This window comes from Lolium rigidum, chromosome 2 (assembly GCF_022539505.1).
Source record: "Lolium rigidum isolate FL_2022 chromosome 2, APGP_CSIRO_Lrig_0.1, whole genome shotgun sequence".
In the NCBI taxonomy this organism is placed as follows: Eukaryota; Viridiplantae; Streptophyta; class Magnoliopsida; order Poales; family Poaceae; genus Lolium; species Lolium rigidum.
In genome coordinates this window covers 70,731,005-70,803,093 of record NC_061509.1, presented here as the reverse complement: position 1 = coordinate 70,803,093, position 72,089 = coordinate 70,731,005, and the positions used below count along the sequence as shown (strand labels likewise).

At 43.1% G+C, this 72,089-nt stretch overlaps 1 protein-coding gene across 1 annotated transcript; it reads right to left on the bottom strand.

Moving 5' to 3' along the window:
• Window positions 1-39,255: 39,255 nt before the first annotated feature.
• LOC124691912 (methyl-CpG-binding domain-containing protein 9) lies at window positions 39,256-62,179 on the bottom strand. Its single transcript, XM_047225198.1, has 11 exons — window positions 61,473-62,179; window positions 52,415-52,506; window positions 51,736-52,058; window positions 50,430-51,569; window positions 49,623-50,315; window positions 48,512-48,820; window positions 46,673-47,008; window positions 45,182-45,280; window positions 43,319-43,747; window positions 40,113-42,158; window positions 39,256-39,970 (listed from the first exon to the last, which is right to left on the bottom strand). The coding sequence occupies exons 1-11, from the start codon at window positions 62,162-62,164 to the stop codon at window positions 39,725-39,727; spliced, it is 6,405 nt and encodes a 2,134-aa protein (XP_047081154.1). The 5' UTR covers window positions 62,165-62,179; the 3' UTR covers window positions 39,256-39,724.
• Between the last annotated feature and the right edge of the window lie 9,910 nt (window positions 62,180-72,089).

The window sequence follows — 72,089 nt, the reverse complement described above, 5'->3', positions numbered from 1 at the left end:
TTGCCCAAACGCCAATACTGGAGAAGGCCACGCGGAGGATTTCCTGGTTAGTTCACGACGGACTAACCGGAGCCCAGCTCACACTTAGCTGGTTTACCCGGAGAATCCAGCCTTTGCGCTACAACGCACGCCTGATGTGCGCTTACACTGGGGCGGATGACCTCCTCCGGGTCACTCGCCATGATCTTCCGGCTGATTCTCTCAAGAGGAGATTCAAGACGTTGGTGAAAATAGGTCGGGGCCAACCGGTCCCGGAACTGATCAAAGACATCAGCACACACGACAAATGTCCTCCGGTAAGCACTTATTCCTTCACATTTCTTCAACTTCTCTTATCTTCTAAGTGTTTTAACTTGTTTTGCTCACCCTCCTCGTAGCTCGACACTTTGGCGGAGGAGAACCTGCGCAACATACTCCGAGTCCCCGTTAGCGGTGAATCGGCGGAAGAGGATCCGGAGGACCCTGAGGAGGAAGAAGAGCAAGCGCCCCGAAAGGCTGCTCCTCGACCTTCAAAGCGTTCCCGCGCCAAAGTCTCCGGCTCCGAAGCCGGAGCTAGCGGCGAGGCTTCCGCCAAGAAACCCAAGGTGACCAAGCCACCTCCACTCGACTCCAAGAAGGCGGAGCGCGAGCGCCTTAAGATGCTTTCGACAGCAGGAAGGCCCTCACGTCCCAACATTCCGGGCGCAACGTAAGTTTCCGAGTAATGCGCGTTGTTTGTCTTGGTAAGCTGTGTTACTTATGCTTTTCCTTTGCTCGCCTGCAGGAATCCGAACCCCACCACCGCGCGGACCAACGTTCAGGAGCATATTACCAAGTATATGCATAAGAAGTCTCCTGCCATTGGCCCCTCAACGCCAGCTCCGCCAAGCGCTCCGCAAGCTTCCCCACAACCTTCTCCTCCTCCCGCGGATCAATCTCCTGCTCCTGCTGTATCCACTCCACCGGAAATAATTCCGGTTAGCAGCGACAGAGCGGGCGGAGATGGTTCCGGCGGCAAGGGCCCCGTGCACGACGAAACTGAAGGACAAAGCCGGGAGGAAGCAGAAGTCAATTCCTCCGGCAAAGCTGAAGCCTCCGCTGGTGACATGGTCGTTTTCCCCAAGAATTATGGAGATCCGACTGACCTTACTTCCACCCCCAAAGCCTACGACACGAAGTTTTTTAAAAAACTATCAGAGGCGGAAAAGTGGGAGCTGGAGCAAGATTTGCTCAACGCTATGCTGAACAATGCCTTGGGTAAACCAGACGTCGGAAATCCAGGATTTCAAGAAAGATGTTGGCCAATTCCTCGACAAGCTTGTTTGCAAGCAAAAGGTAACTCCCCAGTAGCCCCCAAGTATTTAGGCAGAAACTATAGTAGTTAGCGTCTGAATACTTTAGAGAAAACTCAAACTGAAGGAAGATTTAAATGTCGTGGCAGTCCCCAAGCATGATGGCGGAATTTTTTTTCAGCGTCAATGCTTTAGAAATACTTAACCATAAAATATATATATGGAACTTACTCCGGCACTCACTGGACTTTCAGGAACAGAAGGCTCTTCATTACGAGCTACACAAGAATATTGCCCTTCAGCGCCGTGTTACCATTAGCCAGGCGGAGAAGATCCAACGTGTCCAAGCGGAGAATGCGGATCTGAAGAAGAAGCTGTCAGAAGCCCAAGGTTGGTTTCCGACACTCGCTTCCTGTGGGTTATTTTCCGCATCTCAAACCTGATGTTAGACTAACGCTGAGCAGGTGCATCCTCATCCCTCGCTGCAGCTTCCTCCGAGCTGGAAACTCTGCGTGCCTCGCAGAAGAATCTTGAGGCGAAACTCGCAGAGGCGGAACAGAAGCTTGCTGAGAAGAACTCGGAGCTTACTCGAAAGGCTGGTGAGTTCGAGCTGAAAAGACAAACTGACCGCGACATCATCCAGAAGCAGCAGAAAGAGCTTGGAGGTCTTCGCAAGTATATGAAGACAGCAGAGAGCTGCTGGGACCTGCTCAATTCCGACGTCATGGGTATGTCCTCGAAACTCGTATGATAGTGCATATGTTGCGTTTAACTTGTTGTACTTATCAAAACTTGCGTCTTCCAGATCCACTCGGATATGATGAGGAACGTCGGAGCCAGGTCCCGCGCGATGACCTGCTGCAGCTGGCCGGTGAAGACTGCAAGGATCTCATCTCCGCCTCCAGGAAAATCTGTCACAACCTCAACATCAAGAAGAGCCGAACCTGCGATGTGCGCAAGCTCATCAAGAGGATGGATTTGCTTCCGAAGCTGGTTGTGGACCTGCAATCTTCTTCGGCACGAGGTGCAGCTGCCATGTCCTTGGCAATGTGCTTAGCGCATAACCCAAATCTGAATCTGGACCGGGTCACTTCTGGCGTTCCTCCGGATGCGGATGTCAATGCACTTCTTGACGCAGTCAGCGGTTATGATACGCGCATTGCCCGAAGAATTTGCCATGATGAATTTTATGAGAAGGCGGTTCTTCCTGCTGACGAGCCTCTCGAAGCTGAGCTTCTGAAGGAACGCGAAGCGGAAACCAGGCCCGCCCAATCTGGAAGTCAGTATACCTGGACGAGCTCAAAGGACAAAGGCGGCGCCACTTCTCCGACTGCAGCTGAAGAGGATGAAGACGAAGATGTCTCCTCTCCTGTCAAGGACGCAGAGAAGGAATCTCCGGCTGACGCAAAAAAGGTTGATGCCAATGTGGAGACTTCTCCGGCTAAGGAGGAGTAAAAACTTAGTCCTGCGGAAAAAACAATGCATCATTTTGGCCCTGAGAGGGTTTGTAATATAACTTTAAATTCTTAAGTAGCTAGGGACGAAACAGTTATGCATGGGCGGAAACAACTTATCCTGCTATCCTTTAATATTATTTACATGTTTCATTTTGTTGGAAAGCAAGTGCTGATTTCTATGTTTTCCGGCTTACTCGCTTGACCTTCCGCGAGCCGGAAGACCTTTAGCCGGAAACGCTCGCCAGCGGCGACGAAGCCCAATGGCAATCCGTCAATAACCGCGGAAACAAGCCCCCAGCCAAGGTACCGGAAATCGCTACTAGGAATCCACGGATTCGCAACAGAAAACATTTCCACCAGAAAACTTAAGCTTACGTCCTAAGGGACGATTTTTGAAAATCACAACTTTCATACACGCCTAGGCGGAAATATCCAGCTCTGCGGTTTTAGTCGGAAAACATACACGATCTAAAAATGAACAAGTAATGGAGGTAAATGACTCATGGAGTGAACCAAAAGCTTTATTTCATTGATCATGTATAATATTGTTACAAAGTATGTAATGCTATGCTAAGTGTGGAAACGACGTAGCTGTGCAATGTTCCAAGGACGTTCTGTTTCATCGTAAATTTCATCCGGATCCTCCCGTTTGCGTTTCCGGTGCCAATTGGCAGGTCTGTCCTTTAGCTCTCGGAAATCGACAAGGTAGTATGATCCGTTGTGAAGCACTTTGCTAACGACGAAGGGTCCTTCCCATGGAGATTGCAACTTATGATCTTTCACCTGGCGAAGGTGGAGGACCAAGTCTCCGGCCATGAACGAGCGATTGCGAACTCGACGACTGTGGTAGCGTCGGAGCTTCTGCTGGTAAATGGTGGAACGTTGGTCTGCTAAGTTCCGAGCTTCTTCGATCAGGTCCACAGATAGCTGTCTAGCCTCATCAGCAGTTTCTTCATTATAGGCGGAGACTCACGGTGAATCATGGATGATGTCGGAGGGGAGCACAGCTTCGGATCTGTATACCAGGAAGAACGGAGTGAATCCTGTTGACCTGTTGGGGGTAGTTCGTAAACTCCACAGGACGGAGTCTAACTCCTCAGCCCAAGCTCCAGCTGCGCGGCGCAGCGGTTCTTCAAGGCGTGGTTTTATTCCGGATAAGAGGAGTCCATTTGCTCTTTCGACTTGACCATTGGACTGTGGATGAGCCACGGATGCCAGGTCTAGTCGGATCCCAACGTCATGGCAATAATCCTTCAATTCTCCTTGGGCGAAATCCGTGCCATTATCTGTGATTATGCTGTGCGGGATGCCGAATCTCGTCACGAGGCTGCAGACAAATTTGAGTGCCGTAGCACCATCGGCTTTTCTCACTGGCTTTGCCTCGATCCATTTACTGAACTTATCAATAGCGACCAGGAGGTATTCAAAACCGCCAGGAGATGATTTCTTTAGCTTACCAACCATATCAAGCCCCCAGACCGCGAACGGCCGGGTGATAGGGATGGTCTTCAGCTCTTGGGCTGGAGCGTTTGGTTGAGTAGCGTAGTACTGACAACCTCGGCAGGTTTTTACCAACTTATCAGCATCTTCTTTAGCTGTGAGCCAGTAAAATCCAAGCCGGAAAGCTTTAGCAACGAGGGACCTGGGAGCGGCATGATGCCCGCAATCCCCTGCGTGGATCTCTCTGAGGATTTCAATGCCATCTTGATTGGAGACGCACTTGAGAAATACTCCAGTTGCACTTCGTTTGTAGAGTTGTCCATCAACTATTGTGTAGGATCTTGCTCGTCTGATGATCTGTCGTGCGAGGACCTCGTCCTCCGGCAACTTCGATCGATGAGGTAGTCCGAGAAAGGCTGCGTCCGAGGCCGGGATGATAGCCATCACTTCTCTAGCCGGAGATACTGCCACATCTGGGTTTTCCGGGTTAGCGCCCTTCACCGAGGGTATCCGTAGATGCTCCAGGAAAATACCAGGCGGAATTGGTTTCCTGCCGGATCCGAGCTTGGATAGCATGTCTGCCGCTGCGTTTTCGTCTCTCCGACGTACTTGACTTCGTATCCGAGGAAGCACTTGGCGATCTCGTCAACTTCATCTCTCGTAAGCCGCCATGACGGAGTTTCTGGCGTTCCAGGTTCCGACTACTTGCTGTGCCACCAGGTCGGAATCTCCGCAGCAAATAATATGCTTGATCCCTATCTCCTTAGCGATGCGCAGTCCGTGTAGTAGAGCCTCGTATTCCGCCATGTTGTTTGTAGCTTCGAAGTGGATCTGCAGAACGTACTGCAGTCTTCTCCGGTAGGGGATTTCAGGGTGCCCCTACAAACAGTACTCCCTCCATCCTAAAATGTAAGACGGCTAGGCTTTAGCTAAAAGTCAACATCTTCTAAGTCTGGTTAAGTTTATACGAAAAAAATATGAATATCTACAATATCAAATAGACATTTTGAGAAACTATACTTTTTGTTGAATCTATTGATATTAATTCGGTATTGTGAATTTTTATATATTTACGTATACATTTAGTTAAACTTAAAATATATTAACTAGTGACAAAAGCTTAAGCACTTTACATTTTGGGACGAGGGAGTAGTATATTGGACGAGGGTCCTCTGATGTGCCCTCCCCTGCCTTTGAGACACTGACATGTGAGACCGGACAAGCGGGGACCTAACAAGGGCCATGCTAGGCATTAGTCGCCTGATTTCGAAGCAAAAATCGGTTGCACAAGTCATTGGATCTAACGTACTGATCGTCTCATTGAAACATCGCTTTCATCGCTATCCCCAAGTTGACGTCGTTGTCCCGGGTGGATGCCTAAACGCTAGGGCCTAACCGCACACTAGAGAATCAATTCGGAACGTGGCTTCACCATGTGTTGCATGTGCGGTTAACTTTTCCCCTTTTCAGCGATGGTGGTGTGAAAGTAGCTAGCTAGAGAACGTTGATACTAGCTGATGCTTGATGCATGCATGTCTTAGCATGAGCGATATCTCCTGGTAGCTTAGCTGGTTCATGGCACTCCACTAGAAAACTCCATGCTAAAATCCATTATAGCACTTATTAGAATAGTACATCATACAATATATCATATATTATATAGTATATATATATATATATATATATATATATATATATATATATATATATATATATATATAGGGTTGCACTATTCTGAAACTGGTGCTCAGAATAATATTCTGAGCATCTCCGCGTTGTATATAGGGGAGCGAGGTGAGCGACCAGGAAAAAAGCGGTACCGCGCACACACCCATCAATCCATCATCCCGTATCCAACTACCCCGATTGGCCTGCATCCACCGCTTTCCCCGGCTCCCCGCCACCGGCGAGCGCCCCCGCTGCCGGCAGCCGCCGCGCCACCTCGAATTCCCCGCCGCCCGCAGCACTTGCGCCACCCCAGATTCTCCGCCGCCTGCAGCCCCCGCTTGGCCCCGGATTCCTTGCCGCCTGCAGCCCCCGCTTGGCCCCGGATTCCTTGCCGCCTGCAGCCCCCGATTCGCCCTGGATTCGCGGCCGCCGGCAGCCCCTTTATCGTGTGTAGTGTCGCTGCCGGAATAGACGCATCTCAGGTGCTCCGGTGCGTGGTGCGGCCCCCTGGCTGACGGCCGGCTCCTCCTCCATATTCCCCGTACAACAGCTTGTTCGTATCTTCCGCGCGCTGTCCGGCCGCCACTGCGCGTCCCTCCTGCTGTTGCTGCTATCGCGCGCAGAGTCGTCCTGCTCCGGGTGCTTTTTTCTCTGGTTAATGGTGTGTGATGCTTCACGGGAGTGCTTTTGTTCTCTACTGCTCAAGATGCTGCATATTCTCTTTTTTCTATCTACAGCAGGGCACTTTAGTTTATACAAGCAGCAAGTTGTTTCGTTAAACGGAAGTACGTGCATAAATTTGTGGATGTCAGCAGCCGGCTGTGGAGTCTGGTGTTCTTCGTAGTCAAGGCTTTGCAGTTTTTCTGTAACACCTCTTATCTACTCCGTATGATACATCATCTTGCCAACACCAAGGTGCTGTAGGGCTGTACAAATGTATTTAGTCTGAAAGTGCACCGAGTAATATTTTGGGAGCACATATCTAAATTTGGAGATCGCTATTTCTAAATTGTGGAGTCTAATCTCGTTTCTTAGACCTGAACTTATGTTAGTCTCCGGCTTGTACTTCTGATAGGCATTGCTGCGTACTTATCTTGTGATAAAAAGCATTAGCTGGAAAAAGGACACCACAAGAAGTAGCAGATTCCTGGGTGAAGTGCACGGAGCTGTTTGCTGGTGCCGGATGCTGTTCGAGCTTCTACTGGAGGTTGCTCTCTCGGGTCGCGGTGCGTGTGCATGCCTAAAAAAATTCCCCATCACAACTCGCCCTCTTCTCTGTCGATTCTAGTTTCTCTGTTTAAAGCAGCAATACATTTCTTTTATGAAGGCAGTGCAACTGTTCGTCACAATTTGCTGCTCGACAAGAAACCAGCTACACATTCTGCAGTTATTTTACACACAGCAGCAGCGCTTCTTGCTATGCAAAATTTCCAGTTTTTTTTGTATTGCTTTGTCCGGCCACACTGAACTAGTCACCATTGGTTCGGGAAAAGATGATGGTCGATAAAGATAAGGGGAACGACGGACCATGACTGACACTGTAGTCTGTAGCGGCAGCACACAAGTTCAGTGCTAGGTGTAAAATTATTCATTACACGATCCAGACTGGGGAGTGCAATATATTAACTATGTGTCAACTACGGCACTGCACATGACTAAGTATAACTATGTGTCAACTACGGCACTGCACATGACTATCAATCGGAACTATAAATTTTGAGCCAAGTCAGTTCAGCCACGTTCTTTTCCATTCAGTTTCCTATAAATGGATCAGCAAGGCAGAATAGTACACAAAAAGAAAACAAATCAACGACCACAAAAGGAGTAAAAAGACGTCCAGCCAACAATTGTCATGACTTTAAAATCTTCTACTCTCTCCGTTCTAAAAAGTTTCTCAACTCTATCTAGATACAAATGTATATAGATATGTTTTTGCTATAGGTACATCCGTGTCTAGCAAAAAAATGAGAAGTTTTTTTTTTGAGTGGAGGGAGTATAAAATAAAAAATAATAGTGTGGGGTCAACATTTTGGTTTCAAAAATTACACAAAGAGATGAAAAAAGTAGATAAAATATTTGTTCGGGAAGTACAGCGAAGAAAAGGCAAGAAGTAGGAAGAAGCGAAAACCGTGAGTACAATATATATTGTTTTGGAAAATAATTATCTTACCGTTGATGTCCATCAGAAAGTACAAAGGAACAAGTTGGAGAAGTACATGTTTGGAAGTTCACAATCCTTCGTGAGAAAAAATAAAAATAGTTAAAATAAAAATAGTTAAAATAATTATTGTTCGGGAAGTACAAGAAAAATGAAAAAATCAAAATGTAGAAAAAACAAAATAATAACATCAACCACGAGGAAGTTAAAATACTTCACGATGAACAGTACAACCATTTGACACGAGCAGTACACCCACTTTAATATAGGAAGTACAAGAAAACCGACAAAAACCAAATGTAGAAAAAACAAAATAATAACGTCATCCGCGAGGAAGTTCGTATACTTGACAACGAGAAGTACAACCATTCGACACGAGTAGTCCAACCAGTTAATATAGGAAGTACAATAAAACCGACAAAGTCCAAATGTAGAAAAACACACTAGTATGAAAACATTTACCGGATGTGCAACCACGAAGGCCAAGAAGTACAAGTTCATGTAGCAGGAAGTTCAAATGCGCGTGGTTTTTCTAAGCATTTTATGTGGTCGTGGAACTAAAACGGACACCGTACGAGAAAATTATAGCCTTTTTGCTGAAAACTTTCGTGAAAAATGCATCGAGAAGTACAACCGAATTGCCCGATAAGTACAAGTTCATGTCGTGGGAAGTTCAATGCTCTGGTTTTACGGGGCAGAAATCTATTGTGCAGATCTCATCGATTTGATCACATACCATTTCAATCGATGTCACCAAAAGCTTTATATGGTACAGTATGTGTCTAATTTCATTACCTACATCATTTCACTACAAATAAATGGATCTAATCCATCAAATTCAAGTCGTCATCTCTCAAAGTATACCGGAAACATAATTTCAAAACTTTTAAATTGGTTTTAAACCGTTCGGATTTGGAAAAGATGGTACATATGAAAAAGATGTGACCTTTTGCCACCTTTCCAATCGTATATCATTTCCATTCTTTAAATACATCGCATGGAAATCACGGGAAATCTATTATGTGCCCGTCACATAAAATGGGCGGACGATAATTCGAGTTATTATCTTAAAATGTAAGGAATTAGAGAAAATAACGTGAATGAGAAAGTTGTGCCTACTTCATAGCTTTCCAATGCCGTATCATTTGCATCATTCCGACAAGCGGTCCAAGCTTTCCAACTTACTGTTCGCCCATTTTTTAATACGTCCAAATTTTAGTATTTTCAAAATTATTCAAAAACCATGCAGAATTTGGAAAAAACGTTAAACATGAAAATTTTGCGAAATTTCATTATCTATCCAACGGTATATCATTTGCAAAATTTGGACAAACGATTCGAAAAAACAAAATAATCCTGTCACCCACGAGGAAGTTCAAATAGTTGATGAAGAGAAGTACAACCATTAGACACCAGCAGTACATCCACTTAATATAGGAAGTACAAGAAACTGACAAAATCCAAATGTAGGAAAAACAAAATAATCTCATCATCCGCGAGGAAGTACGAGGAGTTATTCTGAGAAGTACAAGCGGAGACTACAAGAAGTACAAGCGATAATTACAGAACGACAAATTGTACAAAAAAAATACTCATACATAAGTTCACATAGCAATATTGAGAAGTTCAAATATTAAGATCTAGGATGTGCAGAATATTTTAAATAGAAGCTAGGGAAAATCTAAATCATCATTCCAAAACACATGTTTAATTATTGTAAAACACACAAGTATCGAAACATTTCCGGAAGTACAACCACGAAGGCCAAGAAGTACAAGGACATGTCGCGAGAAGTTCAGATGCGCGTGATTGTGCTGCACATTTTGTGTGGTGAAAATTATAGCTCTGTTTGACTGAACACTTTCATGAAACCACACCAAGAAGTACAACCGCAATGCCCGATAAGTACAAGTTCATGTCGAGGGAAGTTCACTCTTCTGTTTTTACGGGGCGGAAATCTATTGTCCAAATCCCATCGATTTGACCACCAACCACTTCAATCATTCTCACCAAAAGCTTTATATGATAGAGTATATATCTAATTTCATTACCTACAATATTTCACAGCAAATAAATGGATCTAATCCATCAAATTCAAATCATTGTCCCACAAAATATACCGAAAACATGATTTCAAAACTTCTAAAATTAATTTTAAAGCGTTTGGATTCGGGAAAAATGGTAGATACAAAAAAGATGCGCCATTTTAACACCTTTCTAACCGTATATCATTTCCATTGTTTAAATATACTGCGTGGAAATCGCGGGGAAATCATTCGGTACCCGTCACATAAAATAGGCGGACAGTAATTCGAGTTTTTCTCTTAAACTGTAAGGAATTAGAGAAAACAATTGGAATAAGAAAGTTGCGCCTAGTCCATAGCTTTCCAACGCCATATCATTTGCATCATTCCGACAAACGGTTGAAACAAATCATCCAAATTACTCGTCCGCCCGTTTTTAAGTACGTCCGAATTTCGGTATTTTCAAAATTGTTCAAAAACTGTGAGGATTTTGAAAAAACGTAAAACATGAAAAAGTTGCGAAATTTCATTATCTATCCAACGGTATATCATTTGAATAGTTTCGATAAGCGATTCGAAAATCAAACTAAAAGTTCGTTTTCTGGTCATATAGAAGCGTTTTTGTATTTTCAAAATTAAATTTAAACCGTGCATAATCTGCGAAAAGTGTGAACATAAAAAAGTTGCGGTTTTTCATTATCTATCCAACGGTATATCATTTGCATAGTTCCGACAAATGGTTAAGAAACTAGAGGTATAATCGGTACCTCCGAAGAAAACGGGAAGTTCGGGTAAGTTCGACGGAAAGTTGAACTCGTTATCCGGGAAGTACAACCTTGTGTCCAGGAAAGTACAAGTCGGTGCTCGGAATATTATTCCGCAACCGGTTGCGGAATAGTGCTGGTATATATATATATATATATATATATATATATATATATATATATATATATATAGAGCAAGACTATTCTCGAACCCCCCTTAAGAGTGGTTCTAGAATAGCTATTCTAGAACCCCCCCCCCCTTAGGATGTTATAGACTAGTTATTCTACAACCCATCTCTAAAGACCTTCTAACCCGACACAACCACCAATCCCATCCAACCTTCCGTCAGACCAACCCACCCACCTCCCGCCAACCCCACCCCACCTAGCTACCTCCCGCCAACCCCACCGCCCGTCGACCCCACCCTACCTCTCGTCGACCCTACCCACCACCACCACCCACCAACCCCACACCTCCAACTTCCGAAGATCCCACTCACACCACCTCTCGATGACCCCACCCTACCTTACCTCCCGCCGACTCCATCCCGCCTACTGTCAAACCCACGCCACATACCGCCGAACTCATTTTTGAAAGTTCGCTTCATTTTTTGGAAGTTCGCTTCATTTTTCGAAAGTTCACTTCACTTTTTTAGGAAGTTCAGTTCATTTTTCGGAAGTTCACTTTTCATTTTTTGGAAGTTCACTTCATTTTTTGGGAAGTTCACTTCATTTTTCGGAAGTTCACTTTACTTTTTTGGAAGTTCACTTCATTTTTTGGGAAGTTCACTTCATTTTTGGAAGTTAACTTTACTGTTTTCAGAAGTTCACTTCATTTTTCGGAAGTTCACTTTACTTTTTTTGGAAGTTCACTACAATTTTTTGGGAAGTTCACTTCATTTTTGGAAGTTCACTTTACTTTTTTCGGAAGTTCACTTCATTTTTGGGAAGTTCACTTCATTTTTCGAAAGTTCACTTTACTTCTTCATTTTTCGGGAAGTTCACTTCATTTTTCGGAAGTTCACTTTACTTTTTTTGGAAGTTCACTTTACTTTTCCCGGAAGTTCACTTTATTTTCCGGAAGTTCACTTTACTTTTTTGGGAAGTTCACTTCATTTTCGGGAAGTTCACTCCATTTTTGGAAGTTCACTTAGCTTTTTTTCGGAAGTTCACTTTACTTTTTCCGGAAGTTCACATCATTTTTTGAAAGTTCACATTACGTTTTGTCAAACAAGCTGAAATACTTTTTTTTGTCAAAATTCACTTAGGTTAAAACGGTAGTTCAATTTGTACACTACGAGGAAGTTCACTTGGCACCAGTAGAAGTTCACCTTTTTTGCACGCCGATAAAATTACTTCTTGTGGGAAATCACTTTTGTAAAAAATTAATTTCACTTTGTACCACGTGGAAGTTCACTTTCCATCTCATGGAAGTTCACTTTAAAATACGTCGTACAAATACATTTTGTTGAAATTCACTTTTGTCGAAAGTAACAGTTCACTTTGTAACATCCCGAAGTTCACATTGTACCTCGAGGAAGTTCGCTGTAAACATGCCCGAAAATTATTTTTTGTCGAAATTCAGGTTAGTCAAAATGGAAGTTCACTTTTTACAGCTTGGAAGTTCACTTAGTATCACGCGAAAGTTCACTTCAAACACGAAGGGAAATTACTTTTTGAAGAAATTCACTATGCTCAAAACGGAAGTTCACTTTGTACCACGCGGAAGTCCATTTTGAATGCGCTAGAAGATCAAATCATACAAGCCGGAAATTTCCCATTAAGAATTTGGAAAAAAGTTGCGCTTAGTCAATAGCTTTCCAATGGCATATCATATGCATCAATCCAATAAACCGTTTGGAAATTAGACCTCAAAACTGGACGAAATTAGTGAAATCCGCGAAAATGTTGTTTTGTATATTCAAAATTATTTTTAAACAATAAAGAATTTGGAAAAACAATGAACACGAAAAAGATGCGAAATTACTATACGAATCCGACAGTATATTATATGCAACATTCCGATAAGCGATTCAAAGACTAAATTAAAAATACTGTCCACATAAATATGTAATTCTAGTGTTCCGGAAAGTAGAATCATTTTTTTTTTCAAATCTGCTCTTAAACTGTAAAGAATTGGGAAAATTATCTATATGAAAAAGTTGCGCCTAGTCAGCAGCTTTCCAATGGCATATCATATGCATCAATCCGATGAACCTTTTGGAAATTAGACCTCAAAAACTGCACGGAATTAGTGAAATCCTCGAAAATACTGTTTTATATATTCAAAATTATTTTTAAACAGTAGAGAATCTGGAAAAACAATGAACATGAAAAAGATGAGAAATTACTGTACGAATCCAACGGTATATTATATGAATCATTCCGATAAGCGATTCAAAGATTAAATTAAAAATAATGTCCGCATAAATATGTAATTCTAGTGTTCTGGATAGTAGAATCATGTTTTTTTTTTCGAATCTGCTCTTAAACTGTAAAGAATTGGGGAAAGTGATCTATATGAAAAAGTTGCGCCTAATCAACAGCTTTCCAATGGCATATCATATGCATCAATCGGATAAACCGTTTGGAAATTAGACCTGAAAAACTGCACGGAATTAGTGAAATCCTCGAAAATACTGTTTTGTATATTCAAAATTATTTTTAAACAATAGAGAATTTGGAAAAAACAATGAACATGAAAAAGATGAGAAATTACTGTACGAATCCAACGTTATATTATATGAATCATTCCGATAAGCGATTCAAAGATTAAATTAAAAATACTGTCCGCATAAATTTGTAATTCTAGTGTTTCGGAAAGTACAATCATGTTTTTTTTTCAAATCTACTCTTAAACTCTAAAGAATTGGGGAAAATGATCTATATGAAAAAGTTGCGCCTAGTCAACAGCTTTCCAATGGCATATCATATGTACCAATCCGATGAACCGTTTGGAAATTAGATCTCTAAAACTGCACAGAATTGTTGTAATCCACGAAAATGTTGTTTTGTATATTCAAAATTATTTTTAAAAAATAGAGAATTTGGAAAAACAATAAACAATAAAAAGATGCGAAATTACTATACGAATCCAACGGTATATTATATGCATCATTCCGATAAGCGGTTTCAAAATCAACATGAAAATACTGTCTGCACGAATATGCAATTCTGGTATTCCGTCGAGAAGTTCACTTGTGAAACACGCGGAAGTTCACAAGTGGTTCAAAAATAGCTATTCTCGAACCGGTATGAGAAGTTCACTTTACATCGAACGCCGGTAGTTTATTTATTCTTGGCAAAAGAGTTCAATTCATCCACGAGGAAAACTAGTTTATATTTTTTGTGTCGTGAATTTTGATTTTGTTTATTTTCACTCGTCAAATCATTTGAATTTGCTGAATAAAGCAATTGAAAGATCTCTCACTCAAAAAAAATATAAGAAAAGTTGGAATAAGAAAACTGAAGTTCACTCGAAAAAACAACAGTTCGCTTAAATCTAGAAACAATAGTGCAAAAAATTAAGAAGTTCGGAAAACAGATTCACGTAGTTTCAAATCTGCTCTTAGACCATACATAATTTGGAAAACCATTGAACATAAAAAAGTTGTGCAATTTGCATACCTTTCTAACGGTATATCATATGCATCAATCGGACAAACAATTTAAAAGTTAGACTGAAAAAACTGCATGGAAATGCAGAAATCCGCGAAAAAATGGTTTTGTATATTCAAAATTACTTTTAAACAGTACAGAATTTGGAACAACATTGATGATGAAAAAGTTGTGGGATTTCTATATCTTTCCAACGGTATATCATATGCATCATTTCGATAAGTGGTTCTTAAATCAACCTCAAAACAATGTCCGCCGAAACATGAAATGATGGTGTTCCGCTGAGAAGTTCACGTGGATAGAAGGGGAAGTTCACTTACCTCCGTATGGAAATTTACTCCCCGTATAGAAGTTCATATTTGAAAATGAAAGTTCACTCCTTACAACGTTGAGGTCCGTCTGGAAGTTCAGATGTAGATAAGGGAAAGTTCAGATATGTGTCTAGAGAAGGTTAGATGCGTCGGAAGTTCGCTATATTTTCTGAAGTTCACTTCAAACTAGACTAAGTTTCATAAGTGTGCAATATTGAAGTCCGTGGGGAAATTCAGATTCAGAGAAGAAGAAGTTCACATCCACAGAAGTTCGCTATAATTTTATTACATGCCTGAAACTTTTATACCGCGATCGGAAGTTCACTAACAAATATAAGGAAGTTCACTTCTATATTCGAGCACCTCATACACTCTGTTTTTCTGGACGGAAATCATACGCATAGAAATCGTCCGTACAATCACCGATTGCGCAAATCGACCAACTCAACGTACAATTAGCACTAATATAACTCTACTAATACTCCAACATATCGCAATGCCACACCTAATCAATCTAGATGAGCCAATTTCGAAATGTTCTTGTATCGGCGTTATCTTCATTTTTATGTATTTCTGAAATTAAACTAAAACCATTTAGAATTTAGAAAAACATTCAACATGAAAAAGATTCGCCTAATCATTATCTTTTCAACGCAATATCATTTGGAACATTCCGATAAATGGTTCGTAAATAAGCCCCAAAAACAGTTCAAAAAACCGAAAAAGTTCGAAAAACGTAATCACGTATTTTCAAATCTGCTCGTAAACTATAAAGAATTTAGAAACGTGTTCTTCATGAAAAAGGTGCGCCTAGTCAGCACCTTTCCAACAGCATATCATACGCATCATTCCGATAAACGGTTTGAAAACTGGAACCCCAAAACTGTACAAAAATAGGGAAATCCGCGAAAACATTGTTTTGTATATTTCAAATTAGTTTTAATGATTATAGAATTTGGGAAAACAATGAACACGAAAAAGTTGTGAAATTTCCTTGCGAATCCAACGGTATATTATAAGCATCAATCCGATAAGCGGTTTGAAAATCATCATGAAAATACTGTCCGCACGAATATGCAATTCTGGTATTCCGTCTAGAAGTTCACTAGGAAACACCCAGAAGTTCAGAAAGGGTTCGAGAATAGTTATTCTCGAACCGGTTCGAGAATAGCAGACCTCCTTAGGTATGCAATACCTTAGGTATGTATCACTTGAGTATGCATATCTTAGGTATGTATACCTTAGGTATGTGTAACTTAGGTATGTATACCCTTAGGTATGTGTACTACAAAGCAAAAATACGCGTATCTACGTATGGTGCCCGGGCACCTAGGAGCACCAATTAATTTACCCTATATATATATATATATATATATATAGGATAAATACTTCCTACCCCTGGGTGTAGTTACACCCATGTCTAATATACTACCATACGGAAATATCTATGATACTTTATCGGTTTGAGTATGTTCGTATACTATATCTAAGATACTCCAAATAAAGTTTTGTGAAAAAAATGCAAGTGAACCCATAGTTTGCACTATATATCCGAAATACATGCATATGTATACGTATAAAATGAGTCTACGTAAAAAAAATGTACATACCTGCCTGCAAAGTAATATATATACTTCCAAAATAGTTTTATATACTTCATACTACATGTACATACTATCCGGTATGATAGATACTCTCTAGATTATGAGAAACACGCGTGGGTGTAACTACACCCGGGTGTAGTATGAATATGTCCTATATATATATATATATATATATATATCTCAAAAAATCATACTATATATATACTAGTGGCTAAACAACATTTTTCCCTACAGATTGATTTGCAACAAAAATTGGCAGCTATGTTAACAATAATACAAGCTATTACAATAAGTAAACCCCGTATAAAAAATACTATTACAGCAAAATGTCCCAATATTTATATAAAAAAGTAATGTTACAATGAAGCGAATAAACCAACAAAACATTTCTGCAGATCGGTTTGCAACAAAATTCACAAACACTATGAACACAACCTACAGGCTATTACAACAAAAATATATATGTTTGGAAATAATGCAAAATTGGTTAAGAAATAATTAATCTTCCTACATATTGAATTACAACAAAAATCACCATCTATTTTTACAAAAACCATAGAGGATTACAATACAATTTATATGTTTACAAATAATGCAAAGTGGTCAAGCAACAAAAACTCATATCACATGTGCTTTCACAACAAAAATCGTACAAGTTGTTGCCGTTCTACAGCACATATGCAACATCGAAAAATAAAAATAAAAAACTTGTAGCATATGCTCGAAAAATCATGCAACATCTCGGTGTGCCCTCACAACAAAAATCGTATGTGTTTGTTACAATTTTGAAACACGTATGCAACATCAAAAAAAATCGAAGAAAAAATTAAATTGTAGCATACGACTCAAAAGCCGTACAACATCTGAAGTGTGATTTTGCAATAAAATGCATTTGAGTTTGTTACATTTTTATAGCTCATATGCAATATTAAACATCTGAGAAATTTTGTTTGCTGCAAACGGCTCAAAAGAAATACAACATCTCACATGTGTGTTAACCACAAAATGTACACACACAACTTTCAGCATATCAAGTAAACGAGTGCAACATAAATAACCACGAAAAATCTAGCTTTGAGTTGGAGCGCCGACCTCGTAGGATCGGGATTTCCGACAACAAATCCAAGTAAGCGAATGCATCACGATTTGGATCACAACATTTTTTTAGCATACACCAAGAGTCATTGGTGTGTCAAAATGAACATGTATATGAAATCGATGCACCAGTAACTTTCAGCATCGCGATAGAAAATAGGGATTTCTAGTTTCGTGCCCCTGGTTCGTTAGTTGTACTCAGTTTTCCCCAGTCCCTTAGTTTTTCCTAAGTTTTCCCCTCCTCTAGTTTGAAACACGCACAAGTGCTGGAACGGCCGGTAGCCGTCAGGTCAGAGGCCTTGACCGTTAGTCCGACCGGGTGGGGCCGCACGGGGCAGCTCCTCCCCGACCGTCTCGTGCTGACGGGTAGGGTCGGGAGACACGTCGGAGCAGCCATCCATCTATCGCCGACGTGTGGGCCGTTTTATTTCATGATTTTATACGCGGTGCTTGCCAATGACAAATGGGGCCGCTCTATAGGGCTGCGCAGCCAATGACCAGTGGGGTCGTATATTTTTCGATAAAAGACATATATTGCCGCTCTGTGGGGCTGCCGCGCCAATGACCAGTGGAGTCGTCTATTTATTTAGGGAAACTCATATATTGCCGCTCCGTGGGGCCTCCGCAGCCAATGACCGGTGGGGTCGTCTATTTTTCGGGAAAAGACATATATTGCCGCTCTGTGGGGCTGCCGCAGCCAATGACCAGTGGGGTCGTCTATTTATTTAGAGAAACTCATATATTGCCGCTCCGTGGGGCCTCCGCGACCAATGACCGGTGGGGTCGTCTATTTTTCGAGGAAAAGACATATATTGCCGCTACGTGGGGCTGCCGCAGCCAATGACCGGTGGGGTCGTCTATTTATTTAGAGAAACTCATATATTGCCGCTCCGTGGGGCCTCCGCAGCCAATGACCGGTGGGGTCGTCTATTTTTCGGGAAAAGACATATATTGCCGCTCCGTAGGGCTGCCGCAGCCAATGACCGGTGGGGTCGTCTATTTATTTAGAGAGAAAAAATCATATCTTGCCGCTCCGATATATGTCTTTAGAGAATATCATAGAGAGAAGCAACAAGTTCGCTAATTAATTATTCTTAAGCTAGACCGGAGAACCGCCGGCAGCTCGTTCCCCACCGTCGGACGGAGCAGCCATCGCCGGCGGCGCGCGCGCCTCGTCGCGCCGCCGGCTCCGTCCCCGGCGGCGTCGGACGAACTGCGGCGCCGCACGTCAATCACGGCTCCGGCACTTGTTTCGTCCGCACGCATTGTACCCACCGCAGGAAAGTCCGCCGCAAGCGGATCCGCCGCCCACGACGACCGGGATTTGTTCCGCGCACCAATTGGTAGACCTCCGCTTCGCCTCCCCCGCCCCCTAATCGATTCGGTTCCCGTAATTTATTGGAGTTTGCGGGTACGAAATAGTCCTCAATGTCTCGTCGTAGCGGGTACACCGGCGAGGGTGGGGATTCGATCATGTCGTGGCCACGTTCTACTTCTCCTACCTCGTCGGAAGTGCGGGTATATAGCTTCAGCTCTCTGTACTACCGTTGAATTTGAAGTTCCGCCATGGCCTCGTTGGGGTGATTTCGGTTGTTCTTTTTTCCATTATTGTTACGGTTAGCCGAGCAAGCCGATGATCCATGGTACATTGCATACCAAGATGAATCAACCCGGTGGTGTAGCCGGAGGATGGATTTGGAGGAGAAGGTGGCCAATTTAGGTGATGAATTGGCCCGTAAAAACCTGATGATATTCGAGCTGAAGCGTATTGTGGAGGAAGAAAAGAAGAATTCAGAGCTTATTCGCAAGGAGAAGTTGAGAGTTGAGACAGATCTTGCCGTATTTGATCAAGTGGTAGAAAATCTAGAACATGAACTTAAAGTGATGGGAGAGGAGAAAAGTAGATTCATCCGTGCGGTTTTATTAGGTGTCATCCCTGTCCTAGCGGTTATGTGGTTACGGTAGACGATTTAGTATAGAATTGTTATTCGGTAGATGGCTCTAACCACTGTATTTTGTTGTGGCTCTAAGCACTCGTATTTCGGTGTACAATTTCCTACTTGTGCTAAGTAATGTGCACGATAATTTTAGCAAGGGATCCCAAAAGTGAAAGCATGTACCAGCCTCCGGATCAAATACATATCAATATCTTCCCAATCAAGTTGGGATAGAATTCAAATCATACATACGGATGTACATGGACACATCAAGAACGTGAAGAAGCTTTTTTTGAGACGGAGGTAGTAGTTCGAACAATTTTATCCCATTTGGAAATTGAAAAATACAAATTTATAATAATTTATCCCAATTTGCGGCGTCGAACACGGTCGCGCAGCGATGGGCAAGAAAGGCCGGGACGACGGGCGGCTGAGGGGTGGTCATCTGCGCCATCAAACGTTGAAGCGATGTTATCGGCGATGGCTTCAATGTTCGTGGCATCGATGACCGAGTGTCGGAACCGCCGCTGTCTTGGTGTACTTCATCGGCGACGGATCCGCGGAGGGCTGGATCGGCGGCTTTGCAGCGCGGTTGTAGACGATGGCTTCAATCGTCTTGGCATCGATTTGCACTCTCGGCACCGGAAGTGAGACATCAACGAGGCTCCGACATTGAAGGCTGGGTCTGCGCCGTCGAAGCGATGTTGTAGGCGATGGCTTCAATGTTCGTGGCATCGATGACCACCTGTCGGCACGGCCGCCGTCTTGGTGTTCTTCATCATTCAACAGATCTGAGAATAGAATCGAAAGTGAGACAGAGAGAGACATTTCAACTATTTCGACGGTTAGATCCTCACCGGCACTCTTAGATCCACGGCGCACGCACGGTTAGATGCACGCCGCCGCACGCACGGTTAGATCCGCGCCGCCGCACGCCGCCGCACGCACGGTTAGATCCGCGCCGCCGCACGCCGCTGCACGCACGGTTAGATCCGCGCCGCCGCGACCGCCGTAGTAAGAGAGGAAATACGAGAGAGGAGGATGCGACTGGAATATGCGACTGCCGGGGTTGGTAGGTATGTGCTCTGCTCTTGTCTCCGTATGCGTCCATCGTGGTAGAGAGAGAGATACGGGCCGTCCGATCATAAATGATCGAACGGTGCAAGCGTTCGTTGAGCTTTCAACTAACCAAGATCCGTGTGACATACATCTCGACCAATCGAGAGATCAGCCAGGTGAGTACAAGTTAGGAAAACTGAGTAGAACTAAGAGGGGGAAACGTGAGGAAATGTTTATCGGAAGGGCAAAACTGAGTATGACCGAGTAAAACAAGTGGGCCCGGAGGAGGAAAGCCGAGTAACACTAAGTAAAACAGGGGCACCCAAATAATAAACGGACTAAGGGAAATTGAAGCTTTTGGCATAAAAATTGTAAAATTGTGTTATTTGAACAATATATTACATTTTGGCCGACTAGATATTGTTTGCAACTCAAAGATACACAAGTGTGACGAATTTGGACTCATTTGGACAAAGTTTGTAAGCATAGTGGGTATTTGGGAGGTGTATTGAGCAGAAAGCCCTGCATCTTCATATCTAGTAGCTCATGGACTAGGAAGTGGTTTTGAAGCTTTTGGCATAAAAACTTCATATCTCTATATTTGTAGGATAACGTTGCATAGAAAACAAAAATTTTCCTACCGCAAACACGCAATCCAAGCCAAGATGCAATCTAGAAGACGGTAGCAACGAGGGGGTATCGAGTCTCACCCTTGAAGAGATTCCAAAGCCTACAAGATGAGGCTCTTGTTGCTGCGGTAGACGTTCACTTGCCGCTTGCAAAAGCGCGTAGAAGATCTTGATCACGATCGGTTCCGGCGCCACGAACGGGCAGCACCTCCGTACTCGGTCACACGTTCGGTTGTTGATGAAGACGACGTCCACCTCCCCGTTCCGGCGGGCAGCGGAAGTAGTAGCTCCTCTTGAATCCGACAGGCACGACGGCGTGGTGTCGGTGGCGGTGTAGAAGTCCGGCGGAGCTTCGCTAAGCTATGCGGGATGTGGAGGAGCGGGCGGCTAGGGTTTGGGGAGAGGGGGGCGCCGGCCACTAAGGGGTGCGGCCACCTTGGTGGTTCTTGGGTGGCCGGCCCCCTCCCCTTGGTCCCTCATTATATAGGTGGAACCCCAAGAGGTGGTGTCCAAGTCTTCGAATAAGACCCGAACCAAATCCTTCCATAGGAGGGGCAATCCTAGCCCAACTAGGACTCCCACCCAAAGGTGGGATTCCCACCTCCCATGTGGGGGTGGCCGGCCCCTAAGGGGAGTCCACTTGGGACTCCTCCCCCACTAGGGTTGGCCGGCCATGGAGGTGGAGTCCCTTGTGGACTCCACCTTCCTTGGTGGTTTCTTCCGGACTTTTCTAGAACCTTCTAGAACCTTCCATAGAACCTTCCGCGACATTTTATTCACATAAAATGACATCCTATATATGAATCTTATTCTCCGGACCATTCCGGAACTCCTCGTGATGTCCGGGATCACATCCGGGACTTCGAACAAATATTCGAACTCCATTCCATAATTCAAGTACTACCATTTCAACATCCAACTTTAAGTGTGTCACCCTACGGTTCGAGAACTATGCGGACATGGTTGAGTACTCACTCCGACCAATAACCAATAGCGGGATCCGGAGATCCATAATGGCTCCCACATATTCAACGATGACTTTAGTGATCGAATGAACCATTCACATACATTACCAATTCCCTTTGTCTCGCGATATTTTTACTTGTCCGAGGTTTGATCTTCGGTATCACTCTATACCTTGTTCAACCTCGTCTCCTGACAAGTACTCTTTACTCGTATCGTGGTATGTGGTCTCTTATGAACTCATTCATATGCTTGCAAGACTTTTAGACGACATTCCACCGAGAGGGCCCAGAGTATATCTATCCGTCATCGGGATGGACAAATCCCACTGTTGATCCATATGCCTCAACTCATACTTTCCGGATACTTAATCCCACCTTTATAGCCACCCATTTACGCAGTGGTGTTTGGTGTAATCAAAGTACCTTTCCGGTATAAGTGATTTATATGATCTCATGGTCATAAGGACTAGGTAACTATGTATCGAAAGCTTATAGCAAATAACTTAATGACGAGATCTTATGCTACGCTTAATTGGGTGTGTCCATTACATCATTCATATAATGATATAACCTTGTTATTAATAACATCCAATGTTCATGATTATGAAACTAATCATCCATTAATCAACAAGCTAGTTTAAGAGGCATACTAGGGACTTCTTGTTTGTCTACATATCACACATGTACTAATGTTTCGGTTAATACAATTCTAGCATGATATATAAACATTTATCATAAACATAGAGATATAAATAATAACTACTTTTATTATTGCCTCTAGGGCATATCTCCTTCGATCTCCCACTTGCACTAGAGTCAATAATCTAGATTACATTGTAATATACCTAACACCCATGGCATTCGGTGTTGGTCATGCTTTGCCCTAGGGAGAGCTTTAGTCAACGGATCTGCTACATTCGGATCGGTGTGTACTTTGCAAATCTTTACTTCTCCATCTTCGATGTACTCGCGAATCGAGTGGTAACGCAGCTTGATATGCTTCAGCCTCTTGTGTGACCTTGGCTCTTGTGCATTGGCGATGGCACCCATGTTATCACGGTAAATGATTAATGGGTCCAATGCACTAGGAACCACACCGAGCTCTACAATGAACCTCTTCATCCATACCGCTTCGATGAAGCCTCCGAAGCCGCTATGTACTCGATTCTGTTGAAGACTTCGCCACCGTGCACTCGCTTCGAGCTTGCCCGACTATCTGCAGCACCATTCAATATAAACACGTACCCGGATTGTGACTTAGAGTCATCGGGATCGGTGTTCCAACTTGCATCGGTGTAACCATGTTACAACGAGCTCTTGGTCACCTCCATAACAAAGAAACATATCCTTAGTTCTTTTCAAGTACTTCGGGATATTCTTGACCGCTGTCCAGTGTTCCATTCCTGGATCACTTTGATATCTGCTAGTCAAACTAACAGCATGTGCTATATCCGGTCTAGTACATAGCATGGCATACATGATAGATCCTACCGCCGAGGCATAGGGGATATAACTCATCCTTTCTCTTTCATCTGCCGTAGCCGGTCCTTGAGTCTTACTCAAGACCTTGCACTGGTAACATAGGTAAGAATCCTTTCTTACTTTCGTCCATTCTAAATTTCTTTAGAATCTTGTCCAGATATGTACTCTGCGATAGCCCTATTAGGCGTCTTGATCTATCTCTATAAATCTTGATGCCTAATATATACGATGCTTCACCAAGGTCTTTCATTGAAAAACTATTATTCAAATAACCTTTTACACTGCTTAATAGTTCTATATCATTCCCAATTAATAATATGTCATCTACATATAATATCAGGAATGCTACAGAGCTCCCACTCACTTTCTTGTAAATAGAGGCCTCTCCATGACACTGTATAAACCCAAAGTCTTTGATCACCTTATCAAAGCGTCGGTTCCAACTTCTTGATGCTTGCTTCAGTCCATAGATTGAACGCTGAAGTTTGCATACTTTGTCAGCATTTTTAGGATCGACAAAACCTTTGGGTTGTACCATATACAACTCTTCCTCAATGTCTCCATTAAGGAACGCCGTTTTGACATCCATCTGCCAAATCTCATAATCGAAAAATGCAGCTATTGCTAACAAAATCCTCACAGATTTTAGCTTCGCTACGGGTGAGAAAGTCTCATCGTAGTCAACTCCTTGAATTTGTCGGAAACCCTTTGCGACAAGTCGAGCTTTATAGACAGTAATATTACCATCGGCATCCTGTTTTTCTCTTGAAGATCCATTTATTCTCGACGAGCCTTTCGGCTATCGGGTAAGTCTACCAAAGTCCATACTTTGTTATCATACATGGATCCCATTTCGGATTTCATGGCTTCTTGCCATTTGTTGGAATCTGGGCTCATCATCGCTTCTTCATACGTCGCAGGGTCCTCATCATTGTTATCCACAATCATGACATTTAGACAAGGATCATACCAATCGGGAGTGGCACGTTCCCTTGTCGATCCGCGAGGTTCGATAGTTTCCTCGTTCGAAGTTTCATGATCATTATCATTAGCTTCCTCTCGTTGCCGGTGTAGGCGGTACGGGTACAACTTCCGGTACTTGCGCTACTCGATCAACGAGTATAGATTCATTAATCTCATCGAGTTCTACTTTTCTTCCGAGTCACTTCTTTAGTGAGAAATTCTTTCTCAAGAAAGGTTCCGTTCTTTGCAACAAATATTTTGCCTTCGGATTTGTGATAGAAAGTATACCCTATAGTTTCCTTAGGGTATCCTATGAAGACGCATTTCTCCGCTTTGGGTTCTAGCTTGTCCGGTTGTAACTTCTTTACATAGGCTTCGCAACCCCAAACTTTCAGGAACGACGACTTAGGTTTCTTATTAAACCATAATTCATACGGTGTCGTTTCTACGGATTTTGATGGTGCTCTATTTAAAGTGAATGCGGCTGTCTCTAATGCATAACTCCAAAATGATAATGGCAAATCGAGTAAGAGACATCATAGAACGAACCATATCTAAGAGAGTTCGATTACGACGTTCGGATACACCGTTTCGTTGTGGTGTTCCCGGCGGTGTCAATTGTGAAAGTATTCCGCATTTCTTTAAATGCATGCCAAACTCATAACTCAGATATTCACCTCCACGATCAGATCGTAGAAATTTTATCTTCTTGTTACGTTGATTTTCTACTTCACTTTGAAATTCCTTAAACTTCTCGAAAGTTTCGGATTTATGTTTCATGAAATAGATATACCCATATCTACTCGGATCATCCGTGAAGGTTAGAACATAACGATAACCACCGCGCGATGCTACACTCATTGGTCCGCACACATCGGTATGTATGATTTCCAATAAGTCGGTAGCTCGCTCCATCATACCGAGAAAATGGAGTCTTAGTCATTTTTCCCATTAGACATGCTTCGCATCTATCAAGTGACTCAAAGTCAAGTGATTCAAGTAATCCATCGGTATGGAGTTTCTTCATGCGCTTCACTCCAATATGACCAAGACGACGAGTGCCACATATAAGTAGAATTATCATTCAATTTAATTCGCTTAGCATCAATGTTATGTATATGCGTATCACTACTATCGAGATCTAACGAAATAAGCCATTCTTTTGTGGTGCTCGACCATAAAAGATATTATTCATAAAAATAGAACAACCATTATTCTCAGACTTGAATGAATAACCGTCTTGCATTAAACAAGATCCAGATATAATGTTCATGCTCAACGCGGGTACAAAATAACAATTATTTAGGCTTAAAACTAATCCCGAAGGTAGATGTAGAGGAAGTGTGCCGACAGCGATCACATCGACTTTGGATCCATTTCCAACGCGCATTGTCACTTCATCTTTCAGTAGTCTTCGTTTATTCTTTAGTTCTGTTTCGAGTTACAAATATGAGCAACCGAACCAGTATCAAATACCCAGGTACTAGAACGAGAACCAGTGAGATAAACATCTATAACATGTATATCGAGATATACCTTCTTTCTTCTTCTTGACAAGGCCGCTCTTCGGATCAGCCGAATACTTGGAGCAATTACGCTTCCGGTGTCCCTTCTCCTTGCGATAATAGCACTCGAGCATCAGGCTTAGGGCCGTTCTTAGGTTTCATAGGAGGCGTGGCAGCTTTCTTGCCACCCTTCTTGAATTTTCCCTTAGACTTGCCCTGTTTCTTGAAACTAGTGGTTTTGTTGACCATCAACACTTGGTGCTCTTTCTTGATCTCAATCTCGGCAGCTTTTAGCATGCCAAAGAGTTCGAGGTAACTCCTTGTTCATGTTCCGCATATTGTAGTTCATCACAAAGTTCTTGTAACTTGGTGGCGGTGATTGAAGGACACGATTAATCCCCGGTCCGTTAGGAATCACTATTCCCAAGTCACTGAGTTTCTTCGCATGCCCGGTCATGGCGAGCATGTGCTCACTAATGGAGCTGCCTTCTTCCATCATACAGCTGAAGAAATGTTTCGATGCTTCATAGCATTCCACGGCCGCATGAGTCTCGAAAATAGTCTTTCAACTCTTTCATCAACTCATGAGGATCGTGGTGCTCAAAACGTTTTTGAAGATCGGATTCCGGATCGCACGGGATGGCACACCGAACTTGAGAGTACCGAGTTTTCCGAGTCTCGTAAACAGCTTTTACTTCATCGGTTTCAGTTTACGCGGGAGGGTCACCTAGCGGTGCATCAAGCACATATTGCAGATTTCCGCCGGAGAGGAAGATCCTCACATGACGGAACCGGTCGGTGAAGTTGCTACCGTTGCTCTTAAGCTTTTCTTTCTCTAGGAACTGGTTAAAATTGATTGGGGACGCCATCTCTACAACATATATTTGCAATAGTTTAGACTAAGTTTATGACAAATTGAGTTCAAATTTTAATTCAATATAATTAAAAATCTAGGTGAACTCCCACTCAAAACAATATCCCTCGCATTGTCTTAGTGATCACACGAACCAAATCCACCACACCATAGTCCGATCATCACGAGACAAGGTGTAATTTCAATGGCGAACACTCAAAGTGTTCATCATATCAATCATATGATTCATGCTCTACCTTTCGGTATCACGTGTTCCGAGACCATGTCCGTACATGCTAGGCTCGTCAAGGCCACCTTAGTATCCGCATGTGCAAAGCTGGCTTGCACCCGTTGTATGCACTTGTTGATTCTATCACACCCGATCATCACGAGATGCTTCGAAACGACAAGTCTTGGCAACGGTGCTACTAAGGATGAACACTTTATTATCTTGAGATTTTAGTGAGGGATCATCTTATAATGCTACCGTCGCGATCTAAGCAAAATAAGATGCATAAAAGGATTAACATCACATGCGGTTCATATGTGATATGATATGGCCCTTTTGTCTTTGCGCCTTTGATCTTCATCTCCAAAGCACGGACATGATCTCCATCATCTTCGGGCATGATCTCCATCATCGTCGGCGAAGCACCAAGGTCAATGGCGCCGTCTTCATGATTGTCCTCCATGTAGCAACTATTACAACTACTTTGAAATACTACTCAACATGAAATTTAAAGACAACCATAAGGCTCCTGCCGGTTGCCACAATACAATAATGATCATCTCATACATATTCATCATCACATTATGGCCATATCACATCACCAAACCCTGCAAAAACAAGTTAGACGCTCTCTAATTTGGTTTGCATATTTTACGTGGTTTAGGGTTTTCGATATAGATCTAATCTACCTACGAACATGAACCACAACGTTGATACTAATGTTGTCAATAGAAGAGTAAATTGAATCTTTACTATAGTAGGAGAGACGAGACACCCGCAAAGCCTCTTATGCAATACAAGTTGCATGTCGAACGAGGAACAAGTCTCATGAACGCGGTCATGTAAAGTTAGTCCGAGCCGCTTCATCCCACTATGCCATAAAGATGCAAAGTACTCAACTAAAGATAACAAGAGCATCAACGCCCACAAACCATTGTGTTCTACTCGTGCAACCATCTATGCATAGACACGGCTCGATACCACTCGTAGGATAACGTTGCATAGAAAACAAAAATTTTCCTACCGCGAACACGCAATCCAAGCCAAGATGCAATCTAGAAGACGGTAGCAACGAGGGGGTATCGAGTCTCACCCTTGAAGAGATTCCAAAGCCTACAAGATGAGGCTCTTGTTGCTGCGGTAGACGTTCACTTGCCGCTTGCAAAAGCGCGTAGAAGATCTTGATCACGATCGGTTCCGGCGCCACGAACGGGCGGCACCTCCGTACTCGGTCACACGTTCGGTTGTTGATGAAGACGACGTCCACCTCCCCGTTCCGGCGGGCAGCGGAAGTAGTAGCTCCTCTTGAATCCGACAGCACGACGGCGTGGTGTCGGTGGCGGTGTAGAAGTCCGGCGGAGCTTCGCTAAGCTATGCGGGATGTGGAGGAGCGGGGCGGCTAGGGTTTGGGGAGAGGGGGGCGCCGGCCACTAAGGGGTGCGGCCACCTTGGTGGTTCTTGGGTGGCCGGCCCCCTCCCCTTGGTCCCTCATTATATAGGTGGAACCCCAAGAGGTGGTGTCCAAGTCTTCGAATAAGACCCGAACCAAATCCTTCCATAGGAGGGGGCAATCCTAGCCCAACTAGGACTCCCACCCAAAGGTGGGATTCCCACCTCCCATGTGGGGGGTGGCCGGCCCCTAAGGGGAGTCCACTTGGGACTCCTCCCCCACTAGGGTTGGCCGGCCATGGAGGTGGAGTCCCTTGTGGACTCCACCTTCCTTGGTGGTTTCTTCCGGACTTTTCTAGAACCTTCTAGAACCTTCCATAGAACCTTCCGCGACATTTTATTCACATAAAATGACATCCTATATATGAATCTTATTCTCCGGACCATTCCGGAACTCCTCGTGATGTCCGGGATCACATCCGGGACTTCGAACAAATATTCGAACTCCATTCCATAATTCAAGTACTACCATTTCAACATCCAACTTTAAGTGTGTCACCCTACGGTTCGAGAACTATGCGGACATGGTTGAGTACTCACTCCGACCAATAACCAATAGCGGGATCCGGAGATCCATAATGGCTCCCACATATTCAACGATGACTTTAGTGATCGAATGAACCATTCACATACATTACCAATTCCCTTTGTCTCGCGATATTTTTACTTGTCCGAGGTTTGATCTTCGGTATCACTCTATACCTTGTTCAACCTCGTCTCCTGACAAGTACTCTTTACTCGTATCGTGGTATGTGGTCTCTTATGAACTCATTCATATGCTTGCAAGACATTTAGACGACATTCCACCGAGAGGGCCCGGAGTATATCTATCCAGTCATCGGGATGGACAAATCCCACTGTTGATCCATATGCCTCAACTCATACTTTCCGGATACTTAATCCCACCTTTATAGCCACCCATTTACGCGGTGGTGTTTGGTGTAATCAAAGTACCTTTCCGGTATAAGTGATTTATATGATCTCATGGTCATAAGGACTAGGTAACTATGTATCGAAAGCTTATAGCAAATAACTTAATGACGAGATCTTATGCTACGCTTAATTGGGTGTGTCCATTACATCATTCATATAATGATATAACCTTGTTATTAATAACATCCAATGTTCATGATTATGAAACTAATCATCCATTAATCAACAAGCTAGTTTAAGAGGCATACTAGGGACTTCTTGTTTGTCTACATATCACACATGTACTAATGTTTCGGTTAATACAATTCTAGCATGATATATAAACATTTATCATAAACATAGAGATATAAATAATAACTACTTTTATTATTGCCTCTAGGGCATATCTCCTTCAATATTTCCTTTTCCATTATTATTTCTCTAGGTTGTAGGTAACATAACAAGGCTCCATGGGAAGGTTCCACCATGTTTTGAATTATTTTGAATTGAACCCTAAAACCCTAAAACCCTAAAATGATAAATGTGGCTTAAATGTGGCATACAAATTGTTCATACAAATTCAAATTGTTCAACACAAAGGGATCCCCAATACAAAGGGAACCACAATACAAATTGTTCATACAAATTCAAATTGTTCAACACAAAGGCATCCCCAATACAAATTGTTCAACACAAAGGGATCGCCAATACAAAGGGAACCCCAATACAAATTGTTCATACAAATTCAAATTAGTTGTTCAGAATAAAATCTTTCTCTTGCTCCTCGGTGTGACTCGCCGGGACCACCAGCTTACTCCGGGTAACCCTAACAGGGATATTACCGGTGTCTACCTTCCTTTTGCCCTCTTTCTTGTTCTTCTTCTTCTGCAAAGCTTGTGCTTTTTCTTCTGCCATGTACTCTTCGAAGTTAGCTTGTATCATGGCCTTACCACTTTCGTGGCATTCTCGACTATACTGTTCCCTCTCCTCTAGACTCATCGGTTGAAGCCATTCTATATCCATATGTTCCCTCTGCTCTCCATCCAATGGTTCAAGCAGCTCTACATCCATCTGTTCCCCCCGCTCTCGATCCATCGGTTCAATCTCCTCATGTTGAACTGCTGCTTCAATCTCCTCTCGCATTTGCTTGCTTCAATCTCCTCATGTTGAACTCGCTGCTTCAATCTCCTCTCGCATTTGTTGCTTCAATCACCTCATGTTGAACTGCTGCTTCAATCTCAAGTTGAATTGCTGCTTCATTCTCCTCTCGCATTTTCTGCTCCCGCTCGATCTTCCATTCCAAAAGCTGGGTCAACTCCATTTTTACAAAGCCTAGCAATGTGTCCAGGGATTCCACAACGTTTGCACTTACGTTTTCGAATCGGTGCACCACCCTCTCGCACTAGCTCGATCCTATTCTTCCTCGGCCTACCTGCCGGTCTAGTCAATACTTGGAGAGTACGAGTTTGAAGCCTGGATCGACTTTCATCCATTGGTCTTTTCCCAACAAGGTAGGAACATTCATAGCATATGCAGCCCTAAATTTGGCAACAGAGAAATACTCGACACATACCGATCAACTTCACCATCTTCACCCCCTATAACACTCATGAAAAACAATGCGTGTATGCGGGGTATCCCACGGATCTGCCATCCCCTACAATGGCATGTCCTATCAACCAAACTCATTGGATACCTCCACTGCTCTGTTTTCTTTGTCGGTGTAGGTTACCTCAGCCTCCATTCCTTTTCCGACGCACTCGCATCCTCAATTGTTTTGCCCTGGCATGCAAAGACTTAATCAAAGACGGGAGCATGAGATGGCCAACATAATTTGTGGATGCAATTCTTTGACGCGAGATCGATCTTTATCATGATCATCTGCCTAATCTTATCAAATATTTGCCACAGACATAAGCCCTTTCAATGACTTGACCTTTGAATTGAAACTCTCCGCAAGGTTACTTGTTACATAGTCTACCTTGCAAATTTCATTGAATTGGCTTCTTGACCACACCCTACCATGATGTTCATCCAAGTACTCCTTCACCCCGGGTTTTTGTTTATACAACACATCCAAATGAAACGAGATGCTTCCTAGAGCTGCATGTGTATGAAGCTGGCCATAGGTTGTCGGTAAAAACTTTACCCTTGAATTTCTTTGTAAAATTCTGTACCAAGTGTCGCATACATTCCCTATGCTCCACTCCGGGGAATACTCGCTTCTACCGTGAGTCTCCAAACCTTTGCAAGCGTCCGTGTGGATAACAAGTCCTGTTGGATGACCTATAAGGTCGCGCAAATTCTGCAGAAACCAAGTCCAACTTTCCCGTGACTCAACCTCCAAAACCCCATAAGCAACAGGGAACATCCAATTATGTCCATCAAGCTGCAGTAGCGAGCAACTAGCTGTCCTTTAAACCTGCCATGAAGAGCTGATGCATCCACGGCCAAATAAGGCCTGCAACCGTCCAAAAGCCTTTCCAGCAAGCTTTGAAACAAACAAAAGCCCTTCGAAACATTCCTTGTGCATTACCTTCCCGCTTTTCAATTTGTAGGGAACCGTATGCTTGTCTATCGCTACAACACTGCTCTGGACTAGCCATCTCCACTTCAGCTTTGAAAGTGTAAAGCAACCGAAAGCTTTCATTCCATGGACCATTGATCTTGTCAAGAGCCATTTCCTTTGCATAGAACATCCTCATGTAAGGTACTTTCATTTTATACTTCTCAACCACCTTTTTACGAGTGCTTGTTGGACCAAGTGAAGGATCTTCTCTCAGCCAATCTAGGATTACATCTGCCAACCACCTAGTCTTCGCTAGCTTTGTTTTCAGCTACGGCTCTCCCCTAGAGGTGGACACCTATGGATCTCATTATTCTTCTTTATCTGAAACATAATGATAAGGGATGTCGGTAATAGATAACAAATTTTACACCGTGATCTAAATACACAACCGGTTGGCGTAGTACCCGAACCAAGCCGCTTCTGCGCATTGTGGATGCATGCAGCCTAAACCTACACCTTGGGTATGGGCATTTAATTGTGAACCTACCTGGCTCACTTTTAATAACCTCAAAATTATTCTTAGTGAGAATGTGATATGTAGTAATTGCATTACGGCAGTCCATCATCGTTTGAAACACGGTGCCTTCTACAAGTCTGGGGTTTCTCCCTGTTCCACTCAATTGTTGGCAAGTCTTCACCTTCGTAATCGGCTAAAACGAGGCTGTCATCATTCTCATTCTTCTCTTCATCATCAGTGTCATCAAATCTGGCACCAAAAGCCATATCTTCCATGTATTGATCCTCCATTGCCCGCTTACTGCATCGATCTACCAATTCAGGAAACATCAACTCATCCTCATCATCTTGAGGAGGCTGATCCTCAATGTCTGCATCGTCCTCCACATCGACCGTACGAACGATCTGGCTACCACTAGCACTGGGGACAGATGGTGCTGCTGTGGACCTACAAGGAGCGCCACGGCGCACACTATTAGCAGAGGCAGCGGCAGTAGAGAGACATGATGCCCGACCACCTGATGATGCCCCAAGCACCAGATGATGCCTGGCCCCTGTCCACATGGATACGAATTTTACCGAACCGGCAAGAAGCATTCAAAGCAAAAAGAAATCCCAGATCGTCTTCGGAAATTAGTGGAACAAATCTTCCCTCCGAGCTGTTGAAATATTCGAAATGAAATGCATCGAGAGAGCTCCAGGTGTAGTTATCGTAGATGTTAGCTTTGAAATCCGTTAACGAGATGGTGGTTGCAACCACCGCAGGGAAGTTAAACCCAGTCTTACAGCGTTTAGAATCACGCGTAAAGCTAGAATCCAGCCTAACCACCAGCCGAAAAGCCAGCGCTGGATCCATCCTATTTGAAAAGCAACGCAGTTAGTTGAGCAACAACGATTGGCGCTCAAAAACTGCCTATTGTTAATTCACATGGGATAGGCAGACGATGCTTACCCAGATTGTCGGGGGGAAGACCCCGGGTAGGGCAATGGACGCGGAGCAGTCGGCTGGCCACTGGCCGGCTCGCGGCAAAGGCCGGCTGAGGAGCAGCCGGCTGGCGCCGTGGCCGGCTGGTCCGGAAGCCGGCTGGCTCTAGGTCCTAGTCGGCCTGGCTACGGCCGCCAATGCTCGTAGCTGGGCCGGCTTCTACAAGCCATATCCGACCGGGGGTCCGTGACCTCAGACCGACTCGAGGCTGGCGAGTCTTGCACTGGAAGGAACCGGGTTGGTAATCCGGGTTCCCAAAAGTCCACGCTGACTTCATCCTCCGTAAAGCGCGGGGCACTGTGGAGCAATAGTGCCACGCGCCGGACGGGCCATCATGGCTTACGACGTGCCGTACAGGCTACAGTGGCTGACGGCGACAGAGACACCTCCTCTCCCATACCGCCGACCCGGGCAGCCGGATGGGACAGAGCCACGACGCCTCAACGGCTCTCGACGTCACCGCCTCGGGAAGGAGCGGAAGCCGAAGCCGGCCAAGCCGGCCGCAGACTATAGGGTCTTATATGTAAAGTGCCGGTGCCTATATAAGCCGCACTACCCCTCTCGTGCGGGGGACGATCGAACACTTATTGCTCTCACCTACCTACGACGCGCCGCCCGTGAGAGAGACCATCGTCTCCCTTAGCCTCTCGTGGCCAGCCGGATACAGCTCTAGGAGCACCATTGTACCTGTGTGATTACCATATACACTCATAGCAGAGAGTAGAGGTTTTACCTCCACCGGAGGGCCTCGAACCTCGGGTACGTCGCCGTGTCGCTCGTGCCCAAACCCGCTTCCGGATACCGCCGTGAGATCTCTCGGGAGCCCCTTCGATTAGCCACCCTATGGCATATGCCGTGACGATACCACGACACGGATGGAATCCATGCGTTAGATCCCTCCGATTCCCAATCTTCTCCACGGCCGGCGGGAATAGTCCGCACACCGGACGGAATTACAAAGAGGACGAGGGGTAGATCCGGATCCGGTGGAGGCGGAGCCCGGGGGTGGTGGTGGGGGCGGGGCCGGCTCGGCGGCGGACGACGCCATAAGGTAGGTGGGCAGGATGGCGTGGCGGCGGAGGGGCGGTTTGTGAGCTCCTCCAGTCTCGGACGGAGGGGAAAGCTTTGGGTCAGCTCTTCCAGTCAATAGTCAACACATTTCGAAAGCAACGGTCAAGTCAAAACCACCGCGGCTCCCTAGCCGTCACCGGTAACGGAAGGCCTCTGAACAGACGGCAACCCTCCCGTCCGAGCCTCTGAAAGGGGTTTCAAACTAGAGGGAGGGGAAAACTGAGGAAAAGTTAAGAGGCTGGGGAAAACTGAGTACAACTAACGAACCAGGGGCACGAAACTAGAAATCCCTAGAAAATAAATAGCATGAGTAGCTAGTTAAGTGTATTCATATTTATATTTTAGCTACATGTCTTTTAGATCCTAGCTCGCTAGTACTGAACAACCAGTCGTAGTAGCCAAATATAGTACTACAAGAGTTGTGGGTCCAATCTACGTGAGGAAGTGTTAGAGCAACTCCAATAGTATAGCCGGTTGTTGGCTATAAGCAAGATGCCATGTCATCTATAGCTAACATAGCCAACAAGTACAATAGTTGGCTATACGAATGTACTTTTCTCAATGGATGACCCACCTTTCATTCACACAACTTTCTAGGAGCACGTGCTAGAGCTAGCTCTTGCATAAGAGCAAGTACAATAAGTCCTATCAGCTGGCTATAAGGATTAAAATAATATATTGTTGCTTAGTTGGAGGAGAGAGAAGGAGAGAGAAGAGGAGTGGACTCTTATGCAAGAGAGCTAGCTCTAGCACATGCTCCTAGGCGCTTTGTAAGAGTGAAGGGTGGCATTGATAAAGTAGTACAATTTTATAGATCACTACTTGTACTTGTTGGTTCTAGATTAACTATAGATGACATGGTATTTGGCTTATAGTCAATAGTTGGCTCTACTATTGAACTTGCTCTAAGAGCTCACTTATATTCGCTCTCCTCTTCTCTCTCTTCCAACTAGATACAAATATATCTTTTCTTTCTTAATAGCTGGCCCCATTTTCCTGGTCTCACAGCCAGCCACATAGCCTTATTAACAATCTGCTCGCTATACTACCGATCGCTATACGCAGAAGCCTACCGATCGCCCTACGTGCCCGCGCCTCCACCAGATGGGCCGACCCATGCCACCGGCCCATATTCCCGTTCGACCTACGTACAGTCGCGCGTGGGCTGTACCGAAAGGTTTGGACCGACATGGGCTAGGTTACGTTGGCCCGCTTCAGAACAACATCGGTTGGGCTACTTCGGCCGTTGGCCCTCTGGCCATCGAGGTTCGCCCATAAAAAGCAGAAACGATGTCTTCGTCTTCCGCCCGTCTTCCTCCGCCATCGACAGAGTCCCTTCTCCTTCCCACGACAGTGTGGCCATAAATCTGAGCATTGAACCTAATAAATTCAAGCCATTAAAGATTGAAAACTGCTGAATGGAGTTCATCCGGCGCCGCCCTTTTCTCCAGCTTAAAAAGCACAACATGGTACCATCCGTCTCCACACCAATCACGGCAGCTTGCTCGCACCGCCACCACGCCCAGAGGACTCTCAGGCTCTGGATTTCGTCTGCTGGTCCGTCAGGTGCTCCGGATTCTTGAATCCCTCAAGTATACCTTCCCAATCTGCCAGGTTGATCTTTGGCTCCGGATTTCGTATCCAACCTCAGGCCCTCCGGATTTTGTGATTTCTTCCAGATTTATTGGGATTTATTCCGGATTCATCGATACTGCATAGTGACTTCCTCCATTGGTATGCAGACTCTACCCTCCTTCTTATCTATAGATGTAAGCATCAAAAATTTGTAACAATAATTAAAAGAACGCATGTGGATCTTTAGGAAGCTCCCCGTGCATGTTGGCATGGACATCCGGATTGTCTTCCTGCTTGCGTCCATATCTGGTAGCGGTCTCAGTTGTTGTCCGCTCGAGATTCTCCTTCTCCCATTATTATTTATCCTCACACTTATTTTTGTGAAATTGTTATGTTGCTCTCCGCTCAACAACTGCTTGAGATTTGATTGGAATTTCATTCATGGTTGCAGAATTTCTTAATCCGATTTTCTCTGGCTGATTACGTTTGCAGACACAATGGATTTTATCAATCAGTTTACTGAAGCCCCTTGAGGAAAGCGATGCTAAGGTAACTATGTTTTCTATAAAAAAGATCTGGAGAAAATATCTTGCAATAGTACAAGACTTATTGTTTCTATGCTTTTTAAATTTGATGTTAGAAACTCCTTATTCTGAATGTTAACAAGGAGGATTGATCAGTCATTTTTTGTAGTTCCATACCTGAATTAACTAGACGCGATCTCAGTGTCTCACATAGGAAGACACACGGGTGAGGAATTTTGCCTGTGTAAAAGTTAGCAGCTTTACTGTTTTATCTTTTCTCCTCTTATTATTCGGAAGGATCGCAGCAAATAACATTGAGATAACAAAACGTGATTGAGCCTTTCACCACATTGCGCACTGGACGTGCCATCCCACACCCGCGCATATAGCTGGATCCGCTACCAAACTGCTCAAGATGCTACTTGGTCGTTGCATGGACTAAGCACACCTGATCAATAACGTTATTCTGAACGGAAAAACGGAACACCACTTAACAAGTTAAGTTGGTCCAGATTTGGAATAAGCAAAGCTAACACTTCTACTGACCTTTGTCTTTAGGATATAAATGGCAGTCAGATACATTTGACCTTTTTTATTTGCTACGTGCAAAACTTCCGTGAGGTCGTGCTCTCACATTCAAAAGTCCCAATCTGTAGACGTAAGCAATATGTTCTCTTTTAATTATTCTTACAAACAGTTCAATCTTTGATTGCTCTAGAATTGCTGCAGATCGACACCTTTTATGGATTTTCTTACTTACCTCCCTTAATTGTCATAGCTTTTTTTACACAACTTACAAGCAATTGTCTCCGAAACAGGTTTAAACCTTTAATTGGGAAAGAAAGCAGAAATGGCATGTTCAATCCTTGAATCGCTGTTGAACAATGTGCTTCCATTCAGATCTTTCTCTTGATTCGTCATGCCTTATTATGTCCAACATCATATTTCCTGGTGTCATTTTTGTGTAAATTGTAAAAACATTGGTTAGTCATTTCCAATGGTATCATTCATGAGTTATTCTTATTGGAAACTTTAATTATAAATTGTTATACCAGATTGAGATTTGGTCTTATGCATTTTTACTATATATTTGCTGTGCAATGTACACCTGTAATTCTTATTGTATCCTTCCATCAAGTCATACACCATTCATCCTAATGAAATTATTTTGCCTTTGCATAGAGAAGACGATGTTCGCAACTAATTCAGCTTATTTTTATTTTATGTTTCTAATATATCCTTACTTTCTTCCTACAAACTCCCGCAGCAACGCGCGGGGCATCATCTAGTTATTTTAATACTTGTAGCCAGCTAACTAGAACTTATTGTACTTGCTCTTACATGGTGAGATGGGATAGCGGGCTACTAGAACAGCTACACTCCTGCTCGCATGGTGCATTGGTGAGCCGTGCATGCAGACCCGCTGGAAAATGTAAAAGTAGATGCGGGTCAGGGAAAGCGACGTGAGGGCGCACCCGCGCAGATGAAGGAAAGCGATGTGATCACGCGTGGGTAAGAACGACCGATTCGCGCGGCGGCGATCGGTCGACTGATCACAAGCGTTTTTCTTAACAAATTAAAGTATTTACTAGAAGATTTTAGAATATTGTGGGTTGTTTGGCTTGTGTAATTATAAACTGCCTGTCGGTGACCTTGAAAGCAGGCGCCGGAGTCTGGCTGGTCCTTCTGCCCGTGAACCGCGCCGCGTTGTAGTCGGGAACGCGCCGTAGTCCAGCTGATCCGCCTCATCTGCGCTTGCAAACGCCGCCGACGTGAAACTGACCAAAATCCGAGATGTAGCCACTTGAGGAGATCAGGCTCGTCCACCCAAGTCCATTCGTGGGCGGCAACTTCTTCATGAACCTGCTAGAATCCGATGCTTTGGTGAGTCCGCAGACCACTGTTAAATCATCTTGGCCTCGACGCTGTGCTGCGACGCATATGGTGATTTTTGCGGCAAAGCAATCTCAGGCAAATAGCTCATATAAACCAAAAATAAGGAAAAGAGGATGAAGGAAAAAGGGAGCACTCTCTCAAATAGTCAAATGACATCCTTCCCTTTGTCCATGGCTGCGGACAATACAATATCGTGAGGAAACAGGGCGGCTGCTGCTTCTCAAGGGTGGGGTCGTAGCGAGCGAGGAGTAATTGTTTTTCTCGAGTCCTCAGTTTTAGAAAAACAGGTCTGGATTGATTTTCTAATACTTCAAAAATACCACGGTTTACGAGATACTGCAATATTAGTACTACAACATTTAGTCCTAGCCAAACACATTAAAGTAGTTTACCGCGGTACTCCGTATTTCTGAAAACTTTAGTATCCTTGAAATATTCAAAAATAATTCACTACCAAACAGGGCCGTAGTGTTTTCACATGTTCACCTCCCTGTTCATATGTTCATCAGGAAAATATTCATGGGCAGGAATTACAATCTATTTTTTAGATGGAAATTGCGATCTTTTTTTAGATGGGCAGCATAAACAGTCTTCCTTGGCATTGTTGATTCCAAGGTGTATTCTCGGAAAAATAATATCGTATTTTTAAAAATCACTAACATCTGTCAAAATCTAGGCTCAAAATTGTACGTTGTCAAAATCCTGAAACAAAATATATATCTCAAAAAATATTTTTTTGACCACAAAGGCTAACACCCGGGTACCTGCTGCATGCAATTAATCAAGTTAAGGTGACTAAAGATGTAACATATTGCCGGGTCCTCAGACCAAACATACATCATCTGTATGCCCGAAAGCCAAAACAGATTACAAAAAAGAGAAAACCTACGCTCGCATGCAGCTCTGCTCCTGGCGTAAAGACTAAACGCCAGCTCTTGCCGCTGCCATCCCCGAACGATTTACATAGCAGCGTCAAGAGGAAATGCTAGCAACGATGTTGTCACTCCTTCGTCGGCCCTATAATAACAACATATCTAAGGCGCACAGCTATAGTCTGATGGACATGACTTATTAAATGAACGTCAAGGTTGCACCCCTTGCAGGGACACCAGAATCAAAAGCTACCCTAAAGCCTTAAGACCACATAACCAAAGACTTCTGTATCATCTATCATCAATCTATCTGACGGCAGCATCACATCTTTGCACTGCTCGCGGAACTTCTAAATTTGGAGTATACAACAGAGCATCGTAGATTACGATGCCGATGGTTCTGGCTCTTTCCTCTTCCTCCCCTTGTTTACAACCTTTGTACTGTCAGCTGGCTCAATGTTAGGATCTTTGGCATAGATGATACAGTCGTCAAGAGTGTATATCCTGAGCGCGAGCGAAGATACAGTTGATGTCTTCATAGCTACTGTGAAGGAGGACCAGTACCACCAGTCATTCTTCAGGAACTCGGCCTTTATCATACCCTCCAACAAGCAGGTCGCGACTACCATCTGGAACAGGCATAGATACGGTTAATCAGTACAATGGTAGCGCTCTCAACCATTTTTTAGGAAGATAATGTTAGAGAGCTTCTAATGGACAATGCATAATGCGCACACAAAAAAGGAAACTGTACTAATTAGAATAAGTCACCTCGGATATTGATTCTGCGCCTTTGACAAGAGTACGCCATGAGCGTCTTCTTATCTGTTGAGACTTCGAGGCTCTCAATGCTTCCTCAGGCAACGCTGCATCTATATCGAGCAAATTTATCTTTTGCTGATTAAGGATATGGGTGTTTCTTCCTATAACAGGCCTCAATGATGACTCCGGAACCAAGCCCCCATTAACAACGAGCAGTCTTGTTGGCTTGTCTGTGGCAGAAGATGCTTCTTCACAAGAAGTACTATCAGGGGTGGGCTTTGTAGATCTTGACACATTTGCATCACCCGTATTACCAGAACAATTTTGATCAGACTTGGACCCCTCCTGCCCTACCCTTTGTGCTGACATTGCCTGGCATTCCTCTAGTGCGGAAGTCAAATCATTTGGGACATCATCTTTTTTGTTTTTATTCAGGATAACTGCAGGTTCAAGAAAAAATGCAGGTGACGGGACAAAAGACGGAACTCCATTTGATCCAATAAGTCCAATACCATTCAGAATCTCCTTGTTGGAATCATTTGTGGCCATTTTTCTGCATATCTCTTCGAAGTCATATGGGCATGACTTCAATTTTTTGCTACTAGATGACTCAATGACAGTGGAATCTTTTTCCTTAATATCAGACTTGGGGCCCTTCACTTTTGGCTCGTCATTTTCTTTGCTTTCACTAGTAGAATGATTGTCTGTATTGCACTTTCCAGCATTATGCCCTTCATAGTCCGTTGATGTCAAATAAGTCTCATGACATGTTAAACAGTGGTGGCGAGCAGGCCATATAGGTTCTAAACAGTCACATCGGTATGCTCTTTCTTCAGAACCCGACTTTGTCTTCTTTCCTCGCCTTCTCGAGAGATCACCTGTGTCCTGATCAAGTAGTAAGCCATACTTTTGCTCCAAAATTACTGCAGCCTTGGTATTTGGAAGGTCCATAAGCTCCCCACTCTTCGACAGCTTGGGCACTGATGGATCAATCAGAGGAAAACTACCTTGGTGATAAAGATGTCTTTGCCACTGGAGGATAGCATCTTTCAGTTCCTTCTCCCTTGGATCATACTCCCTTAACCACTCAGTAAGACCCTGGATTTCTTCATCAGATTCATAGATAAAAACAGATGCCGAATTCCATCCTTTACAATCAAAAGTAAACACAGGATAGCTGTTAATCATACTAATGTCTCTGTCCTTGCGTATCAGCATGCTTCCATCAGCGATCAGCAAAGGACGTTTACCAGGTCGTCCTAAAACCCAGTACAGTCGACCCAAGGAATCTTTTCCCAGACACTCTCTTCTGAGGGATGCCATATTAAGCTGGGACTCTACTATGGCAATTGAATCCTGCAATTTTGAAATCCTATCCGACAAAGTATCCATTTCATCATTATCAGCAGCATGCTCAAGTGATCTAGTTGTTGACGTTTTCAGATTATCTTGGAATGATGTGCTAACATTTTCATCAGGCAACTCAGCCGGGGTGCTGAGAGGTGAAGCTACTGGTGCTCTTTCAGCAATAGGAGTGCCTAATGAATTGAAGTCATCACATGTACTGCTTTTACCACCTAATAAAATCTCCCTGGAACTTTGTGACTCTTCATCAATAATGATCACTTCAATCTCACTAGCTCTCCCGGATGTTTGTTCAGAAAGTCCAACAATAGATATGTCATTGTCGCTTCTGCAAGATTTTGCAGCATCCAATTGCCCAGGAGGAGCCCCTTCAGCTGGGTGGTTGAGGTTCACTCCAGTATTGCCTCTTTCAGCCTCTTCAAGATGGGCTGATGCTATGGCCAGACCATTCTGTTGATTTTCCGCAAGTCCAGAACAATTGTTAAAATGCTGTTCAGTTTTGCTCCATCTGCTTTGTCTAGCATATGAAGTCCTTATTTCCTCCTTATATTTCAAATCTTTCAATTCAAAATTCAAAGAACGGAACTTCTGCTGGAGATCATTCGACTTATCTGCACATTGATCTATATGTTCTCTAATCAGAGCTGTGTTGAGCATTTCGTCACATACAAATTTCAGCAAATTTATTCTCTGTGTTTCAATATCACAATGAAATGTTAGATAATGCAGGTTGCTACTTTGTCTACTATGAAAATCAGCAGAAAAGAAATGATTATGCATTCAGTAAAACAATATAGAATAAAGTAAGAATATCATATCAGCCCAAATGAGTACACATATCCGTAAATAGCAACAACCTACTCCATCCATACAGATTTAGAAGGAAAATCGTGCAAGAAATCAGCAGAGCTGGACTTACAAAATCAGCCTTCAAGTATAACATCAATATGGTTATATATAGTATGACAATGCAAGGCATTGGGGAAAATTACTCCGTTTATCATGATCATTTCTGCTTTTTTTTAAGAGTGAAGATATGAGAACGTGAGCTCTTGCACCACATACTATTATCTATAGAAACCGTACACATGTGGACCCAAATTGTTCTGTTTACATGGCAAAGCATGTGCCAATGAAGGACTAAGTTCAACATCCGAGAATAAGGGAGACGAATTTTGTGTTGAAAGTTTCTGAAAACATGGTCCTGATTTTCAGGTAATAACATGGCAGGTGTGTGGACTTGAAACCCAAGCATAGACTTGGGGAAGGGCAGTTCAGAAGAGGCCAAGAGGGTAGAGTGAGGGAAGGGAAGAATCAGCAGCGGGTCAAATAATTTAAGGATGAGACCATCAGGGTGCACTGTACGTAGATGTTGACTTTGTCTTTTTGCACAATAAAGTGCCTTCTATACAAAAATAATGTGTATATATAAGATACCTAATAAGTAAATAAAAGACATCTAAAATAATTAAATAAAAGTAATAATGCTTGATTGACCTCATTTTGTTGGTTGGGACAACACAGAAGGATAATCAAGTAACATGCGTTACAAGAGGTCAGGAAAATTAAACATTTCACCTATCACTATTTGGATGGGCGGAAATTGTAAATTTTTCCATTAATATTATAATTCAAGGTAACCCTAGGAAGTACCAGAAAATTTAAACATCTTGATTGTCAGGGTGCCCACGAATCCAGCATCCCTACCACCATAGCAGGACATGCCAATGAGAAAATGTCCATATGGTTTTTGCCAATTTCAATTCTCAAACATCACAGTTCATTTTTCTTAAGTTCAAGGAATACAAAGAAATATGCAAATACACGAACATAGAAGAGAAAAGACATACCTCCTGTGGGCTAAGCTCCCAGTACTCCTTCTCTTCCATTGCAGCAGCTAACTTACTAATTACCTTGTTAAAGGCATGAGATTCCTCTCTGACATGCTTCTTTCCTTGTTGTTTAAAATCCTGAACACCCTGATCAAGATGTGATTTCTTTTGACCTGACGTACATGAGGGGCAGTACCAGTTTCCTTGTGGTATACGAGCTAGTGGTGGATTCAAGCAGTAAGTATGGTACTCCGAGTCACATTTATCACATAGAAGAACACTGTCATCATCTCTATCAATGCCACATACTTTGCAAACACCATCCTCCCATGGAGCCTTGGGTAAGTTGGTTGCTGCAGTCAGAATACCATGTAGCTCCTCATGGATTTCTGAATCAGCATTCCCGTTAAACAGGTGACAATCAAATTTCTGAACAAGGTCAAGCACCTGCACCAGCCATACAAAAAGAACAGTAAGACAAAAAGGTTTACCAGGCAATATATTTTATAAGACATAAATTGAGCAATAGAGCTAATATATACTTAAATCAACATAAAATACCCAGTGAGATGGCATAAACCTAATTCTGTGCCCTTTTAATAGGAAAGCTATGGGGATTCTTTTTATCGCTGTAGGATCCCTATTCAAGATTACTGCAGTTCCTTTTCGGGCGGCTGTAGGACGGACGGCCCCCTATAGGTAGTAGGGTAGGGTGGGTGGTACCGCTCAGATAGCGGCCAATCCTCCTAACTGCGCGCGGGCCGGGCTTAGAGCGCGTGAAACTCATCACTACCTCGTAAGGGCGTTGAGACCATAGCATGTTACACAAAAGCGCCGCTTTCTCAGGAGTGTTGTCACACAGCTGCCCGACTAGAAGAGCTACTCGCTCTGTAGTGTTGTCACACAAGATAAGCACGCCGCCCGCCTGCTGGCCGGGCGAATCGAAGTTATCTTCCGGTCAACTGTCCACCCAGTCAAGTGCAAAAAACACAGTGGAATCACGCAACGCACGCTGCTGGTGTGCTTCCTGCCCACGAGGAAAGATCATAGTATCATCTTGATTATAACTTATAAGCTCATCATGTGAAACGAAATTATAGGATAATGGAACAGAATTACGGGATCACATGAGATAGGTAGACTAAGTTACAGGCTTACAGCATAGCTTCTAACAAATTGAGTTTGCATGATACCCACGTACAATATTGGTTCTTGGTGATCACTTGCAATATGGCCTATCCAGTGCAGTTTACATCATACCAGTAAAAGTATAGTACTGCCTCCATTTCATAAAAGGCCTATAAATTTAGTCAAAAGTCAATCTACACTAAGTTTGACCAATTATATAGACAAAAATATAAGCATGCACGAAAATATATTGCCATAATGTATTTATTCAATATTGTAGAAATTTATATTTTTTCTATATATTTGGTCAAACTTAGAACATGTTGATTTTAACTAAATTTATATGCCTTGTTTTATGGAATGGAGGTAGTATTGTTCATTAATCCATGTACTCCATAGTCCATATACTACTCGACCTGAACTTGCATGGTATTTTTCTCGCCCAATTCCCATGGCAACCTTGAGAGAGCAGATATGCACCATCAAGCATTTGAACTTGTAACTATTTGACACAGTTACTGCGATTGAGTAGCACATGGTATGAGTACAGGATTACCAAGAATATTTCACACAATTTGGCACGAAAAAATAGAAGCGGACAGCACAAAGGTATTTCTGCATTTTCCTCAAAAGACAGCAGGTAGTTAAGTACTATTGGAAAGCTAAATTAGCTTCCCAAAACATACTGCATTTCGGAAAGGAGGTAATATACGAAGATGCTACAGAGTACAGACATAGAAAGGGATAACAAACCTCTGTCTCATATAATGATTTGAAACTCTGGGACAATGCTACAATCATTTCCACTACATCAGTTCGATCGGCAAATGCGATGTGCAGATTACGGATTACCTGCAGTTTAACATAACGGCATCATAATTTGACCAGGGAACTAATTGCAGGGGCTTTATTCCAAGACAGCACTGGCTTGAAGATGCCGAAAACAGTATATACATTAATTTACATAAGTTTCATTATCTGTATTTTTTTCCACTGCTCGGTTAGAGATTCACCCTCCCCTCCATAATTCTTGTCGTGGTTTTAGTTGGAACCGAGGGAGTATAAATTAGCAAATGTTACCCTAGTAGGTTCACCAGATATAACATCAAATCTGCTAATTTAGCTGCACTCACAAGTCATGAATGAACATAAATTCTGTCTAACTTTTCTGCATCTAGAAGCTGCAGCTTATGTACATTGAACTTATAAGCTCGGGAAATTCAATTCAGCACAACTATAACATTATTAAAAAAATCTTTACTGCTTGTGTGTGTGTGTGTGTGTATTCCTTGGAATGTACGTACATAAATAAACCAACACACAGCAAGGAATATATGACTAATGGCAATCAATAAGGCAAGTAGGCAACAGCTATCAATGGAAACAAGAATATTACATGGATAACAGGTATTACTGCATGGCCAAAATAAATAACATGGTATGTAGATATCATAACTAAAGTAGGCTTGAAACTAGGCTTCTGTCTCTTGCAAATTCATCATACAAGCAGTCGATGGGCTTAGCAGTTAGTATACCCAGCTCTAGAGTCTAGACCTGTAGTCAAAGGCACACTACAATAATAGAACACTGGTGTAACATCATAATCATAAACCCAAATTAGGCTTCTGTCCATTGCAAACTACATAAATCTTCGATTCGCAGAATTCTCAAAACATAGGAACAAAAAAAACGCAGGATTAGAGTGCCGTGCCCTGCTGAATCCTACAGGATTAGAAAACTAAGGGAATTTGCATCAAAGAGTGCCATCACAAGAATAACAAAGGATTGTACTAAGAGGTTTGAGTGGATGTAAATTTTCCTCCAAAAAATAGTGCAATGCTATTCTTAACAAAAGTTTTTAAGGATTCCAATCCTACGAGTCAACCGACATAAATAGGAAAAACATCCTCCAAAATGCCTATGAAATTCCTTGGAATCGAAGGAGCTAAGAGAACACAGCCAAGACAGTCTCCATATATGGATTGTAGCTAGTCAACAATGATGAAATATTTCCGTGTTAATTAAAAACAGAAGAATGCTAGCAACACCATGATCTGGGTGTCAGATGAAACTAGAAAATCACGCTAACAGTCGGTGCTAGAAGTACTGCCCTGCATCACCATCTGGCACAAGCTAACGCAAGAATGGAAGAAGAATTCCTAGTCATCCATGAAAAATCATAGAAAATATCTCATGTGCATCACCATTGAATAATATAAAAAGGGTGTTAAAGATAAAACGTACTTCCTGCACATCCTCACAAAAAGTCTCCCAAGATCCACAGTAAGCTCCCATAGCCAACCTTATATCAATTGTGCGGAAGTCCAAAGGGCGAGACACCATTCCAGGAAATCCAAGGATGCCATCATCCTCATTCTCGTTAGAATTCATTAGAGTAGTTCCAAGCAAATTCCCAAAGAGCTTTGATTCATCTGAGGAAATAGCAGAGCGCAGGACAATACGACACTTTCTCAAGATGGCCTCTGAGCACGAAATAGTTTTTCTTTCTTTTCTTGGGTTTTCTATCTTTTGTTGCACTGTTGCAAGATTTGCTTCTGCCAACACAGATAAAACAGCTTTCTGTAACAAGAAAAATAATATTTCAGTTCCAATAATTTCCTAGTCATAAGAATTTCATCACAACGAGAGAGAACAAACATCACAGCGAAGAACAAGTCTGATTTTGTAAGGAGGGAAAACAATATTCAAATACAATCTACTCCCTCCGTCCACAAATGAGTGGACGTTTAGCCTCAAAATTTGTCGACAAATGAGTGTACGTCTATCTTTCCAATGCACTTTAAAGTTGGAAAAATTGCTTCCCTCTTACCACACAGGAATCAAGCTCAATAGCATTCAACACATGGTCTCCTCATCTTCGACATGCACTTGGGGGGATTACAGAGGAGAGAGATGGTGGGTAGCACCTTTCCAATGCACTTTCTACTCCACTCCATAACCTGTCTTAAAATTCCTATTTGTCCACTTATTTGTGGACGGAGGGAGTAAGCATGGCCCTGCCATGCAGTGACTACCCTTTTGGCAGCTATATACTAGAACTTTGGTTAAACTGCGATGCTGACAGCAAATTCATATTAACTAAAGTTTATTCTTAGGCTATAGAAGCAAAAAACATGTAAAAACCAAACACATCCTCTGACGGATTTTGAAAATTTTCAATCAAAACGTAGGACATAAATATAATACTTCATATCATAAGATTAAGAGCACATAGTCTTAGGGAACTAGCGAACTGAAGTCATGCATTGATATTGTAGGCTAAGGGCAAAATTTATAGAGTGTGTGGGGACTTCTAATATAGAACCCACATGACAAGCTGTACTAATATAAACTAATACTCCCTCCATACCAAGGAATAGGGCGTAAAAATTGTGGCGCGATTATTAAGGAAGACATGCATCAATTGATTGTTTCCTTCTTTGCCCTTGCATGCACAGCCATGATCTCCTTAACTCTCTCCCTGGCAACCGGAAGTCTCCTTATTTCTCTCCCCCCAATATCACAATAACTCCCTAGTCTCTCCGCATGCACATGCATGTTCAGTAAAAATGCCTCAATAACTGCTCATCAGCTAATTTTTCGGCCTAGCAGCCCGCATGCGGCGTGGAAGCCAATATTAGCCACACAAATTACTTCTCCACTGCCGATATTTAAGGGGTAGTTTTGGAAGAAACTGTGTAAGCCTTACCGTGCGCCTTATGCTATGGAGAAATTTTGAAAAATTATTTACGCCCTATTCCTTGGGAAGGAGGGAGTACAAACTTATATTCTATATGCTTTTAGAACTCACTATTTTTACAAGAAAAGCGCAATAAGTATTGCATCTCATTTGTATTGGTAAACCAAAATTTTGTGCACAAGCCTGAGAGCAGGTCACAGCCGCAACAAAGAGAAAAACTTAGTCTGAAAGAATGATAATGCTATATAAGAGCATAACATATTATGATTTATCTTTGTACCAAAAATGAGAGTAAACCCAGAAGGTGGAAATAAACATATGTGAGCAAAGATATTATTTAATTCTCATGAAAAACTGAATCATATCGCAGGAGCATTACTAACCTTGGTTGGTCCAGACGCATTACCCTTGTAGACCTCTTTACTTATTGCATGCTCCAAAATTTTCCTTGCCCATTCTGGAGGTTTTCTCTCCAAAGCTTCATAAACACACTTTCTAATTCTTGTTCCTACATTTGTTGGTAATTTTTTCACAGGCTCCAATGGTTCGGCCCAATCTGGCAATGTTCTATTATCAGCAGTAGGTACCTCTGCAGAATCTATCATATCAGTATCCTTGTAATCCATCATAATAACTTTGTTTCCATCATTTGATGGAGTGCTGCGTAAAAAATTCTCCGCCTCCAGAAGCAGCTGAAAATACAAGACGATTATTGCACAGCTGTCAAATTATATGTGTTTCCATTATCTAAAACTACAACCCAAGAAATTTTATAGTGTCTCCTTAGCAGCCCAAAGAAATGCACAGATAGATACATTATAGGACAAACGTAACACAGCATCCTTACGAAATATATTTGGTATTTTAAAAAATGTCACATAGCTGGACAAGGAATTGATATAGACTTGGAACATTAAAAAAATCTCCAGCCAACTAAGCAAAAACAAGAATCATGTTTCATAAGATTTAACAACAAAATTATGACATGGAAAGGCTCCTAATAGAACCATAGAAAAAACATATGGCAGAGTCTCTTAACTGATCATCCCACTTTTAGGCTTCTACATACCTCTTTCTATTATTATTGACAAAATGAATATAACCACTGAGCAAGGGTGTCCTTTATTGTTTTAACCTCAAAAAGGGGAAATGGTGCTGATTGTGACAGATGACCCAAGAAAATAAAAAAACATGTAATAAAGAAAACAAAGCTGTATTTTCTTTTACCTCTACGAAACAACATAGAAACGTGCTTATTAAAATAGTTAATCTGGATAAAATATTGCAGAGGGGTTGCAATCAAACTAAATATAACTAGATAGAAGTAATCGGTTGAAGACAAATCTAACAAGTAACAACAGATAGAAAATAACCACAGCATTGTATATGATTACATCAAGCTAAAGAGTACAACTCATGTCTGACTGAAGAAGCAAGCAAAGGCATGGCCCAAAAAAATCAAGAGTTCAGCTAACTGCAGAAGCAAATCCTTACCAAGGCATCCTTCTCCATGCCGGCAACCCCAGGTAGTGCTCCACAAAGGATACCACCATCACCTTGTAGGCAGCGGAATAATTTCACTCCTTCCCGACTGGAAATATCAGACAAATCCATGCACCCACGTATGGAAGAGACAGCTAATATATACCTTCTAGCCAACTCAGGCCAAGTTAACATGTTAGCAGTTAGCATATCAAAGTTCAATTCTTTTGCTGAAATGAGGCTCTCAGTGTCCCTCTTTCTTCCCCGCCTGGGTTTTGATTCCTTGGGGTCAATGTTTGGATCTACAAAAATCGACACCTTTGATAATAGCTCACCAAGAAGAACCTTAAAGAGTGTAAGGTGGACCCCGGGCAATACTACACCGCTGCATCTCCCAAGTGTCTGGGCTAGCAATGCATCTTGAGTAGCTTCCTTCGTACAAGAAGTTTCAACAGGAACAAATACAGACACGATATCTTCATTATTGGTTAGACCTGATTCACCATTTGAATTGGATATAGAACCATTTGCAGGGAAATTCATGGGTGAAGAGTGATCCCTGTAGTGTTGAGTACTGACAGACAACACCTCTTTCTGATTTGCACAAACTGGCCATGGGTCAATAAGTTCATCTTCTAATTGTTCATATGAAGGCACTTCTTTGAGGCCAACTATTTCAGCGAAGCGCCCCAAAAATTCCAATATCTACAAGAAATGTGTAATGAGAAGATGGATGCAAGAATAAAAAGTAAATTGACAACTGTGTAAAGATGTGTTTCTTCAAGTAGTATAAACATTGACAGATATGTACAAAGCTACCTGGAAAACATCTCCCACCAGCTCTGGCGGTAGCTTATGCCTAATGGGACGTCCCGGAGGTAGCTCGCGGATCCTAGAACCAATAGGCTGAGTATTAACCTGTAGCCCAGTCGCCGCAGATCCATGTCTACCATATGACGTGCCTCCATTGCTTTGACCATCCTTATGCGCAACTGTAAGTGAGCCACTTGCAACCGTCATAGAAGAGACAAATTCAGCCCTAGTACACAAGAACTGGTAGTTTAAACAAGCCCTGGATCTAGGAAGAGACTCCAGAATTTCTTGAACAAAATCCAAATCAAGACCAATTCTATCCTCGAATAACCATTCTTTAAGTAAATTATAAGTAGATTCCACATCATTCTTCTTCTCAATAACTCGTGGTATGCTGGGGCCATTGGATGAGCAAAATCTAGATAAGGGAGCGCAACGGCCATCAAAATTCTGACATCCAATCCCTTTATTTAATGAAGGATTTTCACTATTGTGTGTGCACAAGAACACCAAATGCCCGTGTTCCTTGTATATTTTCTCACAAGCTTCCATCATAGCACAAGAAATCATCCTCCATACTGAGGAAGATGACGTTCCCTCAAATGTAAAGTCACCAATTTGGTCATTAATGTTTGCCTCTTTACCTGGTGCCTGACTAACATTCTCAGAATGTGAAGGTGGTATCTGTGACATCATATTTGAATTTTGTGCATAGTTGCAACCAAATGAAGTCCTTTTATACCCTGTATCATTGGTAAGACATGATGATAAATCTTGATTGGTCTCAGAGGGATCTGACAGTAGCATTAAAATATTGCCATATGTATCATTAGCAGTATCTCCAATAAAACTGCTACTTTCCTTTGTTTCTGTCGTATCAGCCTTTCTTACACCATTTTCAGAGAGAATGGTCGATGCTTCTGGAAGTGGGAACGCTGAACATGGTAACCTTCTCACCTTAAACAAAGGCCCAAAATTGCCTCCATCGGAGACCTCACACTCAAACAGTGAACCAGTAATTCTATCATGCCAGTAAGATGTAAAACCAACTGGCCATATCTGCTGGCAATTGTGGTAGCTTGCACGTTTATCAATTTCTCCCAAGCTAGTAATAAAGAAATCTCTATATTGAACAGGTAGGCCAACCTACAGTAACAACACAAAAAAGCAGTGCTGTCAAAATCAGCATCAAAGTGAAACATAAGGCAAAATAGATTTGCACTACTAAAACACATAACAGCAAAATACAAAAACATAAAAAATGGTCACCGAATGAAGAAACGGAATCTGAAACAGGTGACAAAACACTCACACTGCGATGATCTGGTCGACGGTTAGTACTGTCCACTAGAAACTTTGGAGGCTTTAATGGAGTTCTTTCTTCTGTAGAACTTGGCTCTGTCGCTTTTCTAAAAAATGATGGATCCATAAAAATTTTGGGACTCCCAAACTCGTGCGCCTCAGCAAACTTGGGTAATGTTGGTGTTTGTGGAAGATCTCTTCTCCTACGGCGTATATGATTTGCCCTTTGTTCTATGTTTCCATCAGCAATGAAATCACGACCCGTGGGAGCAAATTGTTGTCTGATGTTAAGGCAATGAGCAAGAGCAAATGGTGGCATTAATTGATTCCCATCTGCAACAAGATCGTGCAGAAGTAGGATATTATAAGCTGGAACAATGATGGCAATAATCACTTTCAGAAACCAGAAATTTCTAAGAAATGCAGCTCTGAACAAATCAGGTATAGCTTCAAAATGTTAGCAATACACATAACTGTTTGGAACTGGATTGAAATTTTATTTTACTGATAATTACATAATATGCCTGAGCAGCCACACATGCACTAAACACAGTGGCTACCAGAAGTTGAACTTGATGGTTAGCTTAGCAAATTGCTGTTAAAAAAGTTACAGCACAAAAAGGCACGGAAAATCAACAAAAAACACAAAAACTCTGTTGCAGAAGATATGATTACTCTAGTATCCTCACCAAAAAGAGTTGGATTCTTCAAGTGAAGCCCCTCAAAATGGGATAACTCATTAGCAAAATCAGTCAAATGAGCTCCATCAGCCACACTTACTCTGCAAGGATGAAAATAAAATATTAACTCTCTTATGATGATAATGTCTATACAACAAAAGGTCACTAGAAAGCATTCCGTAACTTTACAGACATTATTATTTCAGAGCACCAAGGTTATTACTAAATAGCTGCCAGAAGTTACTTGTAGTTTTTATGTTCTTTGCAAGAAGTAGAGTTTCAAGAAACCAGAAGTTATCCTTGGAATAGACAAGTAAATGATGGTGAAAACAATAAATGCTTGACAAGAAAATACTGAGCATCATGCATGATGGTGAAAACACTTTTCTGTAACACAATGAACCCACTATAGTGAATGCAAAACATGCTTTTAGCACTTATTCTCTTCAGTGTAGCACATAACAATGATAGGACGGCAATGGTTGGATTGTTTACACATTTTTGTCAGTAGTACTACTGAGAATTGTTGGGACTGGAAATATTAAGCTGTCCAGGTTTATAAGCTACTTAACACACTGATATGCAAAAGCAAACTCAAGAAAGCAAATTTAACTTCATATAATCACTAAAGGTACAGAACACCAATTATTAAACTAACTAAATCTGTACAAAATGATGGACTGAAAATACAAAGAGTAGTTAGCTTGAATCACGTCTGGTTTTGTATTTATACTGCAATTACGTACTCGGCTGCACTGATTGCACAGCAACCGGTGGATGAGCTACCAATGGGATTTAGTACATCATATCGCTTTAAGAAGATTAAAATTCTACTGAACGAGAAAAGGAGCACTGGGGAACTTTGTCCATAAAATTAAGAGAAAGATTCACCAAATAAATATGGGACTAAGATTTAGCATCAAAATAGACCAACGAAGGTAGGAGAAATGTACAGCTTCTATGCATGTACCAGAACTAACAGACACGAATAAAATATACTTTGTTCAATGGCGTAATAGAACACATTCTGCTAAGACAGTAAGACTTATATCCCAAGCAAAGCAAAATGATTGAAGCTCCATCCATTGGCAGATAAGTTGTTAAGAAAACACTGACCGAGAAATCTGTCTTAACATGGCAATAAAGCAAAGTTTGATGTTTGCTTGCAACAACAGTAGGCATGGGGCCTGATTCAAGTATAAACACTTCACAAAATTGCGAAGTTCTGAAATTACAGAGAGACAGCACAGCACTCAAACCCAGATCCTCCCCTCACCCTCACTCCCATCCTTCCGCGGAGAAAAAAGATACCTAGATCTATACCTCCAGATGCACAGATTTGTGGGTCACAGATCTGTCATCAGCTAGCAACGGCAGAATTAGAGTCAAAACAACACGCAGATAAGAACCAACAGGTTGACAAGACCAGCTAATGACAGGAACTCTCCCTCAAGAAAGCAAGACAATGAAGTCTGATGTTTGTTTGGAACACCGGTAGGCATGATCAGATGCAAAGATAAAAAAAAGTTCAGGAAACTGCAAATTTGAAACCGTAGAATGCAGCGCAGCCCTTAACCCCAACCCCCACCCACGAGAGAGAGAGAGAGAGAGAGACCTAGGTCTATACCTCAAGATGCATAGGTTTGCAAATCATAGTCTCCCTGTCAACTAAACTGAGATTCAGTGCTGATTGGAAGAAGAATGCTGAGGGCAAAGTTAAGGGCTCCCGCGATCTCTTTTTTCTCCTTCCTATTATATTCCGAAACTCCATACAGTGACGCAAAAAAGAATTTCCATCACTACAACAAACTTTCAAACATTTCCACATCAATGCTCCAACATGTATATCTGACAATCCTTTGGATGTATACAAACAACCAAGTACAAGATCCTGGTTGCACAATTTGGTTTAGGGACACCTAGTTGAACAATTTGAGTAAACAAACCTATGGTTTTCCTTACCCTATGGGTCTAAATGGGATACTGAAAAAAGTACACGAGTAATTGCATAAAAAAGGACATAGGAAAGGTCGGGATGCTTGAAAGCAGAAAGCGTACTTTCTTACCACAATTGTTTTTTTTTCTATAAACTCAGTGTGAAGTAGATTCTTTTTCAAAATACAAGAACTAAGAACTATGATACGTGAACACGATCCAATCTCCGAAGGTGACAATCCTTGCACATATTTACGGAATAACATAACTAAAACAGAAAAGGATTAAATTCATATCAATGCAGTCTAACAAGACTTCAGGTGAGATGAGAATACAACACTGATTCAGCATGCAAATGAACAATACCCCACTCACAGAAATCACATAGCATAGACAGCGACCTATATTAAAATCCTCAGCAGCACAAATATGGAGTTTGCCAGCAGAAAGCCTATGTTGGGTTTGTTAGCAGAAAATCATTCAATCACAGTTGCAAACATTACCTGCACAACCAGCGTCCAAAGAAAGAAAGCAGTACATGATTGACAAATATGTGTATAATCTTAGATGATGCATATGATATTGGAATGCTTTAATGAAGGGGAGGCATCCATTAACCAAGGGAGGGGAGGCATCATTTGCGACAATAAGGTAAAATGCATATGAACTAATCAGAAAAGCTGACAACCATGTGAGAGTTGTCATTTAAAATAAGAATATATAGATGATTTGTGGGTTTCCATACATAGCTTGGTTAATGGATGCCCCTTCTACCATAACTACAGAACGTTTGAGTACTTCGTGTCTGTCTATTTTTGCTAGTTAGCTACTCGACATCTTTATTCGCAATCGATACTGTGCACATCCTGGTAGAATTCCAAGATCACGAAATGCAAAGGGGTAGACCCCAGGGCAAACACCCAATAGTTCTCAATGAGAAGGAAATCCTCTGGAATTCTGGAAATATCAAACGGAGAAGAAATTTCCACACTATTATTTGAAATTTGAATTCATAGTGCAAAACATTGAAGCCAAAGGGTTTTTTTTTGGAACTTTAACTGAAGCCAAAGGTTTCATATTCAAAGTGCATGCTCAAATTAGACAGTAATCTGTCACAAGCAAATCCTACCATGGTCGTTTTTCCGGTGGAGACACTTTATAGTCCTTTGGTGCCCAGGCCCCCACTCCAGTTTCGCCAGCCGTGTTTAATATGATGCTAACTGTGTGTGTCCCCACATACGAACGAGGGGTATGTTTGATTTGAGCCTCAGCTAGCCCCACCAATTTTTCGGCATGACCAACGCAAGGGCATGACCAATATTTTGGTAAAACTTGTTGTTTGGATTGCTGCCAATTTGCTGTCCAAAATGTTGGCAAAGTAGCCTGGTGTTTGGTTTGCAACCAACTGAAGTATAATAGTCTTCAAAATATTTGACACACCCATCATTTGAATTTGACAGGATACATAGTAGAACAATACTAAGATGCAGTCAAAGCTAAAAAAAACTCACGAAAAGAGTGAGAGCCGCTGGAAATTGCTACGCACGCGAAATGTCCTGGTTGCCAATTGCGCAGGCCCCCCAATTAATTACTAGCCAAACAGTCCAAACAGCCGCATGCATGCACTAAGCAAAGATAGTAAAAGAAAAATACATGGGACCCACCAAGATAGAGGGGGCAAGGCGCGATGCCAATTTTTTGGCGCAGCCTTTGCTCGCCCTGAATTCGCCCGCATGTTACACAAATTTACACGGGCGCGCAGCCAGGACCTTTGGCGAGCCAACTTTTTGGTGCCAATCCAAACACCAGCCAAATCTTACGGGCTAATCAACTTTTTGGTAGGGTCAGCTTTGGATGTCATCCAAACGCACCCGAGAAAAACATGACTGGATGAGGCCATGATGCAGACATGAGCCAGGTTCAGTGGTCCATACAATTGGTGTTTGCCAGTCCATCACTCCATCTTAGGTTTATTTTACGGGGCCCAATGCATCTTACAAAACTCTTTGGTCCATACAGTATACTCTTGTCCACAAGAACTAAAAAGCAGAAAAGCAAGCTTGGCAGTGTATAGAGCCCAATTACCGGATGCCCAACTCCATCCTCACAACACTCCCGAGACACATGGTGAACACTGGTCAGATGTTATCCAGCCCAAACCGGAGTCAAATCTGGTAGTGACCGATTCGAGAAGCTAATTAAACATCCAGCACAGAGTCAGGATTGGATATTTCATACCTGATAATAAAATTCGGATTCAGAGAAGGTAGTATCTATCAAACAGATTTAGCATCGAATATCGGTGTGAAATGTTACTGATATCTGGATGTGTTCATAACCTAGTGCATGTTCGACCCGAGACGTAGCCCATTAGCCAACTTATCTTTCAAGGAAATAGGACAAAAAGGAGGCGCGTATTGGACAAGCATTACACTTGATAACCAATCAGAATGTGTTCCATGTGGAAGGAGAAAGCACCAATGAAGATAACTTAAATCTTACCATACCAAGTATATTGCGGTGATGTTAGGGGAAATAATTTTGCACCGTCAGGGCTTGTAAAAATGATAGTTAGCCCTTTGTGTCGATCAGTGCCGGTGTTTTGATCCGGCAAAAATTTGTAGGTAGGTATGAAGCCAAGATCCGATGGGTTAGCACGCAAGGATGTGAGCAGGTTCGGCCCCCGGGATGATCACCATAACAACCCTACTCCGGTGGTATGTTTGATTTGCGTTTCGTATGCACAAAAATAGGGAAGAACTTAGTTGGAGCTCTCTCGCTTGCCCGGAATGTGAATGTGAGTCTCCCTCCCCTGAGAATGGATAGGGATTGCCTCTAAGGGGATTGCTCCGTCGAACCGTGAATGCACGTGGAGTCCAATCTAGTACGGCGGCATGGTTGGCCGCGAGGCGGCTTGGCCGACTAACTAGGCCGCCCAACTAGTATTGGGTATTTCATAAACTCATCGATCGGCTTTATTGTCTCCCCTCTCTTCACATGCTTCGAGGCGGTGACGATAACATGTTCATACATGTCCTGATGAGATTATCAATTGAATAAATACAACTCATTCATCCACATTTGCCAAGGGATACCCAAATTCGATTCGCTATGCTGACGGTTGTCTCTTTAAACGAAAACCATATCCTCCGGTGAGCATCAAAGTTAGTGAGGGATTCCGAGGTCGAGATAGAACTAACAAGCAAAGAGATACAGGAGTTGGGCTGCCACGCCACTGATCGAAGGTGCAGCCGGCGCCACCAATAATGACGTAAGAGCCTCTATTCCACCTACATCTTTCTTTTGCCGCCACCGAATAATGAGTATAGCCAGCTTTCCCTTCTAGCCATCAAAGGCATCCTAGATGGATCCCCATTGTGGCGTCACCGGAGGGTAGATTGAGGAGAATCGATTAATATGGCAACAGCTTAGTCCTCAACAAGCTAACTAGGAAAAATATCAATATATCAAAACATGGAAATAGATAATTGGGTAGCAAAACCCTCAATCCTAGGGTCTGTTGCGGTACTCCTTGTTAACACACAACTCATCGTCGAGTTGTAGGGTGATGGCCATGGTGGAAGACCTTGGTTACCTCAAGTAGACATGAGTGCACGACATTGGTGCTACATCGTGTAGAGATCACTTATTCCTCGCCATATGGTGATAACGACACGAGCACCTTATTGTCGCGAGACATCAAAGAAGTTGTTAATATTCAAAGCAACTAGAGCATAGCAATAGTGATGCCCTCGTGGCCCGATAATGCAACCCAAAGCGGGAGATGAAATCAGCATATCGTGCTTAGCCGGTCACCCACATGTAAGAGTGGACGTGGTTAGGATGATGGCCAAACTGAACCATTTCTGAATCCAAGGTTATAGGATATGGTAAGAGAATTCCCGCATTCAGACATTATCCTCTCCGAGTCTGACTCCGGTGTACAAGATACTGTATTGCTAATGTCCATCGATATGGTTATTCAACTTTTCTAGCAAGATTGTCCAACCCTCCTAACTAGGGTTATCCAATACATGGATGTTATATATGTTATGACACAATGTGGTTACCTAGTGTTTTAGTTGTGTTTGTCTACAGCCTTCTAGAGTTTACTATGTGCTTTAAATTTTATTACATGGTCATTGATGATGTAAGCTCGTAGTCTTGTAACATACAATGGTAGCTACCACTTTGTAGTTATGTATACCCATTTTGGCGAATCTTTATTTCTTATAATATGCACGTACTACTCATTCACTTGTTTGAAAAACATTTTCGAAACGAGTGTTTGTGCCATCGTGCCGAGTCTAGCTATGACATAATCAATATTTGTCTCCGCATCCTAATGGTATCCACTCCACTTCCCAATCCGAGCAATATCCCAACTGAATCGGATTTACTTGCACCACAACACCTGACATGCTCCAAATCGTCAACGACAAGAAAACCCCTGAAGTGTGAACAAGATAATCACGAATCATAGCATCAACACTAGGCAACCCAATCAATGGAGACAATACAGGCAAGGGGTTGCATCAGACTAGAGAAAGGTGCTGGTGGCATGTTAGCCATCATAATGTCACACCATGTCAAATATTGCCCCTTTAACTTGGCCAACATTTGCACCCGAACTTCCAATGTTCCATAATATCATTGAAGGTGGTTCCAATATTGCCGTAATATCATTGAAGGTTGTTCCGGTGTTCTCCAAGGTGTCGAAGATGATGAGCATGCCACCATATTGTTGTTGTTGGCCTTTGATTTGAGTTGAGAAGTTGACAGCAAAGTCCATGGTGAGCACCTTAAACACAAGGAAATTATGAATCTTCATTCATAGTGTGGTCAATGCCATATAAAGGAGATTGGATGCTCGTGGCTTGGATGGACGAGATACAAGTCAAGAGAAGAGATATGCCCAAACCACCATAGTCGGTGTTAGACAAGCTTCTCTCCATTTGGGGCCACCCCTACCCTATCATGTATTACCTCGTTTTTGGTATGGACTCACATCCATCATAGCATGCATATCTCTTTGCCAATGTGTTGTCAGTTGGCCAAACATTCTCATTTATATAGCATTGTAGATCTGATTGTTGTCCTATAGAACTTACCTTTCAGCTTTTGTGGGACCCTTGGAACCGAGGGATACCAGACGTTTGCCGCCACTTCATCCAGGTCGTTGTGAGACCTCCCCCGCCTCCTCCCTCGCACACCACCGGACAAGGAAGCTTACCGGAAATGCAGGATGCGATGGAGGAGTTGGCCGGCGATGAGGTTTCGGCGGTGAAATTCTGACAAAGCTCTGACGTGGTGGCTGACGGTGCGAGCTCGAGCTCCCATGCGGCACTGCTCGGAGAAGAAGAAGATGTGGGGCAGAGGAGTGAGAATGGTTTCACCACTCAAGCCCCGTGTGGCATATGGCAACGACGGGGCTTGTCTCTCATGTCTTGGCGTAGGGGTCTGCGTTGAGCACTTCCTCCCATCCCTTCTTGTCCCTGGCTAGAGGTGGTGTAGGCTACACCAGAAGATCAATGGCTAGAACGGCTAGATCTGGCGCGGAAGCCAGGGTGGTGGCCCCATGTCAAGCAACACGATGGATCCGGCCATGGAGCACGTCGCAGCGGCGAGCTGGGGTGGTCGCCGCCCATGTTCGGCAATGGTCGAAGCTTCTCCCAGTGCTCCTCCTTCCTGTGTGGCGGCGCTCCTCCTCAGCCTAGCGGTGCTTGTGGCGTCATGTACCTAGAGCAGGGTCTCCCTCAGGCTATCTGGGTGGGTAGCGTTATTCTTGTCGCTCTACGGGTTTGGTGGTGACAAAAGTCTGTTCGACGTGTTGGTGGACACTGATGCAGCGGCCTCAGGTTGTGGTACTGCAATTTCGCTGCTGCATGCTCGGATGTCGGGGCAGCAGCCCCAGCAGCGACGTGGTGGCAGTGACTCAAAGAGTTCTGGTTGGGCGCCGGTGGAGTGGTTACTTGGGCTGTGAGGGCGACAAGGTTTGCCGACTCGGCTGACATGACTCTCAAAGTCGGCTCGGCGCGGATGTCGGGGTGGTGGATCTCGGTTACAAGGTGGGCTACAATGGCCGTCCTGCACAGCCTGGATTACGAGGTGGTGGGTTGTGCATCATTGCGGCCTCCTTGTGGGCAGTGGATATCGGGATAGCAGTCCTAGAAGGTGGTGAAGGATGGATCGGAAAAGTTAGAGGCTTCGAGCAACGCAATGGTTCTGGAGGTGCGCCTTCAACCACCAACAATGTCAGGGTACCAAGCTCCAAACTTAACAGACCTAACCAGAACCACAAAGGAGTTTGCAATTCACAAGTCAAAGCTCAACTAACGCCTAGGTTGAGAACCTTGAGGTACCTAAATGGTACTAGCGGTTCACTCAAAAACAAGGATAGCATACATATCAACGAAAATAGTCAAAAGTTAAAAAAAATGATGTTGATAGGTCATCAACAAACTACAAAAGGAGCCAGTGCAAACAAGGATAGGGTTTTGGATGAAATGTAGCCCACAATTTTTTTTCCTTCCACAAGCATAAACACCAATGAGAGATAACAGATAAGCTGGTATATGATTGAACGAGATATTCAAATTTCACTAAATAAGAAACAAGGTCAAGGAGAATTGGTCACTACTTCCATACTGGAAAAAAAAGGTCAGATTTCTGCCCTACAGATTGCAAGTCAAGGTGAATGGGACTTCCTAAATCCTGAGGCCCAAATTGCATGAACCTGAACATGCAAGTGCTCTACTTCCATTAACTAGCAACGCAGATGAGATTGGTACTAGAACCAGAACAAAATAAAATTATCGCTGGTGATGCGCTCATTCCCTAAAAGTATTTTAGCATCTAAAATCAAAGGCATCAACAGGTAATCAAAGCATAAAAATCCGAAGACAAGACTAGATCCATATGCTTATGCATGTATGCTAAGCATGACAAGCAGCAAAGCAAGTAGCAGCACAACATATAACAACAGGTTCAAACCAGCAATTACCATCTGCAGAGTACTATTATTCCATAATTATGACTAGCAGCAATCTACTTCTTCTCATCCCCACGAAGCCCGATGATCAAGTTAGCTGCAATCATAAGGAGATTACTAATAGGGAGCTGAGATAAGTGCCTGTCGATGTCTCTGGCGGCGACGGTGAGAGGGTCCTCCGGCGGCGGGGCAGCATTGATGTCCAGTTCGACGGCTCCGAGCCTCCAGCGCCCGGAGCGTGTGCCGCGCATCTCGCACTCGGGGCACATCCAGTCCTCGTTGACGGCGACGGGGGGCCGGCGCAGGCCAGGAGGGCCCGGCGGCGGCGGCGGAGGCTGGCTGACGAGCGGCGGCCAGACGCGGACGCAGGACTGGTGGAAGCCGCGCTCGCAGGCGTCGCAGACAATGGTGGCCCCGGGCATCTCGGGGCGGCCGCAGGACGCGCAGGGGAGCGGCGGGTTGCCCCAGCCCGCCTCCCCCGGGTGCGGCGCCGCCTGCGGCACCCCCGCCGCCGACGACGACGACCCGGCGGCCGCGGCCGCGGCCGCGGCGAGGGCCCTGGCGGTGGCGAGCCTCATGGATTCCGCCTGGTGGTGCCGCAGCGCTATGTCCCGGGCCTCGTACGCGAGTAGCAGCTGGACCTGCGGGGTGAGCTGGGGCGGGGGCGGGGGCAGGAGTGGGGGCGGCGGTGGCGGTGGAGGTGGAGGAAGCGGTGGCGGAGGAGGGAAAATGGGGGGAGCGTGCTCGCGCGGAGGAGACTGGGGGAACGGCGGCGAGGGCGGCGGCGAGAGCGCCTCGTTGAGGTCGATGTCGAGACGCGGCGGTCGATCCATGGTGGGCGGGGAGTGGTGCGCGCGCTGGAGCTCAGAGCAGGGCTCGAATTCCGGGCATGGCGATGGAGGAGCTGGGCAGGGGAAAGCAAGCAGGGAGAGAGCTCTCACGAGCAAAGCGAGGCTGGGGTTAAGAGGGATTCCGGGGGGAGCAAAGGAGAAACGGAAGGGACGGAACACGTGGACTGGGGCCCGGCGGCCTTGCCCGGCTGTCAGTGACTCATGCCGTGTCCTGGTGGGTGGGCCGCGGTGGCGCGGAGCGAGTGAAGCCAGTGGAGCGGGGCGCGCTCCTCTACATGTCGGTATCCGCTGAGTCTACTAGGTGGTTGTACACGGCGCCAAAAGAGATTTCAATGGCAGATGAAACGTATAGTACTGATTTAATGCTGGGTGTATTGTAGAAAAAATATCTTTGGTATACGCGTATAAATGAGAACCATTAGTTATACGTACTAGTTAATGAAATGAAAAGATATGAAACATTAATCGTAGATTTGGAATGGAGATTGAGAAAGATATGTTTTGAGAATGAGCATTAGTGTCATCATACATCCTGGGAGCGGGGTGGGGTGTGTTTGTGCCCATCCGCGCGCTTGGCTTTCGGCGGTGAACATGTCTGTATTCATTGAGTCTACTAGGTGGTTGTACATGGCGCCAAAAGAGGTTTCAGTGCCACATGAAACGTATAGTACTGCTTTAATGCTTGGTATATTATACAAAATATCTTCAGTATATACGTATAAATGAGAATCATTAGTTATAAGTACTAGTTAATAAAATAAAAAGATATGAAATTAATCGTAGATTTGAAATGGAGATTGTGAAAGATATGTTTTCAGGATGAGCATTAGTGTCATATACACCCTTGGAGCGGTGTAGGGTGTGTTTGTGCCCATCCACGCGCTTGGCTTTCGGCCACTGTATCCAATGGATCTATGAAGTGGTTGTACACGGCGCCAAAAGAGGTTTAATGTCACATGAAACGTATAGTACTGCTTTAATGCTCGGTATATTATACAAAATATCTTCGGTATACACGGTATAAATGAGACCATTAGTTATAACTAGTAGTTAATAAAATAGAAAAATATGAAACATTAATCGTAGATTTAAAATGGAGATTGCGCCCAAATATGTTTTCAGGATGAGCATTAGTGTCATCGTGTACCTACTAATTTGTTACAGATTGGCATCCCTCTGTGTACAAATTGATCTACACAACGCCAAAAAAGGGGCTCAAAGCACATATTGATTTCAAAATATTTTACTGTGTTCTTCACTGTATTAATTGTAACTAATAAATGTGAATCAAAAAAAAGATATTTACTTATATTTGCAGCAACAAAGGAGAACAAAAGGGACGAAACACATGGACATGGCATGGGGCCTTTGCGCGGCTGTCGGTGAGTCATGGCGTGTCTTGTGGGATGGGTTGCGGTGGCGAGGAGCGTGTGACGCAAGCGTCGCCTTGGAGCGGGGAGGGGTGTGTTTGTGCCTGTCCGCGCGCTCATCTTTCGATGTTGTACATGTCGGTATCCGCTAGTGGTTGCACACAGCGCCAAAGAGGTTTCAATGCCACATGAAACGTATACGTATTGCGTTAATGTTGGGTATATTATACAAAATATTTTCAGTATACACGAATAAATGAGAACCATTAGTTATAAGTAAGTTAATAAAATAAAATATATATGAAACATTAATCGTAGATTTGAAGTGGAGATTGTGCCCAAGATATGTTTTGAGGATGAGCATTAGTGTCATCATACACCCTTGGAGCGGGGTGGGGTGTGTATGTGCCCATCCACGCGCTTGGCTTTCGGCGGTGAACATGTCTGTATCCCATGAGTCTACGAGGTGGTTGAACACGGCGCCAAAATAGGTTTAATGTTGCATGAAACGTATAGTATTGCTTTAATGTTGGGTATATATTAATCTTCAGTGTACCAAATAAATGAGAACCATTAGTTATAACTAGTAGTTAATAAAATAGAAAATATGAAACATTAATCGTAATTTGAAATTGAGATTGTGCCCAAGATATGTTTTGAGGATGAGCATTATTGTCATTGTACACCTACTAGTATTGTACAGGTTGCCATCCCTCGGTGTACAAATTGATCTACACGACGCCAAAAAAAGGTTCAAAGTACATAACCATTTTAAAACATTTTATTGTGTCCTTCGCTGTATTAATTGTAACTAATAAATATGGACCAAATAAAAAAATTATTTATATTTGCAGCAGCAAAGGATAACAAAAGGGACGAAACACATGGACAAGGCCTGGGGCCTTTGCGCGGCTGTCAGTGGGATGGGCTGTGGTGGCGAGGAGCGTGTGATGCAAGCATCGCCTTGGAGCGAGGCGGGTTGAGTTTGTGCCCATCCGCGAGCTTGTCTTTCGGTGATGTATCTTAGTTATAAGTACATAATAAAAATCAAAGATGAAAACATTAATCCTATATCTCAAATGGAGATTGTGCACCAGATATGTTTTGTGAATAAGCAGAATGTCATAGAATTAAATCGTTTAAAAATACCAAAAAAAGTTTCTCGGAAAAACATAATACGGTGTTCCTGTTTCCCCATACCTTTCACACACTTTGATGTGATTGTGTTTACAAGTTTGATGGACATCTCGAGATAATGATTGATAGAATGGTGAACTTTTTTTGTAGGGCTTTGAATTCAAGATGGAAAGCATTAATCTTAGATTTGAAATGGAGATTGTGCACAAGATATATTTTATGGATGAGTGTTAGTGTCATTATACACCTACTAGTCTTGTACAGGTTGGCATCCCTCCGCGTACAAATTTCTTTACACAAAGCCAAAAAAAAAGGGTTCAAAGCACATATGATGTAATGATTTTAAAATATTTATTTACTGTGGGAACCAAATATAGATGACATTTATTTATATTTTCTTTGTGCATGATATAAATCTTTAACTAAGATATGATAGCATTGGATAATAAAAATCCAAAAAATTAGAAGCATAGTAAGGGAGATGTTGTGGACAACGTTGAGGAAGTGTGGCACTGATAATGAGATGTTGTAGATGCATAAGTGAATTAAACGTTGAAAATATTGTGAGTGATCATGTCAGATGCTTCCCAAATCCAATACCATGCACGATCACAAATGTACCGGTTCTAGAGGCATGATCTTTGCACGGCGCATGGCAGCACAGAGATGGAATAGTTATGAGAAATGGAAAGAGGTCAAGCATATGTTATGGAAGAAGGAAGCCTACAAGTGCAGACATGGGCAAAAAAAACTTGATGCCTATAGGGGTAATGTCATCAAACTATAGGATTCAAATGTTAAATTTAAACCGTTTTTATTGCCCTATTTTCTCGCATGATACCATGTATGGTTTTGTCATGGGTCTTATGATGGTACTAGTCCGCGGGATACTAGGGTTTGAGGAAAAGGTAAGACTCGCCAATAATCTAGAGATGGGATAGGTAGAAATTAGGAGACAAGAGTTAAAATGTTTACTATTTCATTCTCGTTATTTAAAAAATGAACATGCATATGGTATGTCCATTTTCATATGTGAAAGGACATTTTCCTCTCTAAGTGTGTTTTGGGTGTTTGTTGACAAAACAAAGTGTGGTTTGTGTGCGCAGTGTTCTAGGTACATCCCATGTATAGCATAAGACGGCGAGGGACCCCTCAAAAGGGAAAATATCAAAGACAATTTCCAGGTTTGTTTTGTTTAGAGTCATAGGAAAACTATACCACCAAGATGCATTGCACCTTGGAAGGTATGGGTGAAATGAAATCACGTACACAAACTCCAATTCATGCACTAAACCTTCTCATGTTTGGTCGAAGTAGGTCCCTCAAGTTCTAGCCACATCCCACACTAGTATTTTTAGTGCGGAGTTTCGGGTGTGTTTACACCAAGACCCTGGTCTAAACCCACGAAATCCCATGTCGTGAATCTCCAATATTTTCTACCCCAATGGCATGCCATGTGGTGCGACTCTAGATAGTCAGGAGATTTACCGAAGATTCGTCCGATTCCATGATGTTTTGGCAAGGCCGGAATCTTCGGTCTCCTAGATCGGAGTCTTTGGTGCCAGCCCGGGTCCCTCTAGACTAGAGTATTCTGAGTTAAAACAGCTAGGTTTTAGAGGACATATAAAAGGCCCCCTTCTTCCCCAAGACGGGGTTGCAAATTTTGTTCCTCGCTCCACCATTATTTTGAGCTCCAATGTCCTAGATCTCTCATCCTAGCCAACCAAAATCATGCCTTCTAGGGTTTGGGTGAGCAGACCTAGATATACGACTTCATCAAAGGAATTTGATTTCCCCATACTCTCCTTTGTGGAACTTGTTAATCTTGGGTTCCTCGGAACCCTCGGGGGAAGAGGTGATCCGTGAAGTACAATCATTGTGGTGTAAAGCTTCTTGGTCGCGTTGGGAGCCTCCAATTAAGTTATGTAGATTATGTCAACCTTGTTGGTAAAAGGTTTTGGTTGCCGCCTTCAAGGCCATTGCTTAGCGGATCATGTGCTCGCCTTTGTGGTGCGACCATGATGAGAATAGGGTGAGCCTTCGTGGTGTTGGTGGACTTCATTTCGTCACACCTCTCCAATGTAGACGCACTTTCCTTAAAAATGAGAAATTACAGGAATACATCCTCGCCTTCACCTTGCGGTTATTTCTATGCTTTACTTACTTGTATCTTGTTTATTTGCTTTGCTTTTTTTGCTATATATATGTTGTTTCATCTAACTGCAAATCTAGACAACGTACATATTTGTCAAAGCCTTCAAATTGAAAGTAAAATAATTGTTAGTTGCCTATATGTCCATACCGATCCTTTCAGCAGGGAATCCAGCTATGACTTTATGCCGAATGAAGCCTAACTTCCCTAACAAATCATATCCCTTTGTTTTCTATTTAGAACTTTGCACTTGGTTAACAAAACATATCTCCTTACTAAAACTATACCATATAGGCATCGTTTTTTTTTTAGCAAAGGCAACGGTGGGCGAAGATCCCACCTAAAACTTTTCATGGAAACCGGGGGCTTACGGACAGCAGGGTTCGAACCCAAGCAGTGCTCGAGAACACCGGGGGCCAGGGGAAGAGGGACTATGAGCTAATTATGTTCATGTGAATAGTAGTTCCTGCATAAAACGACTCCTATATTGGTACCACGGTGCACAATCCCAATAGGTAATTCTCATGAGCCTTCAGGTTTGAGGTTCTCAGAAAGCAATTATTCTTTAGCGCAATAGCTGAATTATGGCATGGCCCAATTGGCCTGGTTGGGCCTCTTCTGGGTTGGTGGGTCGTTTGGCGCACACACAGACACGTGTCATTGTCGCCGGCGGCGGCTGCGACGGCAGGCAAGGCCATGGATGATCAAAAGCACAGTAAAACGCCCATCGCCATTGATCATCATCCCTCAAACGCGTAATCAACAGATTGATCTCCTAAGTCAAACCCGTGTGCCTCTACTGCAGTCGACTAATTAAACTCTTGCCGGTTCATTCGCCGCAGATAGACTCGATCGGCACAAATCGGCCGGACGACGAGCCAGTTCATGAGCAATCAGATTAACCGTCCTCACGCGCCTTGTGATTGACGACGCACAATGCAGCAGCAATTTGGAAGATATAAGGCAAGGCAGCAGGAAGGCGTACCTAATCCCGCAGACGATCTGCCCGCCCTGGCCGCGCGCGCTGCTTGACGGTGCCCCGCCCCGTGCCACCGGTTTCTTGCCGCCGCCGCCGCCGATTCCGTCGCCTGTGCACCCGGAGCGAGGGAAGAGGACGAGGGGTTTAGTTCGTTATGTCGATGGCATGCAGCCGCCTTAGATCGATGTGGACCGAACCCCCAGTCCGTTGCCAGAGTGGACGGCCATGGCGGCAGCTGGCGTGGCGCCTGCCAGTGGGCCGCTGTCCAAGGGATGTAACTACGTAGTACTACTACCTTCATACCGGATTAATGGGCAATTACGCACTTCGAGAAACAAGTTTGACTACTAATTTGATTAATAAAATATAAGATATATATCATAAAAATTATATTATTGAAAAGGTTTTTGAATACGAATCCAACGGTATAATTTTTGTGGCATATATCTCATATTTTGTTGACCAAATTCATAGTTAAACTTGTTTCTCGAAATACGTAATTGCCTATTAATCCGGTATGGAGGTAGTATCAAAATTTCTGCTGTTACGTGCAAAAATCGGGGACCTTTCGACCTACACCGACGGGCGACGGCCAACGATTTTTATCGGGGTCGTTGGCATTGGTATCGAGGAGGAGAGCGGAGACGTGTGGCCGTCGGCCTAGATGGATCTACATTGACGGAAGCCATCGGCTTACAGCCGACCATCAGTGTTGGCTGAGTGTGGCCATCGGCGTAGAGCCGACCGTCAGCGTATGTCTGCCACTTGGCTCTTCCAACATTCATCATGACGGACTTCCGAATGGCATTAGCCGTCGGCATAGATAAAAAAAAAATTCTTTGTTGAGATGATCATACTTTTGTTATTATTTATTTATTTCCCTAGATAATTTAAATATAGCTATATTGTTTCAATAAATAAAATGGAGGGTCCTCAACAACAGCGGGGATGAACTTTGTGCAAAGACAATGCAATCCCACAACAACAATATTGGTTGCCATCCGAATACACACGTGTGTGCATAATATGGGTTCAGTTCGACAATCTATGCCATTGTTTAGGTCCTGACCTTGCTCATTTGACCTAAAAGCCATAAAATATTGTACATGGTAGGTCATTTCTCAGAAGGTTTTTCAAAATATTTGCGATACTCCAAGTTTATTATTTTTCCGAGAAACTAGGTCACATAAGATGACCCAATGCGAAATTTCACATTTCTTTTGATTTTTTAAATTAATTGTGCTCGACTCAAAATGCGACCAAACACTACAACATATTTGACATTATATGATGCTCATTCCATGACGATTCAGTCAAATAATGTCCAGTTTGTGAAAAATTGACTATTCCGTGATGTTTTTTTTCGTTGTAGGGTCATGTAATGTCACATCTGTTGTAGTGAAAATAGCAGGGATGAACTTTCTTACCTATGGTTATAATCTTACCAAACCCTTTGTGGATATATGATGAAATAGATAGTTGTGAATCTAAAAATGATTTTAAAAAAAATCAAGAGTAAACTATCATGCACTTGTAGTTTAAATTTCGCCTGCTTCATTTGGTTTTTGGTGAGAGGTACCTACAAATATTTTGAGGTGCAAGCATTTGGTGATTTGTACATACAATGTAGTATAGCATTTTTGAAAATTTGGGTGGTCCAAATTTGGAATGGTTTGTTGGTAGGTGCTTCACAAAAAAAAAACCGCTTTCGATGCTCGGAAAATAAAAATAGATTTTTGTGCAAAGACAATGAAACCCCCCCAAAAGTAACATTTCTTGCCATCCAAACACACACGCGTGTATTTGGACCTGGCTCAACAAAGTAACATGGAATCAGTTCGACAAACTATGCCATGGTTTAGGTCATGATCTTGCTCATTTGACCCGAAATCTAAAGAAACTTTATGCATGGTAAGTCATTTCTTAAGAAATTTTTCTAGAATATTTGCGATACTCCAAGTTTTTTATTTTTTGTAGAAACTAGGTCACATAAGATGACACAATACAAAAGTTTTTTTTTAGTTTTTTGAATTACTTGTGCTTGATTCAAAATGCGGCCAAAACAGCGGAGATGTTCGTAGATCGTACTTCGACGGTCTACCAGTTGAAAGGACGAGTTGTTCCATAGAGGGGGGTGAATATGTAATTTAAAAATATTACGGATTTGGCTTGTAAGAATGAGAAATGAAACTAACGTTTATTTTACAATTACAAAACATAAATATGCTAGGCTCAACTAAGTGCAACAACGGACAACTTAGATAAGCAAGATAAACACAAGATATATGTAGCACAAGCGATAGAAATACATATGTACTTCAAGCACGATGACTATCGCAAGGAAAGTAAACTCGGGTTTAGAGATAACCGAAGCACGCGGAGATGAAGATGTATTCCCGTGTTCCCACTTATAAGGTGAGGTACGTCACGTTGGAGAGATGCGGGCTACCACGAAGGTCTCCCGAACGCCACGAAACCTCACCTTCTTATCCAAGCCAATACCACGAAGGACAAAAGCCTTTCCCTTAAGACTAGCTTTTCCTCCACTCCGGAGATGGTAAGCTCCACAACCACTTCACAAGCTCGACGAAGGAGAAGCCCGGGCCTCTTCATAATCTTCCACGAAGAGGTCACCGGAGCACCAACCGCCAAGCCAACTAGGAGGTCACCCCTCTAAGAGTAACAAGCTCACGGTCTCTCGCTCGAACTAATTGTAATGGAGAGCCCAACACTTATGCAAGAAAAGCAAAATCAAGAACACCAAAGGTGTTCAAATCCCTCACACTCAAATCCCACCAAAGCAACAAGTGCTAGGGAGTAATTAGAGAGGAAGAACAATGGAGGAAATCAACAAATGACTCCAAGATCTAGATCCCAAGAGTTCCCCTCACAAAGAGGAGGAATGGATTGGTGGAGTTGTAGATCTAGATCTCCTCTTTCAAATCCCTCAAGAATATGCAAGAATCATAGGAGGGATTGAGAGGAAGCAAGCTTTTGAGGTTCAGCAATGGAGTATGAGAGAGAGAGGGAGAGAGAGAGAGCAAATAGAATGATTGACCTTACCTCCTCAAGGAGGAAGAAGGACTATTTATAGTCAAAGGGGGGAAACTAGCCGTTTGGGGAATTCATGCGACCCGTACCGGCGGTAAAACTGGCACCGCCGGAATGGTCCGGTGAGCAAACCGGCTGACCGAAACCACCGCCGGAAATCTCCAGCACACGAGGCTGGACTGGTTCTGAAACTGGCACGCCAGAACGAGACCGGCTCACCGGAACGAAACCGGTTTTGCCGGAACGGAGTACGGGTACATGTTCCGGCGAAACCGGAACCATTTCGGCTCGCCGAGATATTCCGGCAGGAGAGCCAGCACCACCGATTTCAGCGTCGAAATCGCCAGAACCCCTCAAACAAAGTTTTCTCGAAGAGAGTGCATTTGCTACCCGCATGGGTAGCTACACACCCATGCATTATACCAATATGCAAGCCATATTAACTTGTTTTAGCTATGTTTCCTAGTAGAACGTGGAATTCTAGTGTACAAAAGTGGTTTCCGAATTTTGATATGAATATTTTTGATCAACGTCAACTCACCAATGTATTTTGCGTTGAATTTTTGAATACTGATTTGAATTTTACAAAAACAAGTTCAAATCAAAATTCAGAAACCACTTTCGTACACTAGAATTCCACGTTGTACTAGGAAACCGAGCTAAAATAAGTTAATATGGCTTTCATATTGGTATAATGCATGGGTGTGTAGCTACCCATGCGGGTAGCAGGCTTCATCCCTTTTTCGAAAGAACTTAACTTTGACAAAGTTCCCGAACACCGATTGAAATGAAACCAATTTTGTTGCAAATATTGAGACTCCTCACAAAATATTTTTAGATGATTTTAGAGAGGGAGCCTCCCAACGTCAAGAAACGGTAAAGACGTCCAAACTCGAGAACGCAATAGAAGATGCATATGGATTTCGTTTTCGATGAACTTGGGCTTTTTGAAAAGCTAGCAACAAGCTCAAGAACCTCACACAGAGAAACAACAAGAAGCCACAATAATATAGGGATGCAAAGTATGCAAAGGATTGAGCTCCCTAAGACGATGTGATCAAGTTGCTCAACCAAAAGCCGCACATGATAGTACGGCTATCTATCCTATAGCCCGGTCTCCCAACAACCACCTTGAGGACGGTAAAAGGAAAACCTTTCAAGGCCATACCTTTGCCTTGCACACATCCTGCTTGATCTTGATGATAATGCTTCAAGCTC

Coding starts and splice junctions, on each gene's coding strand:
- LOC124691912 (XM_047225198.1), bottom strand. CDS start 62,164: ATGGATCGACCGCCGCGTCTCGACATCGACCTCAACGAGGCGCTCTCG. Junction 52,507..61,472: donor GCCGCCAGAGACATCGACAG/GCACTTATCTCA, acceptor TCATCCTTGCAG/AGTAAGTGTGGCTGATGGAG. Junction 42,159..43,318: donor GGGAGCTTAGCCCACAGGAG/GTATGTCTTTTC, acceptor ATTGAAACACAG/AGAATAAATTTGCTGAAATT.